The 60,948-nt window shown below is 38.2% G+C and overlaps 2 protein-coding genes across 5 annotated transcripts; one reads left to right on the forward strand and one right to left on the reverse strand.

Annotated features, from left to right (window-relative positions):
• Nucleotides 1-23,725: 23,725 nt before the first annotated feature.
• Nucleotides 23,726-43,523, reverse strand: METTL4 (methyltransferase 4, N6-adenosine). Of its 4 annotated transcripts, XM_074821288.1 has the most exons (9): nucleotides 43,419-43,523; nucleotides 42,246-42,764; nucleotides 41,416-41,478; nucleotides 37,086-37,452; nucleotides 34,780-34,849; nucleotides 32,752-32,926; nucleotides 32,432-32,538; nucleotides 31,723-31,811; nucleotides 23,726-24,998 (listed from the first exon to the last, which is right to left on the reverse strand). In XM_074821288.1, the coding sequence occupies exons 2-9, from the start codon at nucleotides 42,675-42,677 to the stop codon at nucleotides 24,853-24,855; spliced, it is 1,449 nt and encodes a 482-aa protein (XP_074677389.1). In that variant the 5' UTR covers nucleotides 42,678-42,764; nucleotides 43,419-43,523; the 3' UTR covers nucleotides 23,726-24,852. The 4 variants fall into 4 exon arrangements, with proteins under 4 accessions (XP_074677389.1, XP_074677382.1, XP_074677396.1 ...); XM_074821281.1 differs by having other exon boundaries at nucleotides 42,246-43,482; XM_074821295.1 differs by lacking the exon at nucleotides 23,726-24,998 and adding an exon at nucleotides 25,006-26,155 and having other exon boundaries at nucleotides 42,246-43,484.
• Nucleotides 43,524-43,598: 75 nt separating this feature from the next.
• NDC80 (NDC80 kinetochore complex component) lies at nucleotides 43,599-60,598 on the forward strand. Its single transcript, XM_074821271.1, has 17 exons — nucleotides 43,599-43,670; nucleotides 44,904-45,014; nucleotides 45,484-45,570; nucleotides 46,299-46,422; nucleotides 46,549-46,721; nucleotides 49,091-49,193; nucleotides 50,026-50,115; nucleotides 51,359-51,452; nucleotides 52,578-52,684; nucleotides 53,540-53,684; nucleotides 53,968-54,173; nucleotides 55,350-55,502; nucleotides 55,772-55,861; nucleotides 56,684-56,776; nucleotides 58,238-58,368; nucleotides 58,894-58,996; nucleotides 59,354-60,598. Exons 2-17 carry the CDS (start codon nucleotides 44,914-44,916, stop codon nucleotides 59,474-59,476), a joined length of 1,923 nt encoding a protein of 640 aa, XP_074677372.1. The 5' UTR covers nucleotides 43,599-43,670; nucleotides 44,904-44,913; the 3' UTR covers nucleotides 59,477-60,598.
• The last annotated feature ends 350 nt before the right edge of the window (nucleotides 60,599-60,948 follow it).

The raw sequence follows: 60,948 nt of genomic DNA on the forward strand, positions 1-60,948 counted from the left end.
GCATTCTGAAATTAGATTCTACAACTTTGTTTTCAGACCTCTTTCTGGTGTGCTTTTAACAAAACAGGAGAAGTGCTTAATGTTTCTACTTCTGAAATTTTGGTTATTCATACTCAGTCACTTAGACCAAATAATGCTAGTCCAAGAACACGGATAAACTTTGTAAACATGCCTTTCACAGACCCTTTGATTAGCAGGCACCTTGTTAAAAGAAGCGAGTAATGTCATCTTCTATTGCAGATGGAAGTTGTTCCAGACACTGTCCTCCGGCAGCAAACTCAGGCATCAAAGGACTTCTGGTACAGTAGAGCCCTCAGAAGCCTGATCAATAAATCAACTGGATAATGCCCAGCAGGGCACTATCTCTGTAATTATTTTCTTCTGACTTTCCTCTCACCTGATGAAATAACAGGTGAGAAAAATCTGGCATCCAAAAGCAAAGACACAAAGATACATAGCAAAAGTGATGGTGAGAAAGCTAGGCAGCTGCTTCATTACAGAGTAACAGGCTAACAACATTTGATTGACATTCCCACAGCAAAAAACAAACAAGCTGTGCTTACTAACGTTCATTGTTCTTCCTCCTGCATACCTCTTTCAGAAGTGATAATCTTCTGATAATTGCTGCTGGATTCTCCCTAAGAAATAGATAAAATGGGGCTACAAGCACACCGTGCAAAGACAAGCCCAATAGAAACAGGAGAACTGATATTAAATTCCATGGCATTCTTACTTTCCTTTTGTCTAGGTTTGCTTCTTCTGGGCGACTACAGTTTCAATGTAGCATACATGGAGAATTTAATTAAGGAGGACCTACGGAGACAAACTTTCCCCTGCCCAGCACATATACTCTGATTTCAGTTTTAGAAGTTCGCGTGATTATTCCAGGAAGCTGTTATACAGAAAAGCAAATCTTGGTTGTTCTTCATTCTTAAACTCTGTTTGATTACATCTGGTAAATATCGTGCCCTTAAGACATTTAATAATTCAGCTTTTCCACTTTGAAATAATATTACTGCTGTATGAAAGGTTACCTGGAGGGCCAATTCTAATTACTGAATACATCCTGCATAAAAATTTTCAACATTATTTCCAAATGTTTACCAACAACAGCTTCAATAATATTCTTTTGTAAGGATAGTTTAATTGCAGTGTGTCCATCCAGCTTCATTTATTTTTCTGATTTAAATGCTAGTCTACTCCAGCTGTGAATTTCTGGATTTTTTGGAAACAGGTGGCTGTTAAACTAAGTTCTGGTTGAAAGGATAGTATTAACCAATATATTGCTATTTACAAGACACTTAAGACTTGAATCCCCCATTAAATCCAAATCTATCCTCACAAGACACTAATTACGGAAATGCATTCATGTATTTCAGTGATATTAGTTACACATTCACATCTGCCTCTGACAGACAAATGAAAAAATACTGCTGTGAGTTAAACATGGACCTAACTGTTAGGCACATGAGAAGGTAGATGTAGCAGTGCAGGCTACCACCTATTACAACAGAATTTCATGACTACACAGTTATAGCCATATATTTCCATAGCTGATAGGTAATTTCCAAATACAATCATGGAATAGAAACAGATAAAAATCAGAAGTTAGTTGTAACTTTTCAGGATAAAAACCTCCGAGTTTTAGAATGATTACAGTCCCTGACTGAGCAAATATTCATACAGTCACTAGTCTATACCCTCCATCATTTTACATGCTGTTAATTCATGTAATAAAAAGTATAGCAAGCACAGCAATATCTGTCAAGAGTATTTGCAAAAATAAGGCACTCAGTTTCAACAATTTTGTTCGTTATATTATAAAAAATTGTTCTATTAGTGTACCTATCATAAATAATAATCTTTGCAAGTATTTGAAAAAAGTTACATGACAGTCATGTGGATTAATAACTCTTGGGGTATCTAAACAGGGAAATAATATCTAAGGCAAGCCTTCCTTCTGAAACCTTCCTGTACAAACCACAGTCATACACTAAAGACAGTGCAAAGATCAGCAAAGCCAGCTGGAGGGCTTCTGTGAGCCTCAGGAAGGATTGATCAGACCATGACAAAAGCACTTCAGTCAAACATAAATAGAGCTCACATTCGTTCAATATTGGTACATCACTGGTTTAAATATAAAGAGGTTTTTTATCTTCTAAAAAGAACATCTGCGTTGAAAGTGTGGTGTAAAAACCCTTACAAGTAGACAAACCAAAATGGGTTTCCACCAGGCTATTGGGTCACACACCTGGAACTCAAGGCCCTTGATTCCCATCAGATTTACAGTGTCTGTTCCAAATCACAAGGCACTTCCCTGTTTAAATTGCTAAGGCTTTACTCTTAGCACTGCAGTAAGATGGGTGGGTTAGGGAGACGTCAGAAAAGATCTGCTACAGTTCGAACCTCCCAACAAAAAAAAAAAAAGTGACCTTGACTGACAACAGACAAGCACTATTTCAAAGTAAAAGGCAAATATTTGACAAGGTTATAATAGACTCAGATAGACCTCTCCAAATGAATACCATGTGCAGCTTTAACAGCTGCAGGACTCTGCTGTAATGAATATATCTATTCATTTCCTCAGGCCTCATGAGCACGGTGGGCCTGGGGTAGGGGTGCTGGTCTCAAGCTGAGGTGTCACCTGGGGTTGAAGTCTGATTTACATCCAAGTGTGAGCATTTGCACACCCAACAGGTGTTCATGACAAAGATGAGGGTGGGCTCTAACAGATACACAAGCACAGAATCTGACACTTCAACCTTACTTCTGTTACAATTTCTTAACAAAAGAGATTATATGTGAGGACAGTGTGCTATTTTCTGCTGACATCAACTGTACCAGTGCTATGAAATATTCAGTCCCTCTCTATTAACATGTTGTTAGACTGCACGGCCCTTGGTCTGTCTGGTCACTGTCCTTAAAATGTGCTATTAGAAAATACTTCGTTTTTTTCCAATGGTTTACTCTATGATAACCTCACCAGCTGAGGCACATTTAAGCTTTCATTTAAAAGAAATAAAGATAAACAAAACAAAACAGAAAACCACACAAAAGGGAAATGTCTATGTTTTCTGTCTCTGATGTGATATTCTCTGAAGTGATTTGATGTTGTTGAGCTTCCTGGTCAAAGAACGAACTTTCCCTGAGGTATCGCTAGTGCCCATTCTAAGCACAACAAGAGATGCTATGGGGGAGAAGGAAGTTCTCAAATCTTTGCAGAAGTCCCAAGTGACCAGAACACAACTTGGAATGGTCATAACCACTTCTTCCTCAACATACCTTCTCATACAGTCCCTCTCCAAAGTAAGGGGTACTTGGTGGAAAGCCCTTCTGGTTTTGCAGGGCATGAGAGAAGTCAAACTTTGGGCCTTCTGAGACCAATCATCATTTGAAAACTGCACCCCAAAGTCTTCACTGCTTTAAGACTTCACCTAGGGAAACCAAATGTAAATAGGGAATGAGGTGAATAGTGCACCTCACTGGCTGGGAAGCTTTGGAAGAGATTTCAAGCACTCCTTCATATATTTGAGGGTGCTGCTGGCACCAAAATCTTGTTTTATTCTGATGTTGCTTTGCACCTAGGAGGGTGAACATTCAGCTTCAGGACAAATAATCTGACTTGTGAGGTTCTTTGTCTTCCAAACAAAGGTTTAGCTTTTTTTTCCTGAAGAATTTCAGCCTGATAGATATTGGCAGTGGAAGGCATGTTAAATAATGCATGAAAGAGGGGTGGACAAAAGAAGTGTCAGTTTTCCTTTTTATACCCTTTTCCCCTGCAGCCTTTGAAACATATTTTATGCAGTTGCTTTACAATTCATACAAATATATAAAGGCTAACCCTGCACATTAGGCTCTGATGAATATACTGTGCAAATTCATATGCAAAGCAGATGTAACCCTCAGGACATTGGCACATGCCCAGCTGCAAAAGAGGCACCATCGTGTCATGTAGCATTTTGTTGTTTCTGGCAATCCCCCTGAGGGAATGAAACTAAATGGAACAAACAAAGGCCATATACTTTACACTCCTTTACACCAAAAGTACAAGCACAGATCAGTATTCTCTCTCTAACCTTGTGGGGTTTTCACCTATCTCCAGAGTAAATAAAGTTGTTGCTATTGTTCCTTCTCTTCAAAAATATCCACAGTTCTGTCAATGATTTGAAAGCAGTGGTACAGTAAGACATTATCGCAAAAAACTGATTCCCTATGTACAACAAACACCCTTTATTTCAAACACTCATACATTTGCATTGCTTGCTCAGAGCTACACTATGACTAAAACAAATAGATGACCACATTCAGGAAAACTTTTTAGTCATACATCTTGGCATCATATACTTTGACAAAGAAAATACCTTAGCTACTAAGAATCTGCTATAACACTAATGTCAATATGGAACTGAAAAGAAGTATCTTAAAATATTTGCTCCAGCATGATCCACAGCCAACTGAAATCATTGGAAAGACTTTCACAGTCTTTCCTGAACTTAGTCCTTTAATCCCCTCCAGCAATTAGAGTCTATCATGTACTGATACACTCACCTAAATAAAGTTGAAAGATTTGTGCATCAGAGAACAATTAGTCTGAGAAAAGCAAGAACAAAAAAATACTTTCAAAGAACAGTTTCTACTAAAAATTTAATATTAATACTTTACCACTAGGCTAAAACACCAGAGAAAACAGCATATTACAACCCTGAATGGTGGCATAAGAAATCCATTAAAATCCTAATTAAAGTGCATTCTGCACAACAGCAAGTCTTGGCAGTGCAAGTCATCTACCAAACACTATGAAATGCATTTGAGATTTGGAAAGAGCAAGTGCAATTCTTTTAAAAAAAAGATATAATTTAGCTCAAGAGACAAGGAAGTTTAATAGCATCCAACTTGCCCAACATTTTAAGTTTCCCTGAAATTACACATTCATCATATAATCTGGTCCTTATAAATATTATTTTTTACCCTACGCAAAGCTATCAGGCTATCAAGCTTGGGGTCCCAGTAAACTGGTACTGTGCAGGCATAGACAAGCCACAGCTTTTTCCAGAAGGGCTTAACACTTGTAGTTCTGATCCAACAAATGCTCTCTACCATAATCTCTTTGGCATTAATAATTTATTATACTTAATGAGACTTCTAACATGCAGAGAATTAGACAAGTCGTTATGTCTTCAAAGGACCATTTCCTGCCAGGCAAAAGTAAGAAAGCAGCAGACACAAGGTAGAGGAATGATCATTCTGGCTTAGACAAACAGCTCACTAATTCTTTTTTTTAAGGGTATGAATTAATCATCTCCAGTTACCTCTTACAAAGCCATTGTTACTTAGTTTATATATAACTGTACATCTCAAATCTTTTTTTCAAGTGTTGCATATCTGTCAATTAGCATTAATGGGATTCAAGGCTCTGTTAAGTTCTGTTTGTTTGATAGGCTTTTTAAAAGCTTAAAGTAGATAATTTCCTCTCAGGTTGCTCCTCAGAACTGAGCCTAACTTCAAATCAGTAAAATCACTCTTCTCTCCCTTAAAACATCCTTCATTCATATCTGTGTTTCCTTTACACAAATACTGGTATTTCTTGACATGGTGAAGTCAGTTCCCACAACACTAAAAATATGGTCCTTTCCCTCTTCCACTGCTTCTTCCCTTCCTTCTGATCTTATGTGCATCAGACTGGAGCTAGACTTAAAGGATCTTCACCAGAAGAAACTGCCCCAGACATCTTTCCTGGGTAAGGCTGACAGGTTCAGATTAAAACCTCAGATTCAGACATGCTCACAAAATTGCTCTTGCTTGAGCCAGCCCATCTCAGTCACATATAATCAGAAGATTAAATTGTTCTTGTCATATAAGAAGGGTTATTTCACCCTTGTGAAGAAATTTTAAGAACAAGGATATTGAAATATTCTACCAGAGTCAACACCTGTTCCTAAACCTTGAACCTCTGTGGATATGAGCATGAACATAAATTTTCTTCTGGCTCCAAAAGCAGATGCTGCTAAAGGCTGGCAAAGCAGTAAGCACAGGCACTGCAGAGCTCTCTCTTGACTTCAGATCTCTCTTCCTCTGAAAAACAGTGAACTGGAGACATTAAAACTATCGACAAAGCTGAGATGCAAAAGCTTCCAGAACACCTCTGAAAGCAGCAAATTACCCTTACAGGAGAGATCTGAAAAAGATGTCAGCAAAGGATGATGCGGGTGCTACATTTAATGGCTTTGTAAATATATTCCTGTATTCACCTGCACAGGGGCTAAATCAACCTGTGCACTCGTTGTGTTGTCTGGGTTTGTTTTTAGTTTCATTTTAGAGTGAAGCATACTCAATAAACTAGATAAGAGGAAACCATGAGAAAAATGGGAAGATGCTAAACCAGGGTTGAGGTCACCAAAGTACCAATGACAATACAAGAAGGTAAAACAGATTTAGAAATAATAGGATATGAATTTACACTAGGAAGTCTGAGTATGGTGGGATTAACTAAAGCAGATGGGTATAAGACTCAAGTGCATGGACCTTAGACTTTTAGCCCTTTCTTATCTCCAAAAAAAAGATTAATTTTAGGGGTCTGATCTGCTTTCCACTTTTCCATTCAAAATATCACAGATCCAGAAGAAAGGAGAAAAGTGGGAGATGAAAATGGTCTTTACCCATTGTAGAGACTAAATACTGGCTCAGAACTGGCCACCATTTCCTTGAGGGACTTTAGAAGAAGTGACTGCAACCAAGATTCATCTGGTTTGTTTCAGCACCTTACGCTGTTCCAAGACAGCACAAGACAGCATGTGCAGAATTAGGGAAGACCTATTGAGTCACTAACTTTTGCCATATTTTGTGACCAGCATGGAATTAGTGTTACACGTTTTTCTTTTGTTTTGTTTTTCTTTTTTTTTTCTTTTGGTTGGGGTGGGTGGCTTAGCATCTGGGATGTTTCTCTTGTGTTACGGTTTTTTTACACTGCTGCATTTGCAATGTATCAGAGATGCAAGTGTCAATGCTTCTGGTGCTTTCTTCTGCATTTAACTTTTCTCATTAGAATTTATCTTAATAATCACACATTACTATGGAACAGGAAGAATGCGTCCTTGTTTCTGTCAGAAATATTGCACTTAGTATGCAAAGTTGTTTTTAATCTTCAGATTGGTCTGCATACATATAGATAGCGCCTTACAGCATTGTTTTTGCAGCCTTAATCAGGAAAACGTACGCACTGGGTCAAAGTAATTGGATTTTAGCTGAGAAGCAGCATTTGAATGAAATCAATAAAGATTCTGTCATCTAATATTTTAAGTTTGGTACAATGTGTATACTGCAGGTCAGTGTAAATTCATTAAAAAGATCAATGTGATGGAATTTGTCTTGGGTGCCTTGAAATATCCTAGGGTGACTTGAGAGGAAGTTGCCAAGGAAACAAGCGATGAAACTCAGAGAAACATTTAGGTGTTTTAAGTTGATGGCTGAATTCTATTGAGTTTATAAGATAGTATAATATAGGAAGTTGTCATGGAAACACAATTCAACAAATGGTTAATGAACAGCCAAGCTGGGCAATTACTGCAGGTAGCTGTATCAAAACAGTTTGGGCTAGAACAATGTGAACTCTCTACAGGTTCTTGGTTGTTGCTTTTTACCCCAGATAAAAAGAACAAAAGGTGCTTAGGCACCAAAATGGCAGATGTGTTAGCAAAACTATGAACAGATAGGCTTCTTCATAGCTGAGTTAATTTTGGATATTATAAATCATAACTCATTAACTAGCATCTAGAAGCTTTGCTATAGGTAATAAACCTGCTTTGAATTTCAAATATACTTCTCTTGAATTATTGTTCATACTAAATGACACATTTTAATTAGAAATACTTTTCAAACTCTTTTGTGTTTTGATTGGTGTCTTTTCTCTTCCAAAGGCTTTTTTGTCTGCGGTGATGTTTTGGTTTTGCTTTTTTTTCTGGGTTTTAATCCCACATCTACTTTCCTTCAATAATAAATTCTTGCTGAAGTTATTTTAATTTCTGTAACAGAACATAACAGTCATTTCCAAGATCATGCAGGCATCAATGCTTTTCTTCCTTTATTATTCTGTTTCAACTTCTCAATTTCCTTTCTTATTAGGTATGATGCATTTCTTAGCTTGTGTACAGTGCTTTAGGGTCTCAACACTAATGTGAAAACTCTTATAATTTTCTATCAAATTCAAAGAAGATGTTCAAGAACATATACAGTAATATGCAATCCCTATTCTTTTTTAATGTATTAGAAGAAACCAGGACATTGGCACTCTCAGGGAGATTAGCTGATACAGGCGCTATAACTAAAGATGTAGAGGGCATGCTTTCATTGTCTTAGATACAGACTACATCTAATACATAGATAAGATAGATAAGGTAACACTTTGCATGGAAATTCCTTTCCCAGAGCTACTCATAATTTACAATTTACTTACCCAATGAAATCATATTTTTAGCCCTCTAATACTTGTTCCTGGGAAGTTTTTCCTATCTAACACTCATCTTAAGAACATGCTATTTAATTTCCTAAAAAGATCCTGACCATTATGTTCTAGGATCTGCCTGTCACTTGTTAAACATAACACCTTTTTGTGATGTTGCACAAACATTTTTATCTGCCTTAAATAGCAAGGAATTAAGATGCCAAATACTGTATAACAGCATTTGTAGCTACCCCATCATTTTAAGTCACAGCTACAGTTATAAATCTTACATTATGTCATTTCTCCCAGATACACACACTCACAAATTGTACATTTTGAAGTGTATCTGTGCTTGCACAAGAATGGGGGTAAAGAAAGCTTGTGCCATTTGCTTGGCCAATAGAAATGCTGAACACATTTAATGAGGTTTAGCTTTTTTCTGAACATACAAAAACCTTCCCTTTGATGCTTTCACCCCCTCCTCACCATTGTACCCCACAGGTGACATTGGTTGGTGGAGTATCCACACACCCTGAGGTCCTGTCTGCCTTCCGCCTGCTGCCCCAGGTTACTCCTAATCCAGTGTAGCATTGGCTGCAGCTGCACTGATGACTGACAGGAGAAAAAATAGGAAATCCAGTCCAAAAATGCAAAATTTTCTAGCCTAGCAAGACCTCTCAGGTTTTGTGTATTTGGACCTAAAGAAAGGGAACGTAAGATGGAGTGTTACTTTCGCATTCATCTTCACATCAGCCTCATACAGTCCAGATGAATGCTTGAGTAGAAGAAAAAGAAGAATCTAGCTCTCACGATTTCATTAAAAGTCTTGAAATTTCAGCACTTGCCCAGACCTTTGAATAATGATTTCCAGGAGAAGCTCATCTTTTATATAAGTTTCTAGACTTCATGGTTATGGAGAAAAGGTGTTTTAAACGTTTAGAAAGAGAGGACAAAGAAACTAACCCCTGTATAGGAGGCTTTTGTATGCTTTTTTTAACATCTCCATATTTTTGAGAGGCTTAAGTCATAGTACATGAATGGTTGGGACTGGTCAAGAATCAGGACCTAAATGTGAACCATTTTTAGCATGAATGTATGCCCTTGGAAACCACACAGAATTTCTTTTACCATCATTCCTCCTAGCAGAAAAACTAAATAGAATGAGGATTACACTGAGCACCAGATGCTGTCCCTGAGCTATGAAGGGTACAGTAAGATAGAAACAGCAAAAAAATTCCTGTCATTTGCAACACTCTAGTTAAGCCTACCTTGCCCTTAAATGTATTTTGCAACCTGTATGATTTTGTAATTGTACAGCTGTGTGCTAAAGATAATAAAATAACCTTGAATTCTGCTTCATAACAACACAGTCAATTAACTACTTACATATTGACAAATACTTGAATATATTGTATTGCGTCTGGATGGTATGTTATACTTCTCTCATATACTGCATTCAATTAACTCAAGGCTGTTGCTAGTTCCTGAGCACGCTGCAGAATGAAGTCCTTTAGGGAAAGAGCATTTGCCTCTTGTGCGTCAACATATTCAAACTTTCAACTTGAATGAATCCTCTGAAAGTTTAATTTCAACACTACTAGTGTTAGAAAGTCTCTTAAAGGCCTGTTGCAGTTCAAGGCAGCTGAGGAAGCAGATCAGACTCTGGCTCATTGCTCATTGCCCAAGGACGGTGCAGTCAGCTGGATAAAGGCAAAAATGTGTGGTTTTGTTTTCCAGGTTTGCTATGAAGTCAAATGCCAGATGTTCTCTGTTTTTTTATAGAATTTATTAGAAGTTATTAACTTCTTGAGATCTTAATTAAAGGGGCATGGGAATAAGAACCATTAAAGTTATTTTTTCTTTGTTTTCTCAACTATTTGCATTAACTAAGTAATAAGAGAAAAAGCAAAAAGCTCAGTTGTAACAGCAGTATTTGGCCAGCAACTGATTTCACTTGATGCTATGCAAATACAAGCTAAAGAGATATCAAAGCCCTGGGAATCCTGGGATATGTAGTTATGCTACTTTAATAATTGTCTGTCCTTCTTAAATGCTCATATGGGTTAGCACTTACTCACACAAGAATTACTGGCATCATTGGGGCTTCTTGCGTACTTTGTAATCACCAGTGCTACTAGATTCACTCAGCACTCAGGGATAACAAATTGTGCTTTACCTAACTAACACAACAAACATTTCAGATTATGACTACTCACAAAAGGCTATTTGCATCCCTCAAAAAATATTCATGCTGAAATACACACAGAAATTTAATGCATGTACCTGTGAAATTTGCAGCAGGTCTATAAAGGAAAAGGCAAAACTCCTCAAATGATTCTTTATGAATGATCTTTCCAACTGTAAATGTGAAAACTGAATCTTAAAAAAACCAACAGTCCTTTTTCCATTAACATAACTTTCAAAATGAACAGGTTTGTGAGCTTTTTATTCTTGAAAAACGTACTGAATCAACTAGAGAGGCCAGAGCTGTCTTCCCAGGAGAAGTCTGTTAAATAATAAATATAAAACCCAATAACTTTTAGGCACTTCAAACCAGGCACAAAATGCAGAAAACTCACAGTAGTTAGTCAGTATATCAGAACCAGGGATTCAAGCCATTTTTATCCACTTGTGCGACTTAAAGCAGCTTGTTTCCCACTGAAGTGCTGTTCACACAAAGCATCCACAGCAGAGAAACATTCTAAACATCTTGTGTATGGAACTTCCCATTAGGAAACACAGCTTGTGATATGGCAATTAAAAGAAAAAGAAATTAAATCTATACATGACCCTCTCAAAGGAGGAGTAAAGGAAGGTTTTGTCTTCCAGTGTTTTGGAGAAAATCCTTGCTTACACGCTACTTCAGCAGTTTTCAACTCTCTTCTAATCTGTAGACCTCCCTGCATCCTCCCAGTACAGACTCATGGGCAAATTTAAGCCTATGGCCAAAAGACCTAGCAGGGATCAAGCAAGAAAAGGCCCATAAAAAGGGTGCAGTTTCGGACAGAATCCAGTCAGTCCCTCAGTTAACGTCAAGACAATGGTCTTGCACTGCAGGATGTGAGCGTGCCCACCTGTGAGATAAATCTGTAGCAAAGTCAGTGTGGTTTGGCCTCAGTGAACGGTGGTGGGGAGAGAGCACAGAGGCAAGGCTGTTAAATGCCGGTTGTCACTTGCTGGGAGGCTGCAACCTCCAGGGTGAACTCCTCCAACAGTGGCACCAGCTTCTCCTCTGGTTGAGAAACCAGGCCACCTAGTCTCAAACCCATCTGGTGCGGGGCCTGCCAACCCCGCTGGTGGCATCCTTCATGCCAGGGGGAGAAATCCCAACATCATTCTCTCCCAGCACTTTGCAGCCATTCCCTGTGCCGGACTGGGCATGGCACGGCTGCATTGCCAAGTCGGACATTCACAGACCGCCTTTCAGTAACACCTTGGCTTTAGCCTTTGCCCCTTACTGGGCCAGCAGATGTCTGTTCAGAGCTTAGATAAGCCCAGATAAAGAGTTTAAGTGTGCTGCTGACAGAGAGATTTGTACTAAAATGTGGCTGGGAGTCTGACTTAAGCCTGCAGTGAAGACATACTCTCTGTCTAGGTGATCCATCACAAGAGTGGCAGATCCAACATGCATCAGTGTGCATTTACTGTCTTACACTATTGCTAGTGTCAGAAAAGAAAAACAAATAAAGCAAAGAGAAAATACTAGGTAAGGATGAAATGCAATGTGAAAATGCATATGTACATCCATAAGCACATGTGCACACCCCACACGTACACTGAGTAATGTAATTTGCATTTCCCCTGATAACACCTTCGGCGAGATAGTTCAATTTTGGCAATAAAATACAGCTCCAGTTTCTTGGGTATGTCATAGATTTTGAGGGCTGTAGTTTCTAACCACTAGTTTGGTGTTGAAAGAATCACCTTCATTCATTTCACTGAGAGTAATCATGGTGTGCAAAGATGCTGATTACAGTGATAACCTAAGAGGGCCAGAAGTGAGAGAGAACTCTCCTCTCCCTCCTGCCTCTACTCACTTCCCACTTCTCGGCGCTGGATTTCTTAACCTTTGCCACAACTTGCTGGTAAATAGTCTGGACTAAAATTAGATATATAGCAAAGGGTAGGTGTTACCATCTGCTGCATGTTGTTAATTCTTGATGGCCTGATAGCATCTATTTTTGATGTTCTTTATTAGCTTTCTGGGGAGGAGAAAAGACAGATAGGCCTCTAGTGCCACCATCAGTGGTTTTCAGTATTTGCTGCTTTTCTTCAGTTGACAGCAAGCTTTGCCACAACAGAGAGCTTTTGGAAGAACATGCTAGGTAAGACAGGAGACCATGAATACTCATCTCAAACACACAGTAAAAGAATAGGCAGTGATGTCTGGATCTGCTTTCAATTCATTCGGTAACCAGCAAATCTTCTGTCATGCAACTGTGGACTGTTTTCTCTGCTGTGACCTTTCTTCTGTTGTTGTAAGCAACAGTCAGATTAGAACTGAACAATGATAGACTGTCCATCCATCTTGGTTGTCTGGCAAACAAAACCTCTCCTGGATAATGAGCACATTTAAAAACCTATGCACATTGCAAATATAAGCTTAGACTGGCAATGAGTGACTGATGGCTATACTACCCATTAAGCAAAATAAAGTTCTCATGCAAAATAAGCACTATTCTGTTCTATTAATTGGATGAGGAAGTACGACCTGTATCCGCTAAGTGTTCTTATTGTTCAGAGCTAAAGAAATACAATACTCTTGTCTCAACTGGATTTTCAAGAGTCAGATGACTATGTTTTGTGACATCCAAAATCATGTGAAAGCATAAATAAATCTCAAGCAAATCTAGGTCTAGCATGACATAAGACCAGTTGCTGTGACAACCACAACATACCACAACGTTGTCTAATAGAATGCCATCCCTTTAAATTACATTATTTTAGACATATTGTTCATTGCAGTGTTTTGAAACCATCACTTCTGGTTTTTTCTCATCTTGTTCTGGACCTTCCATTTTCATTCTTCACCTACTATCATGCTGCCAAAGATGGAGTAAGTAAACCAGAAAAGTGACTTAGCATACATGACTCTGAGCCTCTTAGTTGGTAATGAGAATGTGAAAGGTTATTCTTTAAAAACAACAGCTGAAGGCCTGAGTTGCCTTTCTGATCTTTTCCATTAAACATGGCTAAGCATTTTGCATCATGCACAGCTAAGCATACTGCCAACATAAACTGGGAGGAGAAAATAACTCATAAATGAGCTCACACCACACAAGCTAAACAGAATCTTCATCAGAGGTAAAATTTTCAAGAAATAAGTGAAGGGTTCATTACATATTTTAAAGGTTAGTAGTGGAGACTTACTTTTTTGATGCGAGCTTGGCATGCATTACAAGATTTCACCAGAAATCTTAACCTTTATACTGACCCTTTATTTTGGAATTCAGACTTTTGTAGACTTCTTACTTATCTCTTGGGGATCCTCATAAAAGCTCCCTCACTGCATGCTACCAGTCATCTCTTCCTTGAGTCCCTGTTGGTCATACTCAACAATTTTCTTTCTTCTAGGTGCTAGAGATTCAGTCTGACACCACCCATGACAGCTAAGGGCTTCCTCCTCTAATGAATGACATGATGCAGCAGTCCAGCCATTGCTCCCATTGAGCTGCTGTCCTGACTGGGAGCCTCTGCCATTCTGACCCGTCTGCCCAAAGCCCTTCATAAGAAGGCTTACTTTTGTCCTTCCAACTGCATGAAATAGCCAACCAACCAAGCACTACTATTAGAACTGGCAAGTATATTTGTTTTCAACATCTCTGTGGTGAGTCAGTGAGACAGCTGTACTCTTCAGGGCTAGGAAAGTCACATTGCCTTCTTATGAATAGCTGAGGTATTCGAAACTGCAAAATAACTTCCCAGAGGAGGCAAAAGAGCCTCAGCCTCAGACAGCTCAGGCCCTCCTGGAAGACTCACTGCCTGGAAATGTTAGAAGGTAAGAAATGGCAACGGCAACTGTAAATGTCAAAGAAGAGACTTACTACTCACAAATGATACATTAAAGGTCCCCATCCAGTGGGAGAACCGTATATGATATTAAGTTCTCCCCAGACATAGAGCTCTGTTAGGTAGAACTGGAATACTTGTAACTGAAGTAGATAAATGCTTTGGCTGCTTTTAGAAAGCCTCCTGAAATATTTGAGTTTTTTCAATCTAAACAGATTTAGAGCTCAACATGAACAAGCTATACTAGGACAATCAGATAAAAAGAAATGTCTGCAGGTGAAAGTGTTACCATAAAAGAGAGACCATAGTTCCAACACACCGTGTGACCTAGAAGCAAGAATTGCTAGATACTTAGCTCAGTATTTCTAAAACTGTGGTCTGTGATGTTTCTAAGGGTCGATAAAAGATATCAAAGATGTTAAAAATGTTAGATTGCAGGAGCAGCTGTAGTTCATTTCTACAGGAGGTGGGATACAAATGCAGATTATAACATGAGGCTGCAACATCCACAAGACAAGGAATTGCAAATACCCTTAACTACTAGCAGCAGCTCAGTTCCTTCAAGGCAAAGGATTAAGTATAAAGACATGCAGCCTGTAATTATGGTTTGGTTTAATGCCCTTACAAGACATGGAAGGAGCTACTTCTGATGCAGTGAGTAAAAAGGCTGAGGTCACATGGAAAAATATGAGTCAAAAAATAGTCACAGATGGTTTAGAAAATACTACGCCTGCCTTATAGGGAGCTGTCTGTTGTTTTCTACAGTCTGAATATGCTGAGAAATTCACAGAAGGGATCATCAGTGATGGGGAAAGTGGACACCAGGAACTGTTGGGCAAAGGGCTATGTCTTTGCTTGTGCAAACTAGCACAATTTCATCAACTTCAGTGAAACTTCCCAAGTTCATATGAGTTGAGGACCATCACATGTACCTCCAAGAACTGCTATGTAGAAAGGTGAGAAAGAATAAGGGTCTTGCAAAAATGAAATCACCTATGGTACCGACTAGGAGAAAGAAAATTAAATATTTGTATCTGTAAATCTTACTCACATACTCCCTTCTCTCAGAAACACACTAATACATAGAGTATGCAAAAGGATAAGGACTGTTCGCTAATCCCTGGCTATTACAAAGGAAGATAAGTAATCCTCTGTAATCAGATCTGTATGAAGCTTCCATTTTCTCATAATAAAACATTCATGTTACAGATGCCCTGACAGATTTTACCATCTTGCCATTTTATTGATTCTTAAATAGGAAAGCTATCATACTTCTGACTGCTTCTCATGAGGAGACTAATTAGATTATTTCATCATCTGGTTCATCAAAGCAGGAAATACTTATGTCACAGCTGGTCTCAGACTAAATATCTAGTACTAAGATTTTAAATGAAAACTATTACATCTTCACTGGGTAAGCATTTCATAAGTGGCTAGACAGTAAAAAATGGTGAGGACAACAGATATCATCTCACATCTCTGGCAAAGGGAGTTCTAACTCTACCAGTGCATTCGGATTTATTTTCACTTGCTTTTGCTACTACCATCATCAAAGAGGCTTTGTATAATGATCGAATCTGTAAAACTGGAGCTATTTAAAACTCAGAGGCAAACTTCATTTTAAGTGAATCCCCTGATACCAGTGCAACCTTTCCGAGCAGAGTACTCACCACTATGGAGGGATCAACTACAAGGAAGCACATCCCTCATGGAGAGGACCAATCCCACTGTCTAATCACTATTCACTGCCCATCATTCCTCTCCAAATTTGTGGGATATCTTCTTCTTTTGCACACATTGCTTTGTACAATAATCAAATCATCCTGTAAAGAAACATGTGTGACAATGCCAGGTATTCCATTTTATTGTGCTTCACATTCTTGTATGTGTATGCAGGGGACAAGATTAGACAAGCTTCTCATTTAAAAGAAGAGTTTGTTCACCATAGTGATTTGGAGTGAAATTGCCAACTATCACCAGAAAACAGTTAGAAAAATGCCTAGGTCTACTTAAGACCTCAAAAAGACCAGCGTGATAATGGGTAAATCATCTCCTTTAAAGAGCATTCTCATGAAAATCATATGTAAAAGCAGAGTCTTATCATTAGTATAATACCAAAACCTCAGTAACTTTGTTATGGAATAATATAATCCTGTTTCTCTTACAGACCTATAATGTCATTATGTAAATGGCTATACAAAGCCATGATTATATCAACAAAATGAAATTGTTGTGTGGAACAGTTCCCAGTCTCTGTAAATGAGGCTTTTCAGCACTACAAAAACAGAAAGTTTCCTCCTATAATGTTAGGAGGAATGTTAACGTTGTTGATTCCTGCTGCATTTTTTACTTTGAGGATTATCACAATTATCCTTGAAGATCACGGGACAAAAAAAATAATATATATGTGTGAGTTGCATCACTCAGTGAAAACTGTAATAATATTTAGATTCCTCTTATGTTCTGCACTTCCTTGACCTTATTAGAAATTTAGAAATCCTTCCAACATTGCCTGTCCATTAGTTGGTCTGAAATAACTCTTTGTAATCTAGACCCTCTTGGTTTTTTTTAATGAGTTAGGTTGTAGGCCTCGTAAAATTTTAGATGGAAGTTTTGACTGGGTCACTTTGAAGTGGGAAAATGTCATTTTTATGTCAGAACTGTCTCTTTGAAGTTATATGAACCAATAGATGAACCATGAACCTCAGAAAAGGACACATACTTTCTTTCTGAACTCAGCCTAACTTTTGGAGTGCACAGAGTAATGAAAGATACAAAGGTCACATAGTTAAAACCACACATTGAAGAGTTTGAGGGCAGTAACTGTGTCATAAAAATATTTTCAATAAGCTGTCTCCTGAATTAATAGCATATAACTGTTACAAGACAATACTGTTAAAAAAAACCAGTAAAATTTAGCTACAAACTTCAGTTAATGATCCTGTAAAATCATGACCCGTGTTGCTGATATTTTTAGCCTATTACGTTATTAGCAATTCTTTCAATTTCTAACTTATATATAATAATTTCTGTCTCCTTTAGGTGGACAGAAAAACTATGACATTTTTCTCTTTTTGACCCTCATTTTGCAATTTGCATGAATAACACAATTGTTTACCTGGATCCTTCTCTAAGCAAAATGGTTTTTTAAGAAAGGAAAATATTATAGGGAAAAAAAGGTCAGAAATGAAATTCAGATTTTTGTACTTTCTGCAATTGACCTGTAACCAGCAGTTTGCAATGTCCACTGTGCTAATGATGCTGGTCAGGGAAATGCACTCTCTCTTCTGTGTTGAAAAATGCTGCCATCCTCCCCAAAAAAGAGATGGATCTTTACAGATTGCAAAGTCTCAAACGTCTGTATGAGCTCATCCACAATGGTGGCTTAGAGAGCCATGAGCATTGCAGTGACACTAGCTGTGGGCTAGACTATCAAAGCGTACAATTCTCATTATTCCACTGCATTTTGGGCATCAGCTTTCACTGATGTTATTTCCTCTTTATAGTCCCTCATTTTCTTACACGTTAACTGTTAAAGAAATGCTGTTTAAGGAAGGAAAGAGAATGGAAAAAAAGAGGAGGTCTAACACAGGCCAAGGTGAGGCATATCCCACTGGTTCTGGGTGCTTACAGGACTGTCGGCTCCACAAAGTTTAATCTGAGGCAAATAGAGGCAGTGTTACAGACAAAAACGAGAGTGTCTGACCTCCCTCTCTCTCAGCAGGTGTTGCTTGGTTTGTACAAAAGGAAAGAAAAACTGAATAAGGGTGCCCAATATTCCAACTAGTCATAAGCAATACTGCTATTTTATTTTAAGACAATTTATTCACTGACAGGGGAAAAAAAAGGATATGCTACTGCATATTGAATGTCAGGGGAAAAAATCTTACTCAAATATTTGCTTTCATAGCATTTTATTAGTAGTACATTAACAATTAATACAATCTCCCTAGCTGATCTGAAAAAAAGTCACCTATATTCAGAGGCAGGGCTATCAATTCCATCAGGGTCATCAAATGAGGCCTCACTTTGTTCTTTTGTTATCAGTGAGATAGCACCAAAAGCTGATAAATAAAACTCCAGTTGTGGAAAACAATCCTGCTACGGTACTGTTGTCCTGTTTATCTTGCTTCCTGCTGATTCTTTTCTATCCTCATTCCTACAAATTAGGCAACACAAGGATTAATGGAGAAAACACAGCTTTCTCTTGCACATGGCTTGCACATTTTCATGTTCTTGTGACAGCAGCCAATTTCACTATTGCTACAATTTCAAATCCTCAACTCCAAGAATGTGACCACATGATACTTCAGATGCCTCAGGATTGCTGCAGTTGCACATTCAATGATGCTGTTGCTTGAGTTTACTAAGCAGACCCTCTTTCTTCCCTCACCTCCAGCTACTTGTTTCCAACCCCCTGCTATACTATATACAGTTTGTGCAAACAGGTAACAAATCAATTCAAATTGGGTTTTCCTAAACCACGCAATTTTATGGTCAAGCCTTTCCAACAGTTACATGAAATCTAAGGCAATTCCAATAACACCAATGAGACTCTGATGTAACAAAATAAAGTTACTGATGTGTAAATGGATGCTTGATTGAAGCAAATCAGTTGAGAGACAGAAGATGGAAAAGGAGAACGAAACAGCAATAACCAGAGCTTATGGAAAGTGAGACTTATTTTGTCATAAGTAAATGGAAAACTACTAACTGAAATAGGTAAATGTTCTGAAAAAAGTAATAGAAATTTCAGATTTTTTCATCACAGGCAAAAGATTAAAAATGCCACACTTCTTAAGAAAAACAACACTGGGATTCCAGTGCCAAGACCCCAGTGTCAACGGTGCCTCCCAGCCCTTCTTCTCATAAGACTGACAGGGAGCTAAAAAACTAAAAAGCTGGAAAGGAGGACCACTGAGCAGGACCACCTGCAGTTTGGCAACCAGAGTGCTTCCAAGAGAGGATGCCTGGAAACCCCAAGCATTTTGGGTCTCAGACCCACAGAGCAAGGCTCATAAATCTTTAATACCAGAACAGCCCATGTGGCAGGCTCAGATCCAAAGCTAAAAGCCCAGGCTCTGCAGCACACCAGTGGAGTTCACCAAATTTAATAAAAAAAGTTTGCAAGCGAAAACTAATTTTTTATTAGAAAATTTGCGATCCACCCAAAGAACAACCCTGATGAGGTGATAGCCTCACCTCCTTTATGCCAGCAATGAAAATCCTCATAGCTAGTCCAAGTAAGGTGACCCAGCCTAGTTAGAGCTGTTTTGATGACATTTTAGTGATGCTAAGGTGAATTGAAGCTGCCGTAGGACCAGTGAAACCACCCATCTGCCCAACCTTCAGCATGCTTCTTGCACTGTTGAGATGTGACCAGGGCCATGGGAACCCACTCTGGCAGCTGCTCTGCTGTTCACTTACCACTGTCAATGTCAGGCCTTCGAAAAAACACCAAGCAAAAACATATCATGCAGTCCCCAGGCAAGCTTTTAAACCATGTGCGTTATTGGGGCATCTCTAACCAAATAAAAAGCACCTTTCCTGCATAAATTAGTAACAGTAGGGCACTGACAAGTAAAAATGCAAAGGTATTCAATTTCTATCAACGTACAACTTCTGGTTGTTATTCAAAAGACAGCATACCCCTGATTCACACTACTCCAACAGACCAGCTTTGCATGTGCACACAAATACACACACACATGTGTGATTCTCTCTACAAAATTCTGGCAGACCAGTTACTCTCCCTCTCCTGTCTGGTCACAGCCTTACAAATGCTCTTCTCTCAAACCAAGCCATAGACTTGCTATGCCCTCCCACATATGACCACCAGGCCAGAAACAGGATTGTACCTCTTCTCTTCTCAGGTGATCACCATTTAGTTTGGAGTACCCAAGATGCCCTCTCCAGTAGCAAAGAGCACTTGTGGTTGAGCAGTAGGAACAGCTTTCTGGGTGAGAAAATTTCCATTGTACTGTTCTGTATGAAGCTCCCTTCTCATCTTGGGAACAACCTGTAAGACCCAATTTAGGAATGCTGTCTCGCAGGAGCAATCGCTCCCAAAGGTCTCTAGTTAGACTGGCCCATGCAAGTTTCTTCTGACAAACAAAATCTCCATTCACCCCTCCCAGCACGGTGATTTTTAACTGTTTAACAGCAACAGGCTCAAGCTTTGTCAATGCAGCAGATTTTGCCCTTAAGCAAGGTACGTCCCTAATAGACAAAGGTCATGCTTTTGTTCTATGTGTAGCAGCTTATCTACACCTACCAGTTTCTCTTCCTGGTTGTTTTTTCCAGCATCCTACTATTCCTGAAATAACACTAGCATTCAGTTACCACCACTGATGGAAAATACCTGGTCATTTTACGGAAGGGATTTTATGATGTTGTTATGATGCTCTGTAACAGCAGAGCCCTTAATGCAAAACATGCACCTCTCCACCAAGCTACCAATCTAGTAATCTGACCAAAGTACAGTGGTGCTCCTCCTGATCCTGGGAGTCCTTCCTGTGAAATCAGGGTGTATCCAGGCACACAGCAAGATCAGAGAAGCATGTTTTAGGTCAGACTTTAGACAGACTTTTTAGACACTTTATTAAAGGGGGCAATTTAGACTACATATAAGGAAGAAATCTTTTATGATGAGGGTGGTGAAACACTGCAACAGGTTGCGCCCAGAGAGGTGGTAGATGTCACCTCTCTGGAAACATTCAAGGTCGAGTTGGACTGGGCTCTGAGCAACCTGACCTAGTTGAAGATGTCCCTGCTCATTGCAGGGGGGTTGGACTAGATGACCTTTAAAGATCTCTTCCAACACAAACTATTCTATGATTCTATGAAAATACCTGCCAGCTGGGACACAAGACTTTTTTCTACAACTTGAAGCTTTATCCCTTGGCTATTCTCTAGCCATCTCCGATTCCCTTACTGTTATGCTCAACCCAAAATAAGCAGCGGGTAAGTCTTAAATGGTATGTCGAAGCTAATGAACACAATTCTCAAGGCTTAGTAGCATTTTCCTCCTGTAATTTTATAGTTGTTTATGTAGTTTGGAAGTCGATTTTCAAAGCCAAGTCCTTACTGCTGCTGACGCCTACCTGAGCTGAATCCTATAAAGAGGTAAGAAGAGCTGCTCACTTACTTCACTTGTTTAATGTTTAATCTTGCAAAAAAACCCTTTTCTGTTTCCACAGGAGTTCACACCTAGCAATCATTATTCCAAAAACATATCTTACTGGTATAATTCTTTTTACTTTATAGAAGTTTAAAAATACAAGTAAAGGTCATATGCTAATTTGACATTTCAAAATCATACTCAGACCTGAAGCTTCATAAAAGTAAGTTTGATTATGACACTTGATGTACTCTACATATAGAGGCAGCTTAAAATTACTCCTTATTGCTTTATGAACTGAGATTTTTTTGCAATAAGACATAATTTTAGAAGGCCTTAAGTAGCGGAGAAGACCTAGCCAAAGAATTTTTTTATCCTTGTCCTGCTAAAATAACAGCAGACATACCAAATAAAGTACTTTCTAAAAATTCCTGAGCAATCGCAATTCTCCCTTTACCAAACTGCCACAAAAAGAATTTAGAATAGGAAAAAAGCTCTCTTTTGTCAATGTTGTTAGTAAAATACACCACCTATTTTTCCTTGGAATGTCTGAATTTTAACATACCAAAATAAAAAAGCAGAAAATCTCTTTAAAAATGGGGGTGTGAAAGCCTATTGTTTCTTAGGAACACTAAAGATGTGCATAATGCTTGGGCTGCTACTTACCACATTCACCTCAACATCTCATTACTATCTTGTATTCTTCCATCTTTATTTTTCCCTTGCTCTTTCATATCTTATCAACTTTGTAAACTCTTCAGAGCAAGTTTTCATTTTTATGCAAGGCTGGACACAACAGAGGGCATCTTCCCACCAGAAAAGTATTATAGAGCAATTGATACAGACAATATTATTTTTTTATAAAAGGAAACTGGATCTTAAATTGTCCTTTCATATTAGCTGGCTTCACTCATCACTGATTTTTCAGTACGCTTCAGATTCTGCCTCATAGGAATCATCTGACACTGAAAGATCTGATGGCTGGTTGGGGACAGCTGGGATTTTGGACAGCTAGAAAAGTGTAAGAGGCCATTTAAATTATGAATTAAGCATAACAGGCCAATAATTATGTTTAAAAGATGAGCCTGAAACTACTAACTGCTAATATCACCATGAGATTCCAGAGTTAGCGACAAACTGAGATATATTGACCATCCTCCTGAGAAAACCCAATAGTTTCAGCTTGGCTGCAGCTGTAGAACACCACTTCTGTCATATTCACAAGGTTATCTTCATAGCCAGAGCACAGCTGTCTGAGGCGCAATTTTGAAACTATTTATGACAGGATCAGGTATTATTTAGACTTCAATCTCCAACTTTTGATTTCCAGTCTGAGCAGCTTACAGCCTGCCTGCACATGCCCTCTACATACAAACCATACTCAAGAGGCTGGATTCCCAGCTCCTGGAATTAGCTGCTCAGTTTCTGAGTGTGGCAGCTCAGGAGCCAGAGGAAAGGCTAGAAGGCTTCGACATGCAAAGGGACTCCACAGAAAAGACAGATTAAATAGGTCATCAATTCTGAAACAGCTTGAAGAAGGCCATTCCTTTAGAAGGGTTCTGCTGCTTGCTCAAAGGAGGAGAAAGGTGGTTTCCTGATCTCTAAGACTGTTCATCCCTTTCCTTTATTTGCAATTAAAAGATAATCTAGAGCCATTCATAGCAGCGGATGTGGCACAGACAATATCATCGTTTCTTGTGCTGTTTATGAAACAGAGTACAAAAGGAAAACAAGATATGTGCAGCAGTTATGATTTATTCCATACTCAAGTCTCATTTAGTACTGGATGAGACCATCTTGGGAGGGCAGGGGAATTCTGCCTGGGAACTCAGAAGCTCGAGGCAGGGAAGATCTTGTAAAACTGAAAGCAAATAAAGAGCCTTCTTATCCCTTATAGTTGTAGGTAAGGTTGCTTATGCACAGGAAGTTTAAAATGTAGGCTAAAAAAAATCATGCAGCAAGAAGTGTTCTGTCTGGTAACTACTTTCACTGTTACATTATTTACTTATTTTGAGTATATGTTTAACTGTTAGTGGGGGGAAAAAAAAAGAAAGAAAAAAAGCATTTTCCTTGTTTTGTTAACTCCACTGCTCCAATAGGCAAAACATGAAATTGAACAGTAATATAGAGACTGGGTCTGCAAATAAGACACTGACAAGTTTTTATTTTAATTTTTATTACAAAATTATTAATAAAAAAATCTTCTAACATTTAAAGTTTAATTTAAAAACCTTCACGGCTCATCAGACTACCAAAAGAAAAATGAATGTAAAGACAGTATGCAATGTATTTTGCTCTTCGTTATAAACAGAACTCAGAGGCTTGCCATCAGGAAAATCAGCTTGTCCAGCAGCTCTGCCTCTGCTGCTGCAAATGAGTAAGTGGCAGAGGTTTCATTAAGTCTCATTTTTTTATTTTTTCAAAGCAAATCTAAGGGCAACAAAGGACATATAAAGTGTACCATTCTTATTAAAAAAAGAAGTAATTTTTATGCTAGCTGAAAAACACAGCTCACTGGCATGGCTTTTTAATGTTCCAAGAACATAAGGAAAGAGAATTTTTAAAATACTTATAATCTGTTAAAGTTTCAGTTAAATTTAACAGCTTCATATGCACAATTTGTAAGATCTTGAGACTGATCATTTACAATGCATTCAAAGAATTAACACTATATACAGAAAGACGGAATTAATGACTGTTTTAAAAGTGTAATTTTACATAGAATGTGGTCGGTCAGCAATTCAATTCCCAATTAACACAAGCACTGCTCCTTTTATTTCCTCTGAGGTAGACAGACAGATACGAACATGTAGGAGGATACACTACCTTCCTAATTATTTTAGTTCAAAATCCACTGTTTTGTAAAAAACAGTCTTCTTTAAGGAAACATGTAACTCAGAACTGTTTACTGCCATTGCTACTCTTCAAAAATAACACAGTCATTCTTTAAAAATAATACAAGTGCAACACTAGCACTTATGATGCTCAGATTTGATAGGTGCAGTGAGAATACTTTAAAATATCTCTTTTCTTGAGGTTTGAAAAAAACAAAGATGGACTTACACTCTAAAATCAGTATTTAAATATCTCAAGATCATCAAAATAAAGGATCAGCTCATACAAATGGAGATACCATTAAACAGATATCCTGTCACTTCAAGAATCTTAACTGAAGTGCAGTTGGTTTTATTTCTGTTACCTTCTGAGTGCACCATCAGTAATAAATGCAAGTTCGAAAGCCTGCTGGGAAGGTGCAGAATTTCAGAATTAAGCTACAAGACCCAACTCAGTTTTCATTCTGCAGAAGAGTGAAATAATCAACATGCTGGAACTTCAAAACCTCGTTTCCCCAGCTGGTCCACCCAGGCTGTAGGTTGCGAGCGAACAACTCCAAGCATTCTACATCTGGCTTTATAAACTCTGCCAGAACCGCTGTGCAAGAGAAAAAAAGAAGAAAACAGTGACATAGGTACAAAAAGAAGGTAACAGTGACAAAGATACAAATAACAGTAAACAACGAAAAACCTCTCCTGTGCTGCTAGTGGATGAAGAACTGAATGTTTCATTAAAAACGGTGTTTCAGAGGTTTCATCAAACAGCTGGACTATTTATAGTGAGAAAGTCATTTTAAATAAGTGCCCTTGAGATTCTGAACAATACTCCCAAGGCCTTCAATAGCCTTGATTTATTGGTTTTCATTTAGAGAAAGGGAATGAAGATTTATTTCAGCCTCTACATAGATGAGTTCTGAATTCTTCACTAATATCAACAAACACCTCCTAAGGACTCACTTGGCTCCTATAACACAGGGGCAATATTTCTAAAAATAAATAAATAAAACCTTTCCTTAATTAAGATCACACTCTTTTCCTCTGCATCTTAAAGGGGATAAAAGCATTTTTTTGATGACAACTGTTAAAAGGTAAAATAAGAAACACCAGTTAAATAAGCATAGCACTAAAAGGGCTATAAAAATGCAGGGACTACTTTTTCCCCAACACCAGCTTGGCAACTGAAGAAATATTTATAGAACTGTGTTCTTTCATTCAGTAACACAAATCTCAAACTTCTTCTACAGTGGGGCATTTTTACTGCTTAAATCCAAATAAATAGATGCCTGTCAACATCAATTGTGTCACCAATTATGACTGGTGTTCTTGGAGCGATAGAAAAAGATTTTGCACTTCACCTGGAAATTATTATTGCAAACAGTTTACTGTTAAACGTTACTTTTCATACAGAGCCATTTAGTTTGTGGCTGGGTCAAATTCTTAACTAAGTTTCAGGAAATAGCTACAAAGATACTACGTATAAAAATATGCATGAGAAAAGCAAAGGTTTAAGGAGTACCCAACACAAAGGAGGCACAAAGACTGAAAAACATATCTGTACTAAAAATTACATGTTAAGATTTTTTTTTTGTTACTGAGGACAAAAGAAGAAAAACTATAAAACCATTTCCTTTTCCAAAGGATATCTTGGCCATTTTTGATCAGATCTCCCAGTGGTTTCTCAATTTCTGTAGCTTAAAAATACAGCTCATAAATCCAACATTATGTTGCTTGACTCAGTCTCTTCATTTATGGTCACTGCAGAAAGCAAAAATACATCCAATCCACATACATCAAAGTATGAGAAGGAATGCTTTTTTTTTTGGTGCAATCTAAGTTCTTTTTGCATCAAGTTTGCCAGTCACAGACTCCCTCTGTGAGACCCCAGCTGATCTTGTCATGGATTGCTCCTGTTGCAGAAAGATGAGCATCCACTTCATTTTCTAGCGAGTGTTACCAACCTCAGACCCATTTCCTACCTACATGATCACCTCTTCCAAAGCTTCAATGCATTCAAACCTTTTCCATAAATATTTTGTAATGGGTGTTTCCAGACTTTCTTGTACTTTGGCATGGCATATAAATCTATTCTCCTTCCCCCAATCTTTAACAAATGTCAAATGAATGTCTCAGATGGGTTATCATTAAGGCAGCTTTTAATCTAAAAAATACTGCTACCAGCAGAAATCTTATTCTAAAAACCTGCTTCTTTTAGAGACAAGCTAAAATGTTTAAACAAATCTAACATTTACAGAGAAGAGTCTGGGAGGTTTAGAGGAAAATGTACATTCTGACAGAAAACCTGCTGCACTGAAGATTACTGTTTGGTGTCATGGGAGTTCATCTAATTAGACACCACTTATGAGTAACTGCTTTTAGACCACTTTGCTAACCTACCATATTAAAAAAAAATGTGGTAAAATTTACTGTTCTTTTTCCATGCTCTATTTAGTTAAGGATTTCTTGTGCACAATTTGCTGCCAACATGACCAGGGGGCTGGAGCACCTCTCCTATGAGGACAGGCTGAGAGAGTTGGGGTTGTTCAGCCTGGAGAAGAGAAGGCTCCAGGGAGACCTTATAGTGGCCTTCCAGTACTTAAAGGGGGCCTACAGGAAAGATGGGGAGGGACTTTTTAGCAGGGCTGTTGCAATAGGACAAAGGATAATGGTTTTAAACTAAAAGAGAGTAGATTCAGACTAGATATAACAAAGAAATTTCTTATGATGAGTGTGGTGAAACACTGGAACAGGTTGTGCCCAGAGAGGTGGTAGATGCCCCATCCCTGGAAACATTCAAGGTCAGGCTGGATGGGGCTTTGAGCAACCTGATCTAGCTGAAGATGTCCCTGCTCATTGCCAGGGGGGTGGACTAGATGACTTTTAAAGGTCCCTTCCGACCCAAACTATTCTATGATTGTATGACTTTAACAAAGGTCTTCCAAAAATCTATGCTCTTGATCATCTAAGAAAGCCCATGTTGTAGGAGGTTGCACTTTTTGCACATTAGAGAAGGGAGAGACTGTGGAAAGCAAAGTTCCAAAGCTTTCAATAAGCTCTCTGTGAGAAGATCCTGACATCTGTAGGGATGTCTTTTTAACCTTAATGGGCATAAGATCATGCAGAGTTTACTGCAGAGTCAGGCTTTATGTGACTTTTTTCCCCCCTTCATATAAAACCAAAATATAACAATTTTATGCTTTATATAGGCTTCTAAGTAGAGAAAACAATTATTTAGGTGAAAAAATGTCGTTAAGCGCACATTATTAATGTTGATATTTGTTCTTAAAATGTATAGATTAAAAATATCATCACAGCACTAAGTCCAGTAATCAAAAGCAGTTTTACTAAGTACCATAAACTTCCATGCCTAAGAGAACAAATTTTAAAATCACACCTAGGAGATTCAACCAACCTTAAAGATTGGTTCACCAGAAATCAAAAAAGAGGTAGCCAAAAAACGAATCAGTTCAGCAGAAGCAAGAAGCTTCTGGCAATCTTTCGATCAATTTGGTTATAGAATTTAAAAAGGAATTCCCAGGAATCTCCCCCTCTCCTGCTGCCAGAGAAAGGATCTTTTTTAAAAAACAGAGACAGATTACATATAGTTCAAGATCACATGATTTTTCATTGCTAGGTTGTAGGTATTTACATAATCACATCAGGGAGTAACTTGCACTGCAATGGAAATTACCATATCAAGAGGGTAATAATGTGGCTGTATTTTGTTGGCATAAAATCTCATTACACTGGTTTCCTTAAAATAGGAAAAGTCAGTGTTAAAGTTACAAATTACAGCTCCTTTGTTAGGCTTTTATATCACCAGAAGGGGCTATCTCAACACACATGGATCTGACTTGCAGCCCTTAAGCAAACTCTGGAGTTTTTTTCCTCTGAAAACAGGTTAGAGGATCTATATCAGTGGAAAGATTAAGTTTTTCTACCGTAGGAATAGATCTTTTTAAAAAAAATAACAAAACCGCACAATTGCTTCTATCCACTTACAGATAACACTGACAATAAACAGCTTAGACAATAAATAGATTATTTTTTATCACTTGCAGGTGTCATAAACACTATGACAGCAACTCAAGCATCTACAGTCAGGCATCTAATGCCCTAGGACACACAAAGCCAGCATAAAGCCGGCTGGTAGATATAACACTGGTCTTCCAGAAAACCCACTTCCTTCTGAAGTGTGATCCGGCCGTCAGGCAGGATACCTGCCATACCTGCCTACTCTTAATCCCAAAGATGCATTGAAGATGCATACTGCTAAAAATGCTTAAATAAGCAAAAGGAGGAATCATTTTTGAAACAAGCAACAGTTTCCTCTTATCTTTTGAACATCCATTACCTGAATTGCAAGTTCTGTATAGCAATTTGGATACATAAAGCAAAAATGACTGTCGGCTTTTTACTGTCTGATTTGTGAGCCATGCAAAGCACAAAGCACATGATTGAACTCATTTCATAGTAACACTTCAAAAGAGTTTGCAATGTAGAGGTCCTTGTTGCCCAGTTTGTCTAATCTCTGAACAGAGTAGGACCAGAAGGAGATCTGAAACTCAGCACAAAGATGGCTTCACATCTCTGCATCTTCCCTGAGCTTCCAGCTAGACCTAGATGTTGATCCACTTATCAATTAGTCTTAACAGTAAGGGCTCACAAGGTGCATAAGAAAACAAAAGCCATTTACTTCTTTTATTTCCAAGAACACTTTTATAACGTGGCGTAACAAACCAGGGTTGCTACAGGAGGAGGGAGTTCCCAAGATTTCCCATTGCACTCTTCTGCTGGAGATATGCAAAGTGGCTAGAACATAGCCAAGAACTAATTCCAATGTTTTTAGGCATACTCCTGTACGATAACATTATTTTCTAACAATAAATGTACATACTTAAAAACTGGAGGAGAAATGGTTATAACAAGAAGAATCTACAAAACAGGAAAAGGAAAAAAGGTATTTGAAGTTCCACATTACTTTACATCATCTGTGTAACAGAATACCTTCTATGTCTTCTAAGAGCAACATTGAATTGAATTAGGAAGAAAACCTGCTGTTATTTGAATCAAAACCAGGAGTAATAAAATTTCATTTTAACACATTTGCATAAAGAAGCTTAAGTACATTTACAATGACATATTAAAGCTCTAAGCATTGAACACAGCACATGCATCACCAAAAACCCCTACAGTCGCAATTTCATGGTTAAATGCACTGTAGGAACTCAAACATCTCTTTTTGATGGCTTACTTTAATTTACATCTTTCTCTTCCCCCAGAGAGATAAACTGTTATCATCAGTCATTAAGGAGCTACATATGTACCATCATACAACCTTTATAGTAGTAATAAGAAAGAAAGTGCCAGACAGCATCAGTAAATACTAATATTTTTGGCTTTGCTACTACTTAAACAAAGCATAAAGAATGCGTGTGACTCAAGTGTCCTTCTCCTCCATTGCCAAAATCTCTGTTTCTGTTCAAATTGCTTCTGAACCCCTCTAGGATGTAGCTCAGCTGCTCTCTGCTGACCACTTGAGAATATTATCCAGTCATGAAAGTGATACCCTTTTACAACACTGAAGTCAAGGCATCAGCAATTAGCTTTTGTCTTATAGTCTACCTTTTTATTCCATAACCATATTCCGAATGGAGCTGCCAAAACTGTAGGATACACGTGGATTTTTATAAAAACCTTGTAAATCACGGACATTGCTCAACAGCAAATTAATTTTTCAAATAGAAACACAAATGCTGCACAATGGTATGAAATCCCAGCATTCAAGTAAAAACTGAAGAAATATATAAATTAGCATGGACAATTTCTTTCAAAACCCATTCAGAATCATCATTTATAAAGGATTATGCAATATGGTTTCTAGATTCTGCCCTACAAAAGAATTGTTCCGAGGACCATTCAGGCACTAGAATTCTCTATAATACATACAAACTGCTGGTTTGCACCCTTGGATACCTCACAAGTTTCCTGTTTGTGTCCGAATGTGCTGCTAAGTATTGGTTTTCTGAAGAGGCCCTAGGTGGCTGCCTCACAAATCACTACCCTACCATTCATTAGTTTAAATCAACACACATACTTCCTGCTGCCCTAATTCTTAAAGATGTGGCTTCAGAACTGCAAAAAGATCCTCCCAGAATTGCTTTTTATTATTATTTTTCGCTAACCAAAGTATGTGTCTTCTACTAGTTTTTGAACAGGTATATATATGTATGTTCATTTAATAAATACAAGCCCAAAATACAGATTTTAGAGCCTCCTTGAATGTATAACAACTGTCAAGATCAGCTTCCTAACTATTCCTTGGGAGCAGAAAAAGGAAAGTACGTCAGTGAAGCAAACTGTGATGCCTCTCCTCTCCAACAGCATTATGCATTTCTTCTACCTGCCTTTTCTGATGTGATTACATAGCATCACATACAACTGGAATATCTGCAGATTCATCATGAGTTTTCCCTTAGTGGAAGATGAAACCATTTTTGTGAGAGGTATTAAATACGTTTCTTACCATGTCATTGTAAGGCACTCAGGTGCTGTAATGATGAAAGAAGTACAACTTTCTATTGAAATTAGTCAAAGTAAGAGTGCTCCAGAACAATGTGGAAAAGATAACATATCACACAGAAATCTTCACATCCTTTGGACTAAACTCTGAAAAGTTGAATTCATACCCACGCTAACTGGCTGGCTGGAGTTACTGCATCAATTTCAGTAAATTAACTACAGCTCCTCAGAAAGAAGAAGGGCATGTCTTATTTGTTGCCTATTGTTAGCAGTTTTAAAATAATTAGTTCTGGATTTAAAGGCACAACTGTACTGCAAGTACATAAGCAGAAATATGCAGAAATAAAAACACTTCTTTCAGGATGACATAATAAAGAAAGTGGTTTCTGCTTTTATTAACTACATAGAAGACATCCTATTTTATATATTCCCAAAGTTTCGCCCCCACCCGCCGCAAGGTACTTTAGGTCATTTGGCATAACTTCATACATACAGTATCTGTAAACTGTTCCTGCAGCACTTAAAAAACAAATTTTAAAAATGCAAGTTTTTTCTACATGTCTATCCAAAATACTCACACAATAATGCTTGAAGTTCTACTTTTCATAGTCAGAGACCAAGACATCAGTACCTGACAACATTTTTAGAAATGCTGAGGAACCACAAGTCCTGTTGAACAAAACTGCTTGGCATATGGGAAATTAAGGCATTTCATATATAAAGGTATCTCATTCTAGGGACATCGTTTCAGACATCCAAGTCCAACGCCCTACAGAAACATTATGCAACAAAACAAAACGTACCAGTAAGAGGGGGTTTATGTGAATGCAGACTGCAGGGCATGCTGACAATTAACTTATGATCTGGAATTGGAAGTACATCTTCAGGTTTCCTGTTGTATAAACCAGAACAAGAAAAGAAGTATGAGAATGAAGACCACCAAGTGTGATGCTGCAGCTCTCACACAGCTACTTCCATTGGGAGCTAACACACTGAATGTTCATTCACAGTCAAACTTTAGGTAAGTCCAAGGGAAGTTAAATGTTGCTCAGCTGTAATATATAAAAGGGCAGTTTATGAAATCAGAAGCTCTAGACAAAACATGGTTAACAATAGCCATACAAAGCCACTGAGAACAAACAACGTAGTCCTGTATGTTTCCATGTGTAGAAAAACACCAGCATCCCCAAAATGGCATCAGCCTGTGCCAAGGACTCATGGTCCAAGAGAACCTGTCAGCAAAGGAAACCCTGTCCATGAAACTTTTATACGTGCCAGTCCCCCAGCACAGACAGATATAAGGAACAGACAAAGGTTTCCGTCCTTTAATCTCGCTAAAGCACTCCCTTATCCCAAAGCAAATAAGGCTATTTTTAGGTCCACAATCAGTCAAAAGATGATGCCAAGAGAAGATTCTGGGACATTATATGGTATTTTGAACAAGTGATATATACAGAGAGAATCCTATCAGCCTCAAAAAAGACCATAAAGACCATAAATATCCTGGCATACCTTAAGGCTTCCTTTACGTCTCCTTGAACTCTCCCCAATACAAGAACTTCATAGGGCTTTTTGTGTAAAGAATCCAAAGGCAATACAAATTCTCCAGCTCTAGTAATCTGACACAAAGGAGTTAAAAATACACAGTGGAAGATTGTCATATCCAATTTTTTCAAGACGTTTTCTTTGATAAAAAGGAAGGTACTGATGATACCATACCTTTCAAATACAAAAGCACATGGTAGTAAAAATACAAATTATAAAAATATAAAGTGTCATTGTGCGAGCCCTCTCAGTCTCCAAGAAAGCAACAAAACAAATTGAGAACTTACTTTTACCCAGTGCCACTCAGCAAGTGTTTTCACAGACCAATGAGGATAAAGTTCATCCTTAACAAAACGTATGTGCTTCTGTCTATTAGTCACCCACGTGACTACAAGACAATTTGGAGCAGCTAGTGCTGGTACAGGAATCTGCTTGATTTGCCATGAAGACAAGTGGCTGTATCTATATGCCAATACAGTGAGAAAGCAAGTTAGCATATACCAAATATAAAAATTGCAAAACAACACAAATGGGTATAGATATTACACAGCCAAGACATTGCAAGACTTATCTCCTGACAAGTCATAAGAATGTATCAAGACTGACACCTAGTGGCCAAATATGATGGATTCTGATACAAAATCATTAGTGTATGTACTTAAGTTTTACTGAGCAGAATCTTTAACTACATATTTCTACTATTCCCCCAAATAAAGTATAATGAGTTCTGATTCTGAATAACTCTAAAAGCCCACGTTTAATTTAAGAACTATCATATGTAAATCAGTACTCTCATCTGTACACCAGAACAAAGCTATTTAGTGAAAAGTAGCTCTTTAGTCAATGTAACATTATTCACTTTTCATAATAAGCAATCTCTCTTCTGAATGAAAATGACAAGTGAGTCATTAACAAGTGCAAGGGCAACACTAATTTGACTGGCAAGTTAAAAGGTCACACAAGAGTAATCACTTCTCCAATTATTTGCAGAAGTTATTAACTATTTTTAAATTACCATTCATGGTATCAGAACAGTTCTGCACATTTTTGAGCTAACTGTATGCTACATTGGTGAACACAGCATGCGTTCCAGATTCTGTCCTGTTCTACCATTTTTCTCACGATGCTATTCTACAGTATTAGTGAGCTGCAATTTGTGGAACCTACACATTGCAACATCAAAAACATTGGCACACTGCCTGCTGGAATCAACAGCCACTGTCCAGGTACCTCGGATCCCTATACAATGCAACAGTGACACGTAAGAAACAGGCAACAAGGATAAAATCCAAAATACCTCCCGGACCTCCCAGAGAAAACAAGATTCACAACACAGATGTGAAATGCTTAACAAAGATTAGCCGTCAACAAGACAGCTAACAGCAGTGACAGCTCTTCCACCTTTTGACTTTATTTTGTAAGGGAGATAGGGTCTTGCTGGCTAATTCATGCTTGTGAATAACTACAATTTTCTCTGAGTAACTTACATAGTTAAGAAAAAAAAACTTGAATGAGTTTAACTCTGAGTTTCTAGAGGTTTCTGTAGGGCTTTCAAAGTAAAACCTACCAATCAGTCTCTGCATCTTCAAATTATGTCTTCATAACAACCTTCAAAAGCTATGGTAGACATTATTCTAGAAAGTTGTAAGGCCGTATTTCCTGTGTGCCCTTCTTTCACATGGATACAATTCTATGGTAATCAAGACAGCTCCACTGGCATAAGCCTGATGTTACTCAGTGGAGAAGGAAGCCCATAAAATTTTAAGTTAATGGCTTCATAATCTACAGTACTCAGAAAGTTCCTATTGCACTTGAGGATTTTACTGCTGCATTATCACTTTCTCTTTTCTACCCATTAGAATGAAGTTCAAACTACAGCTCAAATTAAAAAAAAAAAAAAAGAAAATAAAACTTAGGATAGGACCTAGGACCTGGAAATACTTACACATTTATCTAGCTTTATGCCCACTGAAGTAACCCTATTAATTTCAAAGTAATACCGGCATGATCTGGGCCTTAAAAAACAGCTGACTCCAGGATTTCCTTATAAGTGCCAAGGACTAACATTCTCTCACCAGTTAGGTAATTTAAGATCTACTCCTGCAAATATTTTGCATGCGAAGTATCTATGCCATTTCAGTGAAATCCCCGAGACATTTCATAGACTTGAAGGTAGGCATGTGCCACAATATTTGCTAGTTTAAGCTACAGTGTCACAGTTATATTGGTCTCCTATTGAGTAAGTATATTAAAATGTTAATTACCCTTTGTAAACTAAGATGACAAAGTTTGGTTTATTTTACTATAAAATTTACCTGTTACTCCTTTTAACGGACTTGTTCTCCCATGGTGGATCAATCACAATTACATCATATTTTTTCTTGTCTGGGAAGTGAATTAAAAAAAAAAAAAAAGCCAGTAAATTAGTTTTTAAATAAATCTACTAGTTAAAACTGATAAAGGCTTAACTACCCACATACAGACAACATTTAAAAAACCAACTATGCAGTAAACACACAACTTTCTTCTGTTCTTTCCAAATAAAAAGTTAAAAGGCTTCTAGCATGCTTGTTTTAATTCAGATAATCATTTACTTCCAAGATTCTTCAGCTAATTACCTAAAGAAAGGACGTTTATGTGATCCGTGTAAGAGCCCTCCAAGAAATTTTGAACATCTTGGGGACTCTCAGAAAAAAAACAATAGCAGAGTTCAAGTCTCAAAGGTGAAAATTTCTCCGAATTTCCTAACAGAAGCTACGTAATAATGCACCCAGCTGAGTGAAAGGCTGCAGCCCTGAATGCAAGATTCCTGTCCTGTTTGATCTTTCAGCAGGCCAATTGGGACACACATTGCTCCAAAACAGCCCTGGAAAACTGTGTTTTGCACTACTGGAGGTGAAGAGAGACAGAGAGCTAGACCCAGTGTGTGAAATGGAAAGTAATGGACAAGAGGAAGAAAACTGAAAGAGTTTTCATGGGAGAAGCTGGGTTTACTTTATTAGGAGGATAGAAGATACAGAACACATCCATGAAAAAACAGGACTCACCAATTTTAATTTTTCCACAGAACATACTTGTTCCTTCATTGAGTCTGATGCTAATTATTTAAATAGCTAATAAAAACAACAACTTAATATTTAATGTCCATTAAATGTGCTTTCTACATCTTATTTCTTTATTAACATTGGAGGTGTTACCCTGACAGTGGGCTGACCAGCAAGAAATACTTCTCTTTTGGCAGGTGAAAGAGAAGAAGAAAAAAATAATAATTAAAATGGACAGTAGACTTCCTCCAAAACAAAAAAACACCCCTAAAGTCATGGCATTATATTAACATACACTGTTGGTTATTTCAAATGCATTTTCTTCAATTTCTTGGACTGCTCTCTGACCTCTGGGAGAATCCAAACTTGCTATATGCACAGCTGTGCATAGTGATAGCACAGTGATAGTGATCTTCCTTCTGTCATACAGCTGAAAACAGCTAACTGGCTAAATTCTGGACTTCAGATACAAAATTATTATTTGGATAATAAGATTCCACCTCCTGCATGCCTTCTTAATTAAAAAAAAACCAGTGAACATTTAAGTTGCATATTAGCAGGGAGGAAACATGTAACTAACAAATCCAAAATTACTGATTAGAGGGTAATCCTCAGCTCTTGCTCACAGGCAGCATCTTTCTTATAAGACTGCCTGATGAAGCTTAGCTGCTGCTAATAATAATAATGATGATAATAATAATAATGAAGATCAAATTAAAAGCTAATGGAATGGTGAACTACAGTGAAGACTGCCGCATGTTGTCAGCTTAAAGCTTTCTACATGGCCCATTACGGCTGAAAATATTGGCTTGAATAACTTTTTATTTATTTTTACAGAGAAGTTATTAATTCTAAAGTCCCATCATTTCCCTGTCACTGATTTTGGCTCAGGTCAATACTCTCAGCTGTGAAATGTAGCAGCTGAGAAGTCAACTCATGTTTGCTACTCGTGGTCTTGCTAAAGTGGTGTTTACCTCCAGCTGGGTGCAGCAGCCTCTCAAACTGTTATCTTCTCTGGGGGACACTGGGGTTGGTTTCACAAACAGCTTATGCCAATCTAAGTAGACCCTGCCATTGAACCAGATGAATCTGTAAGGGAATCCTTGCTTTAAAGTGAATAATCTCATCCCTCTCCCACGCTCTAACCTATCTAAAAACCAAGACAGCAGGAACACCACCCCAGCAGCAGCATGGCCTTATCTATGCTAAAGCCTTATCCTGTGGGATACGGACCCAGCAGCACAGCTGGTCCCAATTTAATGCATTTACATGACTTCTATACTGACAGCGGCTCAGAACATGCTCACAAACTGTCATAGTCTGGCTGGGATTTTCAAAGGAGCCTCCTGGAGATAAAGAATCCCCACATGACATGAGCTCATAACCACTCAAGATTCATTCGAAAACCCTCACCTATTTGCACGAAGTTAGAAATACTACTTTGCAAGCTCGCAGCAGCATTTCCTATCAGTGCTGTATACTAAAAATCTGTTCATTGAGTCCTTAGTCATCTTGACATTAACTGCCCTTCTCAGGCAGGAGAGAAGTGGTAAATTCTAATGCCTAAAGATACTTACAGTTCAGCAGGGGCTGTAAACATGAAATATCAGATAAAAGGAAACTGCTTTTTGGTGGCACCAAGTACTTCTGCCCCATTAATACAACTATCTTTGCACAGTTTGAGCTGTTTTCTGTAACGCACGAAAGCAGGTCCTGCTCTGGAATGGAGGTTTCATCATCTAGTGCACGTACAGCTTGATGGTCACTTTCATTCACAGCTGGAAACTGCTTTGCCATTTCACATAATTCAGCCAACCCACAGCCAACATGTCCAGGAATAACATTCTTCCTGCAACTGAGTTCTGCAGTAGTGCGGTGAAGAAAACCACATCTGAGTCCTTCTTGGACTAAATGCAAAGTGCCTTCCCAAATGAGCTTTCTGACCTGTATGGTCATAAAGAAACAAGGGAAGAAGAATTATCTTTCAAGTATCTACTTGACCAGGGAATGCAACAGAAATCAAAACATTTTTGGTCTGCAGAGTGGGAGAAGGATCCTTGCCAAATACTGAGATCATTGACTCAAAAGCTACAAGGGCATGACAATAAGGCCATGCTAACTTTTGTTGTTGTTTTTCTGGTAAAGTTACAATAATTAGAAGCCCAGAAGAAGAAAGAGTCAGAGACTACTGAATAAAACATTTCACAGACAGTAGAGGTAGAGTATTATTGTTGCAAATTTCAAAGCAATAATTTGAAGTATAAATTCAAATTCTAATCTAATTTCAAGTTACTGTGCTCATAAACATATTTTTAATTGAGATGTATACTGTGATCTAAAAATCAGTACTTTTCCACTTTTTAATTCACTTCAAAAACCAATAGTTTATGCATTTTAATAGTAATATAGAAGTACAAACAGTAAATCAAATTGAAATATTAGAATTTGCTTTTGCAACTTTTCTAAGTGACACATCTCTCAACCTGCAAGTGAGTCTAGGAAGACAATATTCTTGGATCTATATATGCTCTCATTCATTTCAGCACCCTTCCTTTGCAAAATTTAGAGACTTAGTTTATTCCCAAATCAAAATCACTGCGCCTTTATGAGTTTTAATTATCAATGAGGCATTTTTGTTCATTTAGAATAGCAATATTTCCAGTTACAGTGGCTTTATCAAAGGTATCAAATACTTATTATGGTTTCTAAAGCTCCTGATTATGGAATCCTCAACTTTACAAGATGTTTTCACAAAATACTCTTTATTAGAATTTCCAAATTAATGGGGGGAGGAAAATCTTTTTTAATCATTTCTTTAATAACACCACCATATAGATATCTGAGGGGACAGAGTCATAATGTTTTAGCACTTAGGTTTGTGATAGTAAAAGTTCATACCGCTTTAACAGAGTTAATAAATACATCTTTAGAAATGCTACAAATTGTACAGCTGAATTAATGCAGATGGCTTTTCTTCTTACACCCATGTGTTAATTTGCAGGTGGACAAAGCCTCTTGACTATCAAGCAATTTAAAGAGTAGTTTTAACAAACGGCTGCTGAAGAAATTTAGCATGTTTTGTACTTTCCCTATGTTGACTGTAACTGAAATTCGTAAGTGGATTCAATGCCTACTTTCACTGGCAGATGTAAATTTGGGGGTTTTTTTGGAAAACAATCCTGAAGATATGAATAAGTGCCAAAATAATCTCAATTGACTTGCAGAGCTACAACCCTTAACACTACAAATGCAGTAAAAATTCACAGAATCACAGAATGGTTTGGGTTGGAAGGGACCTTAAAGATCATCTAGTTCCAACCCCCTGCCGTGGGCAGGGACACCTTCCACTAGACCAGGTTGCTCAAAGCCCCGTCCAACCTGGCCTTGAACACTGCCAGGGAGGGGACATCCACAGCTTCTCTGAGCGATCTGTTCCAGTGCCTTACCACCCTCATAGTAAAGAATTTCTTCCTTATACCTAATCTAAATCTACCCTCTTTCAGTTTAAAACCATTACCCCTCATCCTATCCCTACACTCCCTGATAAAGAGTCTCTCCCCATCTTTCCTGTAGGCCCCCTTTAAGTACTAGAAGGCCACTATAAGGTCTCCCTGGAGCCTTCTCTTCTCCAGGCTGAACAACCCCAACTATCTCAGCCTGTCTTCATATGGGAGGTGCTCCAGCCCCCTGATGATCTCTGTGACCCTCCTCTGGACCCGCTCAAGCAAGTCCATGTCTTTCTTGCACTGGGGGCTCCAGAGCTGGACACAGAACTCCAGGTGGGGTCTCACAAGAGCAGAGTAGAGGAGAAGAATCACCTCCCTCTACGTGCTGGCCACACTTCTCCTGATGCAGCCCATTCTAATACATAATGCATTCTAATCTGTGAATGGTATCAGAGGCTAACTGGGCGTCCCAGTTTCAGTTGGGATACCATTAATTTTCTTCCCAGTAGCTGGTACAGTTCTATTTTGGATTTAGTGTGAGAATAATGTTGAACAGGCCCTGATGTTTTAGTTGTTATTAAGTAGCACTTAGCATAAGTCAAGGATTTTTCAGTTTCCCATCCTCTGCCAGTGAGCAGGTGCACAAGCAGCTGGGAGGAAGCATGGCCAGGACAGCTGACCCAGACTAGCCAAATGGCTATTCCATACCATAGAACATCACACACAGTATAAACTGGGGCGAGTTGGCTGGGAGAGGCACATTGCTACTCAGGCATCAGCCAGCAGCTCGTAAGCAATTGCATTGTGCATCACTTGCCTTTCCTTGGGTTTTATTTTTCTCTTTTTGTTATATTCCTTTTCATTACTATTATTATATTTTATTTTGGTTATTAAACTGTTATTATCCCACAAGTTTTACTCCCCCACTCCCCCCACCCCCCACCCCGATTCTCCTTACCATCTTCCCATCCCACTGGGAGGGGGGGAGGAGTGAGCTAGTGGCTACGTGGTGCTTAATTGCTGGCTGGGGTTAAACTACGACACTGAGATCACAGATTTTTCAAAACTTTGTCTTTTTTTTCATATTCACAAAAAATCACTTGAAGTTACACAGGCCCCAAGACATTCAACTTTTTCATTTCTTCCCTTATTCCTACTACTGAATGAGTTTAACTTAAAGGTTTCCATACTCATAAACCTCTGATGTTAAATTTCAAAGTTCTCTCCTTTAAGATGATTCTGCACATGCATAGCTTATTCACAACAATAATTACAGGACCTCTACACCGTATCATAGCAAACTGTACATGTTTACTACAAAACTGATGCCATGTAAAAGAAAAGTTTAGTCATTTAAATATAGTCCAAGAGAAACAGAATTAAGCCAAAAGCCCAATATGACTAACAACTTTGTCAGAGGAAAGAAAGCAAGTGTAGATCCTAGTTCAGGTTCACATCACTATTTAGGAAAGCAGTAAGAATACATCAAACATCATCCACAGATCCCATTCCTAGGATTTACTAAGATGCTTCAGTGTAATATAGTTGTAACTTCACCAGCACATCACTGATGTGAGCCTAAATAGAGACTTGAATTCTAATTCATTCATGATGCTTTAGTAAGACAATGTAAAAAGTTTGAGGGAAAAATTCTCTCTAATTAGCAGAATGAGACATCTTGCAGTACATTTGGTCAAAGAAGCTTTGAATAACTTCAGTACAGGGTCCTGAATACACTAAAGATGAGTTGATCTTCAGAACAGGTTACACTGTTTATTTCAAATCAGTCACTTCCTGTTCAACTAATATTCAACTCATCACTATATAACATTGGGTTACCCATAACAGTAAAAGGTATTTTGGGAACACAGCTTCCAGCTCTTTGAAATGTCTGTTTCACATCTAGTTTGTTTCACATATATCTACACAGAAGACATTCTCTGTATACACTTATTCATTTAAGGACTGGAGAGATCACCTTCCTGTTAGTGGAACAAGCTACAAGAACAGAACTTGTTTGCAGCCATGTCTTGCAGCCAGTACCTGCCAAAGTCAGTGTGATGGTTTAGCCCCTGCCAGGGTCTGAGACCACGGGGCCGCTGTCCCTCCCCCACAAAGGGAGTGAAATACAAAGCCCTGAGGCTGAGATAAGGAGAGGTTTAATACAACAGTGCAAAGCAACACAACAAACAGCAACAATAACAGTAATAACAATGAACAGAGCAAAATATCTACCAATACAGCAGTGAGAATAGAGCAAATCCCACAGTACACGGTAACCCCTTGTCCTGCTTTGGCACCAGGATGTGACCTCAGGAAGCGACCTCCGACCTCCGCAGGGTATCTGAATAACCCTGCTAGAGCTTCCCCCCCCACTGCTGGGGAAACTTAACCCTATCCTGGCTAAACGAGGACAGTCAGGTATCACGTGCTTGTAAAATATACTTTTGCTCAGACTTACCTTTGAATGATATTCTAAAGCATCCAGTTCACCTTGGTTGAATACACACTTCCTTTTACGTTTCTTCAGAACAAGCAAACAATGAAAAAAAAAAAAAAATCCATATTACTCCATGATGAAAGAAAAAAAAAAATCAAGTATACCCGAATTACAAATTAACTCTTTTAAAAGCAGGAGAAACTTTCCATCTCTTTCATTTTGTATCACAAGTCCAATAAGCAAAAAGATGATCTCAAAATACCTACTGTAGGCATTCTCAAGGTACACTGGCTTAAAGCTGTGTTATGTTACTCATGGCACTAGGATCTGAAGTTACCTACTACATGTCACAGTTTATGTTCATGCCTCCTCTGGGCTCATACTAGAAGGTATCTGTTCAGCTGACAAGTGTAGTTTACCAATATCAGGAGAAAATTAGCTACATCTTCACAATGACATTTGTTGGTTTAGACCTGCAACATTTTTTTTGATCCATAAGGAACAGTAATGAACAATCTACATATTAAAAGTAAATTCACACTGTCCTTCCCTTGTTGGTCTGAACAATCTTGACAGCTACCACAGTTTCAGCTCAAGTGCCTGACCACAACCAACATCAAAAGATTTTGTGAGCAACCCACTGCTTCCGAGCCACAAGATGCACATTACTAACATAAGGAACACAAAAATATCCTCATGAGTGTTTATATTTTCTATGCATCTTGAAATCTATAGTGGAAAAGTTCCTGCTCTCCTACATAACCTCAGGAAACCAAAATGTACGAGACAATGTTAGTGGTGTATTATTTACCAGGGCATTACTGTAGTTTACTGTATTACAGAGAACATACCTTCCTAGCACTGGCAACAGAATCCCCGATGCCACTCTTGGTTCCTTCTCGGTGTTCCTCTCCAGCACTGTTGACCTTTATTTCTGTGAGACCCACCTCAGGGCATCCTTGCCACAGCTGCTCCTCAGGAGCTGCAGCTATATGGGGCTTAGAAATGTCAAAGAACTCCTCCCGAAACACATATCTCAGTTTTGCTGTTTTACCTTCTGTTTTTATCACATCTCCAGGACCAGGAATAGGATCATCTCTCAATGAGGAGGTGGCAGCAGAGGCAGAAGTAGCAAGACAATCTCCAGTAGACGTGACAGAAGTATTGAAAGTGACACCACCAGTGTATGCAAAGGAGTCACAGATCTCATAGCCACACTGGTTGATGAAAGAGAGATGATCCACGAGCCACCCCGCTGTCAGCCGATGTACCACAGACATCATAGATCATAGCTCCTCTTTTCAGGAAGAAAAATCAACTCCCTGAAACCGCAGCTGGTAATCATATGCACTTCTTGGAGCAAACTCCTTCTGTGGGAATTTTTTTAAGAACTCGCTTTTCCAAATTATCACTGTTTAATAAAGTAGCACCTATCTCCTGACAGACATTTCCACACACACACAAGACACACCACAGAAACTTCTGATTTCAGCTGGTTTCCCCATTATGACTTGTGTCACACGTTTCATTTTTTTTATAATAAGCAAATTTTAAGTAAGTTTCTGTAATTCTGTGCAGTACAGCTTTACTCTAAGATGACTCTTTCAACAAGTTAGAAAAAAGAACTACGACACAGCAATTCAATAAACCAAAAGTTTTCATGACAGCGCTCGGGAGCAGTAACACAAGCACAGCGGCAGCAGAGGCCAGGCCCCCGTGTCCGTGCCCGCCGGCACACGGGGCCTGGGAGTTCGGGTTTTTCCCCGGACTGTCCCCCAGTCCCCCACCGCCGCTCGGCTAGAAGAGCAGCCTGACGGTGCCGCGCTCTCCTCACAGCCGCGGCGGGCACAAGCCCCGCGGAGTCGGAGCGGGGGAGCTGCTGAAGCCTGCGCGCAGGCCGCAGCATGGCGGCTCCAGGCCGTTACGGGGGTGAAGGGGGGGCTGCCCTCCGCCTCTATCCCTCTCCGCAAGCGGAGAAAAACCCCAAGGCTCACCACAGCACGGACAGCGCCTCACACACTTACCCCCACGGCTCCACCCCCTACGAGCGCCGCCATCTTGTTGTGCGGCCCCAACCTTGTCTCCTGAGAGCTTCCGGGGGAATCAGGCGGCTGGCAGCTGAGCGGCCCAGCAAACGGAAGTGACAACCCCCGTCCCTTCCCTCCCCAGCGGTGTCTCCGCCGCTCCGCTGTGACGTCAGCTCCGCGGCGCGCTGTGTGACGTCTTCGGCGGGCGGATTTGAAATCGAGGGGAAGGCGGCGGCGGCGCCGCTAACGGTAACGCCTGGGCTGCTGGGACGGGGCTCCCCGCGGCGCGGGCACTCCCTGCTGAGGGGCGCTGGCTGGCGTCTGCGAGGCGGGGGGTAGGCGGCGGCCGCGCACCGGAGGAAGGCCGGGGCTGTAAGAGGGGTGGGCCCGGCGGCGGTGGGGAAGGTCGGGCTGTTGGTGTGTAAACGCCGCTGGTTTCCCCGCTTGCCTTTAGTACGCGCTGTTCGTGTAAGAGGGTGTAGCTGGGCCCAGTTCTGCCGCCCTCCTACCGCTTTTCTGCTGGCGTGTTGACTCCAGCAAACTCTGCTGTTAAACTAGTCGTTCGGTATGTTTATGAGAACAATTTGCTCAGTCTGCGATGGATCGCTGGTAAAGTAACGGAAGAATGCAGCTTCTTCCCCAGAGACAGTGAGGTCATGGATAAACTGCCTTACGAATTGGGCCTAAGCTAAACTTCTGTCATGGATTTTAAGAAGTGGAACTAGAAGTGTGATCATGAAACGCAATTTATATTGACAATGTGTTTTAGTAATCTTTGTTATGAAGATCTTTTGATCAGTTATAATTCAGTCATTTGAGCCCACTCCACAAATAAAACTTTTGCCCTCTACAGAGGATCTGTTGGCATTTTTACAAAGTTAATTCTATTTACCTCAAAATACTATTTAATATCACTGTGGGGACAGTTCAGTGCTTCCAGTTTGGGTTATATTTTGCGTGGGTAGTCTGAAGATAGCCATAATATTATCTCAGAATAGGCTTTCCAGTTATTGTGCTATGATACTGTGAGATCATTTGCAAAGTCAGTAAGCAGGCTCAGAATTAGTGGCTAAGGAACAGATAGGTGACTGAAGTGCTAGAAACAGCAGTCATGTTAGTGTGGCCTTCCTCTAAGCTGACTGGACTGAGAAACTTCTTAAGCCATTTTGCTTTTGGAACCTGTACCTTAGAAACAACTAGATATAAATAGAGGCAAAATAGTAGGTTTGGAACAAGCACTACCACTTTCATCACTAAAATAGCTAATTTGAAAGGCTGTGGCTGCTGCTATGTAGTTCTGGAGTTTGACATGCACTTTTTTTTTTTAAGAGAACCCAGTATTTCTGGAAACTGTGAGACTGGTTGGTCCAAAGTACAGTTCTACTTGCTTATTCTGACACTTTAGAAGGTCATTATGGTGTTTAAAAAAACAAATACTCTTAGATCCTGGATTTTCCAATACTAACAGATTGTGATTTACAGTTTAGTCACAATGAGACGAAGCTCATGTACTGCCGGAAGCAGTGGTCGGCAATCTATGATGGCACTGAGAGTACAAGACAACAACAAGATGGGTCTTCAGACACCTCAGATGTAAGTCTTGCTGATCGTCATGGTAAGAATAGGTATATAAAACTAACTCTGAAGAGATTTGCTGTAGTGCGTTCGAGTGTGTGAGTAGCAACTGAAAAAAAAAAAAAATGGGAGCAGCAAGAAGGCGGCTCCTTGCAGCCAAAGATATTTGCACGAGTGCTCCAGTTCTGCGAAAAACTTTTTTAATCTATTTTGTATACCCTTGACACACTTCAAATTGTAATACTTTTTCTTATATATTTCTTGGAAGGTGGCTGGGTGCATGTGTGTATAAAATGTATATTTAAAAATCTTCTTGCCGAAGTAGTTTTGACAATGGATAAATAATGCATTAATATCAGTTGACTTTTCTAAGATGTTGCCATGCTAAAGATGCTTAGGCTTACGTGCATGTGTTTATAGTTTTCTTACATAAGCAAAAGGTGAAATGGTAGAAATAGTCACTTGAATCCTTCTCTCTATTCCTCAGGAAGGACAGAGGTATGTTTGGGAAGCTGAGCATGAGCAAACCTACACCTGGAACTTCGGACAGAAAAGTCAGCTTTTTTGGGAAGAGGTATTGATAGCTTTAGATCTCTTGTACTGTAAATTAAAACGGTAACAGTCCTTACATAATTTTGTAATTTTTCTCTGCTGACAGTTTTTCATTATAGGAAATAATGGATCTGAGGCCAGCAGACCTTGAGGTCTGCCTTCCTCCACTCTTTGATCATTAAACAATAATTCTGTGGAGTAGGAATTGCTTTGAGAGCTGTTCTTCCTCTTGGGAATGATATGCCTGCAGACCTTAAGGTCTACTTAAGGAAGACCTATTTAAGGAAGAACAATACCTCCAATACACTCTGCCTTAGCTTCTTCTCTCTAAGATGCAAACCTTCCAAAATTCTGTAATCTTTCAGCTTAGTTCATGGCTTGCTGTGTTCTGATGTCTTCTTTCATAGGACCCCACTGTTGCAGGGATCTTTTCCTTTTAAATATTCCTTAAATATTTTAGCCTTTATTTTCAATCACCTACATCATTTTGTTTCTTCATCTTTGGGGTATTTTTCTGCTCTATAAAACTTTCAATAAACTGAAGAAAATATTCAGCTAGGATACAGGATTCACTGTTGTGCATCATGGCTTACGAGTTGATGTTTTTCCAGTCATCCTAAATAAAGAGAAACCTTCAGGCATCCCTTTGCATAACAAATGGAAAAGAAACATCAAAATAGCAATTGTAGTGACTTAAACATTAAGGTAGTTCTTTTTTGTACAAGAACTATGTTTATTTTTTGTTCTTAGGACTAGTGGGGCTGGAGGATCACGCAACAGTCAGTACGGTGTCTTCGGTACAGAAAAGATCAAGGACCCCAGGCCACTTCATGACAAGGCATTCATCCAACAATGTATCAAGCAGCTTTGTGAGGTAACTTATTAACTTATTCTAAACGTACATTATTAGGCATAAAAGATACTAATCAAAATATTTATTTTTCATGGCTTCAACTTTTGATTTTATTTAGTGACTAATATGCTATGTTTTTTTTCTCAGTTTCTTGCTGAGAATGGTTACGCCCATAATGTTTCCATGAAATCACTGCAGTCTCCATCAGTTAAGGACTTTTTAAAAATCTTCACTTTTATCTATGGATTTCTCTGCCCTACTTATGAACTGCCTGACTCAAAATTTGAAGAGGAAATTCCCAGAGTTTTTAAAGAGCTTGGGTAAGATCATTATTGTTAGTCTGTTGTGCTAAATAGATATGATTTCGCTAGAAATTTAAAAGCTAAGAATGCTGCATGATAGCTGGGAAGAATGGATAGGAGTATTTATTCAGATGAGATTGAAGCTACAATGGTGTGATTATTTTGTTTCACTTTTGTTTAGCTCTAAGTTTACTCTGATTCTCAAACTCTACGTTTTATATTTGAACTTGCAGGACTATAGGCTGTTTGAAGCTTGCGTTATAATGTAAAATCCAATTAATTATCTTTAGTTGTATTAAACTTTGAAAGCCAGACACAAATTTTTTTTTGCAGACTATTCTGGTTCATTCTGTTAAAAGCCAAGAACTAAAAAAAAATTTCAGAATGTTGGATCCCGTTCATTTAGTTAAAAATATTTTTTCCTGTAACTTCTCTCATTCTGCTTTCGAAGTAGGAGGTGGAAATAACAAAAATTACCACTGAGGTGAAAAAAGCACTAAGTAGCCGGCTGTTTTATTTCTACTCTTGTTCAGTAAGTGTTTGAAATCATTAATGCACCAACACTTTCCAAGAAAGAAAATCCTCTGCCTGTTGATAATGGTGAATATTCAATCTTACTTCTGTAGATTTCAGCCCATGATGGTGTCAAAGTGCTAGGTCTCCTTAGATGTAGGTATAAATCTGTTCTGTTTGCTTCTCAGCATTTTAATAAAATTTTGTTTTAACCTATAACATTTGAAACTGCTGACCTAGCTGAAATATTGAAAAGGAAGTTGCTCTCAAGAAGCTTTGCTCTGCTGCACCAAGAGTGTAATCCTGGATAAAAAGACTTATTTTGAAAACTCACTTTTAAGTTGTCTTTTGAGAGTTAGAAAATGAACATAAATAATTGATTTTAAAAAATTCTCAGGCCGAATGGCTCATGAGCACTTATTTAGAACTGTCACTTTATCAGTAGCTTCTTGTCCTGTGTTCTTAAATTAACTTTGGGCAGCTGTCAGTCTAAAGATGGAATAAAATCTGCACTTCTGTGTTCCTTATCTGTAGAAGATTTTGAGACAATGTCTGTAATTAGCAGTATAGCCTTTGTGTGTTCCATATTTATAGGTAATAGTAATACTTTGATATGCAGCTGTTCTGAAATTCTTTTCTATAATTGCATGACATTAAGCTGATTGTCAACTGCTTTTCTGTTTTCAAAGTGCATTTTACCCAAGAAGCAAGAATCTTGCCCTCTGAGAACAGGACTTCTGTGTATCAGTTTTCATGTTAAGAAATCCTTCAGGCTTGCACACCCAGTTTGGAAGTCCATTGGACTATTACTCCCTCCTTTGCATTTGTTGCCTTTCCTTTGAGGTCTTTGTCTCATCATCAATCACCTCATGCTCACAGGACACCCACTTCCTTTTTCCTTAGTACTGCAGTGCTCATCTCTCCTCCCATAGTAGCTTCAGGAGAAAGGCAGACCTGTCTGCTACTAAGACCAAGGCAACATAGTAAGCTGAATAGGAAGGTCCTAAGGACCATATGAAGGAATAGTTTACACCTTTTTTTTTTTTTGTAGGAGGCCTTAATTGTTCTTTAGATATGCAAAAAAAGTCCATTTCTTCAATCATTTCTGCAATAGCTAGCGAGGGAGGTGATTGTCCCACTCTACACTGCACTGGTGCAGCCTTGTGTGTGGTACTGTGTGCAGTTTGGGGTATCTCAGTATAAGAAGGACATTGACCTATTAGAGTGTGTCCAGAGGAGGGCAAGCAAGACGGTGAAAGATCCCAAGGGCAAGACTTATGAGGAGTGTCTGAGGTCACTTGGTTTTGTTCAGCTTGGAGAAGAGAAGGATGAGGGGTGACCTTATCAGAGTCTACAAGTTCCTCAGGGGGGGCAGCGGAGGGGGAGGTGCTGATCTCTCTGGTGCCCAGTGATAGGACATGAGGAACTGGAATGAAGCTGCGTCAGGGGAAATTCAGATTGGACGTTAGGAGAAGGTTCTTCACTGAGAGGGTGGTTGGTAACTGGAACAGGGTCCCCAAGAAAGTGATCACCCCACCAAGCCTTTTGGAGTTCAAGGAGTGTCGGGATGATACTCTTAGTCATATGGTTTAGTTCTAGGTAGTCCTGTGAGGAGCAGGGAGTTGGACTTGATGATCCTTATTGGGTCCCTTCCAACTTGAGAAATTCTATGATTCTACAAAACACAAAATGAGAAACTCGTAATAATTGAATAAAATAGGACTCTAAGAACTCAGCTTATCTCCCATTGATGTACATATAAAGTACGATTGAGTTCCTCCTTCTGAGCCTTGACCTACATGTAAAAATGTGCTGGTTTGTTTTTATCACTGTTTGCCACAGCTATTAAAAATGTATTTTCTTTTGCCTTGCAGGTACCCCTTTCCTTTGTCAAAAAGCTCCATGTACACAGTGGGAGCACCACACACATGGCCTCAGATCGTGACAGCTTTGGTTTGGTTAATTGATTGTGTCAAGGTAGCATTTGTCTTCTTTAAGCCAAATATTTCCACTTTTCAGGCTGGAATGTTAGTTTCAATACAGGTGTCTTAAATATTTTCTAAAAATCTTTGTTTGATATGTAAAGAAAAAGATAGGTGTTCTTACCTGCCATCTGGGAGCTAACCCCTAGCCTTACATTTAGAAACTTTTAAACTGAGTTTTTGATGTTATATTATGGTAACATTTTTTAACTGTGTGCACTGGTGCGGTGGTTTGTGTATGAGAAAGGGGGGAGAAATGACAACATACATAAAAATATGAAAACATAAAAATGTGAAAAGATAATTGGTATAATCATGTATCTTCAGTGCAGATCTCGCGACATCTGCCATCTTCTCTTAAATTTGAAGTCTAAGGATGGAATTTTCAATAGCAATGATACAAGTGTCCTGTGGTGGTTGTACAGAGTGTGGGGGGGTTGTGTTTGGGTGGGGTTTTTTTAAATGGTAACTGTTGCTGCCAGCTCAGGTCTGAGCAAAATTTGGAATCTGTGACAGACGTTCACCACTGCTGAATTGGGCACACATGAAAATCCCATCCTTTATGCTGAAAAGACACATTTGGCTTAGCAAGGCATTTAGCAGTGTTGAATGTCCAGTTAATGCCCCTTCATCCGTGCTTTTCCTTAACTAAGCACAGGCTCATTACCCTGGTGTGATTGGTCACATTCTGAAACAGCACCGTTACACCCTGCTTGCTGAAATCCTGATCCAATGTTACTCTGCTGCTTATCATGAACGTGAAACTAATATGAAAACTAATGGCTATCTTTACACTTGCTATTTGTATGTATACCTGTGCCTTTCAGTTGTACGCTGCCATGAGGGAAAATGCACCATCATTTGATGATGGACAGAGCTGGGGAGGCGAGACAGATGATGGAATTGTACATAATAAGGTACCATTAAAAATAAATTATTATCAGAATTGTTCAGCTGGATTTTTTCATATGCTGTAACAACACAATTTAGATATATGACACAACAATTTTAACTGCATTTATACATTCTGTTTAGTTTTATATTCACAGAGTTCTCTAGGAAGTATTGTAGCATTATATAAAAAACCTGATCAACTAGTTTCCTGAGCAGGCATTGTGGCCAGTCTATTGGTGAAGACTGGGTATTAAATTGAAATGCCTTATTCTCCAAGCTGCTACTGTTTCTGTTCTCCTTTGTGGTGAATGGGAGTCATGCTGGTTGTTTACTGTCTTAGTAGGGTCTCAGGTATATTTCTCTTTAACACATGAGTCTTCTAAGGTTAACAGCATCACAATGTAAACACAGTGACAATTATAAATGTGATGGCTCCTGCTGATATCTACTCAGTTTGCCATCTAAAAATTGGTTGTAATATTTAATTTCTGAGCCACAAAATAGGGTGGCAATGTAATTTGGGCACTTAAAAATCAGCAGCTTGCTTTATTTCTAATTTATCATAGATTATTAGTGCTATTCAGATTTACCTCAGTGTTAACACACAGCAGATGTTTGGAAGAGGTTGTATAATGTGCCAGAACATTTAATTAGAAAATAGCAAAAATCAAATTAAATCAGAATTTTGGACTAAGGTTACAAACCTGAGTTGACAAGTAAAAATGCTTTTAAACTAAATGTGTGCTTATATGCTGATGCATATGCATGTATGTTGAAACAAAATTTACAATACTGGTGTAATTGCTTCTGAAAGATCTGTAATTTAAAGTCTCCAGTAAATTCTTTTTGGGTAAACTTTCTTTAATTCTAGATCGCTTCTGTGACGTCTCCACATTTACTGCAGAGGTGTGTTAAACAGATCTACAGTTTCCATAAACTAGCCTAAGAGGGTCATATGCTTCAAGATAATAAATTCTTAAATACTGTATTTACTATCCTTGTTAGGTATCCCAGAAAAATGTATCAAGTATTTCCAGAGCTTTCTTAATGTGAATTCTAGATGCTGCCTTCTGCCTGAATATAATCTGTTGACAGAACTTTTGTTTAAAGGGAGGAAAAAAATTTGATTTTTACAGAAGTGCAGTCAAACCAGTGAAAGATATTTTTGGTGTTTGTTTAATTTCATTGGTTGAGTAGATTTGGACTATCTAGATATTTTACAGCCCTTTGTATCATTTACATTAGAACTTTTTAAACGGTTTTCAGCTTTTCATGGACTACTCTGTGAAGTGCTATGAGCTCTTCATGAAAGGGAGAGATACTTTTGAAGAACTGGATGCAGAAGTGCAGTCAAAATTAAGTAAGTTTTCGTGTTTTAATAAAGTATTTCATTGTGTTACTGGTTTTTCTTCTCCTAGCATCAGTTTTGCTCCTTTTACAAGTGAAAGTAATCTGAGGTAAGGGAACCTGAAATTCTTGAGTCCTCTCAGTTACTTTGACTTAATTCTCTTCTTTTTATGCATTGTTACTAGTACAGACAGACTGGTCATGCTCTGCTGTCAGCTGTACCTGTGTAACCCTATTATTTTCAATGCCTTTGCGGCAGAAAAGCAGTATACAGTTCTTCAGATGTAAATTCCATCTATGCAGATGATTCTTGTTTCTGTCTGACAAAGTTATCAATTAAAAAAGGAAAATATTACCAGAGGATGCACATCTGATGAGTAAGGAAGTTCAGCTTCTAAAAGCTCTGAAAACAGTCTGCAAGAGTTCCAAACCCTGTTGTGAAGGTTCCCATATACAATTCAGCATGCACCTGTGTTTTTCTTCAGGGAGATGGAAAATTATTATTTGACTCACCCACAGAAATACAAACAGAATATGAGAACAAAGAGGAAAAATAGTTCTCACTTTCTGTGCCCTCCTATGAAAAACCAGACTAAGGACACTTGTGTTGCAAGTTGGAGCCATCAATTGGAGAGGAAACATAAGCTACCAGACTTACTAGATATTAACAGGAAAAAGTAATCATGCCATTGTTTGGCAAAGACTGAGGGAAATAAGGGAAAAGATGTCTCGAGGCAAGGAAGTATGTGGATGAGAAAGGACTATACAAATCAGACTACCTTGTGAAGCTGGAACAGATGAAATTTATCTAAACAACCACTAATCTGTAGTGTGGGTTCTATTGAGAGTTTGGAAACTCTGGCCTCACAGGAGTGATTTTGAGCTCTTTTATGACATGAGGACTGAAAAACTTTTCTTCTCACTTGTTTTGGGTTTTTTGCCTATTTGCTTTGTAATGAAAGGGGGTTTTTGATGGGTTTGGTTGTTTTCTTGTTGGGGTTTTTTTTAGTTTAAAATAATTGTCCAGATAATGGGTATTTACTGTGCTGAAGCTAAAGCACAGATATTCAGATTAGGTGATGACACTGAGCAAGATAAATTTGTAACCACCCCCCCTCCTTTTTTTTTTTTTCCCCAGAGGATTTATTTAATATAGATGAATACCAGATAGAAGGTTTAGCAGCTGACAACAAAAGACTTCATGAAGAGATTGCAAGACTAGAAAAAGAAAAGGAAAGTGAGCCGGTTAGTAAATTGTGTCTATACTTGTTTATATGGTGGAGTTGAATTTTCTACTATTGACCATTATTGTCACTATTAAACGAAGATACTGATGATACATTACAGCAAATGGAAAATTATTTTCAGTGCTCTAAGAGATTTTAATTAGGCCAGGTTATTACAGACTACACCATTACAGTATAAGGCATTTACTGTGGAGTCTTCAGTCACTATTTGTTTGATATTGCGCAGATATTTTCAGGTGGTGAGATCTTGCATTGGCTGAAATATTAATAAAATACTTGAACCGCATTTTATTCTGACCTTCAACATTATCTGTTTCAAAAGAGTTGGTATGAGAACTTCTTGGCGGATGAGAGCATGGGATTCAGTGGTAACAATATATTTTAGGGAAAATACTTTGTTTGAAAAGATGGACTCTGCTTTTAATACATCATGAGTTGAAAAATGGTTTAGTTGCTGTGGAACTTTCAAATTGAGACTCCTACATACTGTGCAAAATGTGCTGCTTGTATTCCCAGCTTTCCTTGCCCTTAGTTTTATCTGCCCTTTGTGTATTATTATAATTAAGTTGTGACTTACCGGTAGTAGGAACCTTCTTAATGCAATGCCTAATGCAAATCAAAGACTAAAAGCAGAAATGCAAGAATTAAGGTACAAACCATCTTTTCAGCCTTTTTTGTTATTTTAAAGGTGCTTAACTTGGTTCAGCTGTCACAGAGATGAAAATTTATTAAGTTTTTTAGTCTTATATTTATACTATTTAAGTTGACCAATTATTCTATTGTCTTGTCTGGAAAGCCAGATCATTATTTTAGATCAATATAATAGTGGCTGTTCTTTCCATCCATTTACTAGGATCGTAGAGTATCACTACGAAACCTGAAATCATCTCTTCAAGCAGATGTCCAGAAATACCAGGCTTATTTGGCTAATCTGGAATCTCATATAGCCATCCTTGATCAAAAAATGGAAGGTGTTAATGAGGAAGTTCGGACAGTGGGTAAGAAGGTCTTGGTCACAAATAGGATAGTGAAGCTAGAAATAGGTTTAAAATAATTGTAATTCTCAGCTTCAGGACAGAGTTGAGATACTTAGTGTATGATAATGCTACAAATAAACTTTCCAAAATGGATAGCTAATAGAGAGATTTTTTGGCTGATAGCTGTTTGTACACTAGAGTAATGAAATACAGATGTTATTTACTCATAAAAATACAGAGAGATTAGGTTGAACTATATAGGCTGGTATTTTACATCCTTTTCACAAATGTTTTGTGAACTTAGAAATGGAAGTAGAAGCAATGAAGCAGGAGAATGCCCGTCTCCAGCACATCTTTGATAACCAAAAGTACTCAGTTGCGGACATTGAGAGAATAAATCATGAGAGAAATGAGTTGCAGCAAACCATTAACAAGTTAACTAAGGAAGTGGAAGCAGAAGAACATCAGCTGTGGAATGAAGAGCTAAAATATGCAAGGAATAAAGAGGCGGTATGTGAAAACCCTACTACACTGAGAGGTGGCTATCAGTTTTCATCATGCTTGGGACTTGGACTATTGCTAACTTCTTTCCTAAATAATCTAACAACAGCATAGACACATATTAACAGGCTAAAGTGACAAGAATGGCTTCTGGTTTTCTCCCTGAAAAATGTTTCTCTTTTTTTTGCCCTTTTCTGTTTTGAGCATGATAGAAAAGTATTACTTTTTTTTTTTCTGCATCATAAGGGACATAGATAGAATATGCACCACTGTCAGCTCTCACTTAGAGCATCAAGAGCTTTGGTAACAAGCAATTTCATGTTGAGATTTCATAGCAAGGAAGTAATATAAAACTAGTGCTTTGAATAAATATCTCCACATGCATTTAGGGACAAATTTGTCCCTTATGGGGAAGTTCTAATAGGTTTTAAGGGCCAAATTCAGTTCCCTCAAACAGAATTAAAAGATGTGGTCCTGTGAGTGGTGGGATTTAAAAACTGCTTTGCTAGATGGAGAACTTAAAAAAAAAAAAAAAAAAAGGTTCAAATATGTTTTGCATTTGGCAGGGTTACGCTTTATCAAGCACCTGGTATTAACTTAAATTCTTCATACTGTGCAAGTATGAAGCACATAAAACTGGGAAAAATATTTTTGTTTGGTGTTTGCATGTAAATGGCACTCATTAATTGGAACATAGAGCATTTAATAAGCTTTGTATAGAGGTATGCTCAAATTAAAGTTTGTTATTAGGATGTGTGGCTCTGTAGCATCTCCTGTCAAAACCAATGACAGAAGGCATATCAACATGATGACTGATCATTGTTTTGGTTATTTGTATTATTTCCAAACATGTTTTTCCTTTCCTATCAACTAATCCTCAAAAAGTTGAGGCACAAAAAAATATGGCAGAGTAGGGAAAACCATGGGTGAAACCATTCAGTCTCACCCGTACGCACTGAGAAACCTTGCAGAGCAAACTCTGAAAGAATCATAGAACAGCACTTAATCCAAACAGTGCAAACTGCTCGACTGCCTATACATACAGCTCTTGAATACTGTGGCATGACATGGAATCATGTTTGTACAGAGCAACTCAGAAACCTGTTTAAAGTACTATATGAATTTTTTGCAAAGCTTTTGACTTGTATTTATTCTACGATTTTTTCCCTTTTCTCCTCTGAGCAGATTGAAATACAACTGGCAGAGTATCATAAACTGGCTCGAAAACTGAAATTAATTCCAGTAAGTGCTGAGAATTCCAAAGGCCACGACTTTGAGATTCAGTTTAATCCTGAAACAGGACCAAATTGCTTAGTCAAATACAGAACTCAGATCAAGGTAAGTAGAGTTAACACTGAATGTTTCTGTTACCACTCACAAAAATATGTTCATCAGAAATGTTGGAAAGGTAGTTCTTAACCTCTCCATGAAACTTCATTGAAAATATTGTGCAAGGCATTGCCATAACTACATTATACTATAGGAAGGCAATTTGGTATTGGAGGGTACAGCAGCCTAAATAAAAACAGGAGAGGGAAAAGATGTACTGGGGTTAGTTCAAACTAACAAATTCCATTAGCCAGATGATCTTGTTATGTGTATTACAGGCTCCCCTCATGGAGATCATAAACCAGACTGAGGAAGAAATTAGGAAAGCTACTCAACGGAAAATGACTTTGGAAGATACTTTGGAACAGGTATGTTAATGAAGATTAGGACTACGATACCCTAATGTTACCTGCTGGTCTCACTTGACCTTTTTCATGGGTGAAGTGTAGTTTAGTGGGTTGCTTTTTGCTTGGGTTGGTTTTGTTGGGGTTTTTCGTTGGGTTGGGGTTTTTTGGGGGCCGAGGGGCAGGGAGGAAGCTGTGAGAAGATTGCTTTAATTATGATGGAACCTAAATTTTTTGTGAGAATTAGGGTCTCCTTCTGGTTGAAATAATGTGTATTCCCTGCATTGAAGATTATACAGCTTACTTACATTTGACCATAAACATTGGAAAGATTTGCTTTTAATAAGTTGCCCATCCCAGTCTGTTGTGTGGCTTACCATCACTGATAAGTTGTCATCAGAAAGATTTTTAGCAATATTGGGTTCAGGATGGATTGGAAGGAGAATTTTATTTCCTCCTTCTTCCTCCCCTACCTCAGCTTTTATATTACCAGTATATGGTATGGAATATCCTTTTGGCCAATTTTTGTCAGCTGTCCTGGCTACATGCCTTCCCAACCTCTTGCTCACCCCTACCCTACTCAGTGAGGGGCCGTGGGAGGGAGAGAAAGCCTCAATGTTGTGCAAGTGCGATTCAGCAATAGCCAAAACATTGGTGTGTTACCAACAGTTTTAGCCACTTATCCCAAACAAAACACCATACAGGCTGCTGTGAAGAAAGTTAATGCCATCCCAGCGTGACCCACTTTAAATATTTCTGGGCTGCCATGTGTTGTTTGTGGTAGCATGGATTTATATGTTGGAATTCTTTTTGAATTATACTTTTTTGGTCGTGTTTTCACTCTAGCTGAACGTAATGGTAGTGGATAAGAAAAGCAGTGTGAAAATGCTGAAAGAAGAAGCTGAAAAGCTGGATGATCTTTACCATCAGAAGCTTAAGGTAGAACTTCCTACAGGTTGATGACAATTTATCCTTAATGATATCCTTATCCGTAATCTTTGTGTTTATGCATAAGTGTTTGGTTTGCATTTTAGTTTGTTTGGACTTCTGCCCTTGCCTCCTTCCATTCTTCTTGCAGGATTCTCATTCTTTTCAGAAACATTTGAGTGCTATCTTAAGTGAGTCAGTTTTCACTTTCTTGTAAGAGAATTTGGCATCATACTTGGGCAGATCCTCTAAATCATAAACTACTATATCCAGTAATAAAAGCAGTGGCAATCATCTCCAGACCTCAGAATGTCTCAAAGCATGTGCTTGAAGGAGATTTTAGTTAACAGAATCTGCCTTGTCTATTCCGTTTCTATATAATAAATACACTCACAGTTTTTAGTAAACATGTTTAATTGCATTAAAAACTAAGGAAAACATTTGACTGAAAGCACATTAAAGGTTTGAATGGTATAAAATTGTTGCTTTGTTTGTTTTTATTCCCCAGTAGGGGAGCAGTCCCTGTCCTTTTCCTCACTTCTAGTTTAGCAACAAAGCACAGACAGTTAACAATGAAGTGGCTGCTTCAGTACCTCCCAACTTCTCTAACAGTATGGCTTTGGTGGGGCTGTGGTGCCCAGGCAAAAAATGCTTTTTAAACTAAGCTAGTGTTTAACATATCTGCTCTTACAAATACAAACTTCTGTGCTTTAATCACGAAACAGGGTTATTTCATTACTAATACCTGCTTATTGCTTTCAAAAACATCTGAAATTTAGCATTTGATCTATGCTGTTGCATATGCTTTTTTCTTAAGGTGAGCTCATAAAATACGCAGTTGCAGCTGGATGGTTATAAGAAGACATAGTCATGTAATTCCTCATGTAATTTTTAAAATGCTATCCATAACACTTCAGTATTAAAATTATTTTTGAAGGATGATATTTCAGTAATTTACCAGAATTGCATGTTTAGTTGATGGTTGAATTTAGTCTGCTATTGTGCAAAGTATAGTGTCAACAATGTCATTCTCCTTGGAGCAGTGATTACTTACAATTTGTACTCATGTTTCAGACACAAAAGGGAAAAGCAATTTTCTTACTCAAATGTGATTTTTTTTTAACCTGAAAACAGTTGTTCACGACATTCCATTTCTATGCTATTTAAGTAAATAACACTTTTTGAAATGAACTTGGACAGAAAAACTGCTGCAACACAAACCTTGAAATACAGTTAGAGAAATAAAGGGAAGGTTAGGCTGGTTTTGGGTGGAAAATGATACAGAAAATACCTGAAACTTTGTTTGCGGGCATGTCCTTGGGTTTTTTAGTTCCGAGTTTGGAGTTAGTTGTGTGAATTCTGAATTCAAGTACCAGGATGTGATCAGGTAATATAAAGGAGAAAAATCCTGATTACTTCCTGAGTTATGCAATCTATTTGTATTTATTTTTTCTTCTTTCCTCATGTTCACAGGAGGCAGAAGAGGAAGAGCAAAAATGTGCCAATGAGTTGGAATTGTTAGAGAAGCATAAACAATTACTTGAGAGTGGTGTCAATGAAGGTCTCAGTGAAGCCACAAATGAATTGCATGATCTTCAACGACAGTAAGGCCCATAACTTCAAGTTGTTTGTGTGGTTTCTTTTGGGTTTTAGGTGTTTTAAGGATAAAGACATTTTCTTGAATCCTAACATAAAATTCTTTGGTGAGCAGGTATCCATCTCAGTATATTAATTTCACAAATTCACAATTGAAAGATGTTTCTCCTCAACACTTGGTATTTTGCTAGAATATTTGTCTGCTGTATTAGAACTCCTGTTTTCCAAGTAATTTTTTTCACATATATGGTTGTAGTAAGAGAATTAGTTTGTTTCCAAACTTAAGTGACAACTACATTTTTACAGCCAAAAGTCTGGAAAGACTATTCTGACTCTAAGGTACTTTGTTTCTTACCGGTTGACACTGAGTTGACTATTAATATACAAATTAATATGCAAATCTAACTTGGTTAAAGTTAACACTAACTGAAAAAATTATGGCTAAAGATGACGATATATCAGACTTGGTGAAGTGATTGTTTTAGATGTCAGGAATTTTATAATTATGGTCATGACTTTGAGTGTCTTTTTAGGTATCAAGTCGTTATGCAAACAACAACAGAAGGGAGCAGGAAAGCTGGTGATAACTTGAATCGTCTTTTAGAAGTGATTGCTACTCATGTAGTATCTATAGAGGTAAGCTAAAATTTGATATTCAGAATTAAATCTTCCGCATTTGCAACTGCAGTTAAACACATGGAAACTAGAACTTACTCTTTCCAATAAAGTATTCGTTATTTAGGGCTGCTGCACTGAGTCTGTGGATTCTAGTTAAATTTGTTGACAAAACCTTTGGTATAAATAAACAGAATTGATCATTACATTTCAGCAGTAACATCCCATCAGGTTTAATCTGCTTCTGGTAGATAGCTTTCAGGGAAATGTTTAACTGAAATCACTTAACCTGTGCAATGGCTGCTTAAAATGCTTTAGTAGAACCAGTACAACAGAGACCGTGATAGTTCTAATACACTTTCTGTAACTCTCTTCTAGAAATATCTTGATGAACAGAATGTGAAAATTGACAGAGACTATGAAGAATTCATGTCTGAAGATCTATTGTCAATCTTGACCGGAATTCTGGACAGTTATAAAAAGAAGGCTGAAAGTCTGTAATTACCAAAAAGGTGAAGATGAAAATTTTGCGTTTCTGAAGATCTGGTATGATGCCTTCTAAAAGGATGGGAACTTCCTGTGTTTAGCAGTGAAACTGATTTTAAGTGCAAGGAAATGTTTATGAACTTTGTTTTTTTGACACAAGTACATTAAAGAATTAAACAATATATTTTCATTTTCTTAAAAAGCTTTTGCTTACACTTATTCCTTGCAATGTATTATACATGATTACAAACATCTGTGACAAGACAACTGTGGAACAACTTAATTTCATTTTTTCTTTATAATCCAATCACTTGTGCTCTTCTAAAAACATTAGTAAGACAAGACTACAGTTAACTTATTAAAATAACAAGCCAGAATGGAATTAAAGATGGAACTGCAGTGGGAGCACAAATGCAGAGGGTACTGACAACTTGAAATACTGCTACTTAAAAATAACTAGTGTTTTTTGTAAACATGTAAAATTGCTGAGAGAAGTTATGTTTTCCCTTCTGGAGTATAGTTTGTGCATTCCGTGATGTATGTATATATTTAGGACACATACATGACAGTGTGCATCCTTAAGCCTGCCTTTTAGTAGCAAGACCAAACGTAAATGTCCTTCAGTCTGCTGCTTGTTCAGTTATCTATGAAACTGCCCATAGACCCCTCTTACATGAGTAAGATTTTTTTTTTTAACAAAAACCTCTTGGAAAAGATCAGTAGTAGTTATACAGTAGTCTTGTAAATAGTCTAGAGAAAGAAAGATAGACAAAGTTCTGCCTAACTGCTCATAGTCCCAGATGAAACCTCACTTGCTTCTTAAATATGTATACCAGAGATAGCTCTAAGTAGGACAACACAGGAATTCTGGCAATATAGTTAATCAGTTATAGATTTGGCTAATGTTGGATACATCAAAATGGTCTAAAATGAGTCTGCATTCCTCTTGTTACATGAGTAAGACAGACTCCATTTGATTTTTCTTCCTCAGGAAAGTTGCAGTAAAATTAGTGTATGGGGAGCTCCAGTCCAAATACGTTGCAGAAAATGTAACCCCATCTCTTGAACATGTACTTCTTTGTTCAGTGCTATGTGGAAGTACTATCTTATCTACTCTGTATATACCTTTGTCTTAAAAAAAAATAAAAATAAAAAATATCAGCATTTATGTCTTGGATAGTTTAGTTTATGATGGTATTTCCTAATAAAAGTATTGAAATATTTCAGTGTTTTTAAGAGTTCAGTAATAAATATAACTGATTCAAATATACAATGATAAAACCAACTTTGCAGTCTGTTCAAAGGGTCTTAGCAGCTGATAGCTAAAATGAAGTTTCCCCTTAATTCTATAATTAGACACAATATTTGGATAAAACACAGATCCCTAGGATACACAACAAAATTTAAGTTGGACTATCTGAACACAGACTTCAAATAAAAACTGAATTGTCTTTAATTCTGGGCTATTTCTGCAGAGCATATAAAAC

Source organism: Strix aluco, chromosome 1, assembly GCF_031877795.1.
Source record: "Strix aluco isolate bStrAlu1 chromosome 1, bStrAlu1.hap1, whole genome shotgun sequence".
Taxonomy (NCBI): Eukaryota; Metazoa; Chordata; class Aves; order Strigiformes; family Strigidae; genus Strix; species Strix aluco.

Bases quoted from the DNA above. Each gene is read 5' to 3' on its own strand.
- METTL4 (XM_074821288.1), bottom strand. From the start codon at position 42,677: ATGATGTCTGTGGTACATCGGCTGACAGCGGGGTGGCTCGTGGATCAT. The intron at 41,479-42,245 runs GTATGTTCTCTG...CTTGTTCTGAAG, and splicing joins CTGTTGCCAGTGCTAGGAAG to AAACGTAAAAGGAAGTGTGT. The intron at 37,453-41,415 runs GTAAGTCTGAGC...ATGACCATACAG, and splicing joins CTTTAGAATATCATTCAAAG to GTCAGAAAGCTCATTTGGGA.
- NDC80 (XM_074821271.1), top strand. From the start codon at position 44,914: ATGAGACGAAGCTCATGTACTGCCGGAAGCAGTGGTCGGCAATCTATG. The intron at 46,722-49,090 runs GTAAGATCATTA...TTTGCCTTGCAG, and splicing joins AGAGTTTTTAAAGAGCTTGG to GTACCCCTTTCCTTTGTCAA. The intron at 54,174-55,349 runs GTATGTGAAAAC...TCCTCTGAGCAG, and splicing joins ATGCAAGGAATAAAGAGGCG to ATTGAAATACAACTGGCAGA.